This window comes from Diplotaxodon limnothrissa, linkage group LG6 (genome assembly GCF_057381915.1).
Source record: "Diplotaxodon limnothrissa isolate DT_005_m linkage group LG6, D_limnothrissa_male_GT1.1, whole genome shotgun sequence".
In the NCBI taxonomy this organism is placed as follows: domain Eukaryota; kingdom Metazoa; phylum Chordata; class Actinopteri; order Cichliformes; family Cichlidae; genus Diplotaxodon; species Diplotaxodon limnothrissa.
In genome coordinates this window covers 32,264,711-32,336,799 of record NC_140601.1, presented here as the reverse complement: position 1 = coordinate 32,336,799, position 72,089 = coordinate 32,264,711, and the positions used below count along the sequence as shown (strand labels likewise).

The window sequence follows — 72,089 nt, the reverse complement described above, 5'->3', positions numbered from 1 at the left end:
AGCCTTGTCGTCTCATCTCTCTATATACTGTACTGTATATACCAGAGATGACAATAAAGTTTACTTTGACTTAAATTCCAAAAGCTAGGCCTAACTCTTAATTGTTGTAAATGTTCATTTTTGTCCATGACAATTACCCAAGAACAGATCAAAAACAAAAAGTAAAAAGAAACAGAAAATACCCCCAAAATATATAAAAATATTTAAAGAAAAACTAAATCACAATGAGCAAAACAAGAACTGGAAACTAGAAAACACAACAAAACATAACAAAAAAAATATGAAAACTGTATTTGGCATCACTACAAAACACTGAAGGTAACTTAATGAGACTAAAAAAGAACAATTATAAAATAATAATAATAATAATAATAATAATAATAATAATAATAAACACCATAGTGCAAAAACATGTACTGGAATAATCTTTAATTTTTTCCCAGTGGATTTCTTGAGTGAGCTGATGCTGGCAGTGTTTTGCGTCACACAGAGGAAGGAGGAAACCGCAGGAATTCACCTGCTGTGGAGCCACTTTCAAATGTTTCATCTTTTGTCATCTCCCACAGTCCCTGTAGGTGAAGGTGTCTGCCTTTATCGGCTGTATTGCAGCTCGAACCCCTCTATTAACATATCTTCACAGCAAATGACTGCTATGATGATAGAGATGACGCTCATGTGAGGATAATGACTAACTCTTCCTCTTCTGTGCACTTAATCCTCGTGGATTGGCTGTAATACTGGAGCACGAGAACGATAATTGCTACGTCAACGCCACTAGCAGCAGCACCCCCGCGCCACCGCTTACTGTAGAGGAGGGAAACTGTGAGCGCAATACAAATTCAGTGAGGCGTCTCTATTCACTACAGAGCTGCGAGTTTGTGGGTGTGTGTTGTGTTTGCACTTTGTACTGTATCTGTGTGTGAGTGTAGATACTGTACAACAGCTACTGTGTAGGTGTTTTACAAAGCGCGTGTGCATTACAGAACAATCGCATACAAACGATCCTTTGTTTGTCTGTATTTGTGTGAAAGAGCATCACAGACATCCCTTTGTTGTTTCGTCTTTCTTCATCTCCAGGCTTCTCGGAGTGACCGTGGTTCCCTCAACAACAACATAAACAACAACAACAACATCCTGTCGCTAGTCCAATTAGATGTGAGACTGTGACAGTGTAAGATTTGGCATGCCTGGCACTTGGCATCATTCACACTTTATTATATCACACGCTGCAACTAATGAGAGCACCTCGAGGGATGGGGGGCTGCATTCATAACTGTGAAGGAGTCACGTTTTCATTTCCTTCGTCTGCCTCTGATCTGCAGCGGTCTGCTCTCTCTCCGCCTCGATGCATGTGGCGTTCTGTGCCTCCCTGACTCTGGTCAACAGGAAATGAGGAGGGGTGAATCACACTGGGTGTACAGCAGTCTCATCACCACACGTCTTACTGAAGGCTTTGTGACAAGACTTGATCTGGTTTCTAAGAAGTCGCCACCACTTCATATTGGATAAACAAGAGGAGGAGTGACTTCTAATCACTTCTCTTTTTCTTAGGTCTTTTTATATTACTTTGCCAGCTAACTGGTGCACTAAGTAAGATGAATAAGAGTAAATTGACGTATATTGTGTCCAATAGAGCACCTGTTATCACAGTTATTACAGTAATGCTTTCCATATTCTCGTAATAGTTACTGGTCAAAGTACATTCAAACCCTCATATTTGGTCCTGAGTTGTGGTTGGTGATTTATATTACTCCCCAACACTGCCCATTAGTGATGAAATTTAATGGAAAACACAGCACATCACCTAAGCTAATAATGAACAGATGTTTCCTCCATGCCTCTCCTTCTTTTTTCCAATTGCGGTGTGAATGTAAAGCAGACCCATAAAGCTGCACATGCACGAATGTTTCACACTGCTCTCACACTTTCAACTTATGCAGACGCCTTCCTGCGTCATCACTGTGCTTCTACACACATTTGTCTTCTGTGCCTGTATGCAAATGTGCAGCATTAAAAATGTTTCTGACTCTATACACATAAGAACGCAGGTCCAGTCATCTGTTTCTCCATCGTGAGAACATTCATTAAGTAGCAAATACATACTGTGTACACAAAATGTTGTATAGTCTCCAAGTGCAACAAAGCAAACAAGTAAGCTCACACTGCACGGCACAGTTTTTTGCATGGAAACAGTTTTTTAACAGAAATGAAACAATTCTGTATTTGCATTTAAATCTTTCAATATTTCAGTGATAACCTTTCCTGTGAATATCTGAAGAGTTGAACTGTTCACGTGCATTCTTCCTGTTGTGCCTGATTACACAAACCAATATTATATCATTGATGATGTCACTGACATGATGATATTAGCAACACGAGGCAAGCACACTCAGTATATTAACATGTTTAACATTTGTGCAATGAGTTTTTGTTCAATTCACGATGGATCTTGAATAAAACCTGAACTCTACATCACTCCTGTCAGATATTTTGATGGAGTTTAGCAGATATTTTGATCAATGGTCAATAGATGCTTTTCACTTTGTTAACAAGAAAAATGGCTACACTGACACTGAGATGACCCTGATATCCAACTGAGCGCAAAAAGTAGGATCAAAGCTGTTTTTAGGGGAACATTTTTGTAAACAGGAAAGGGGGAAGATGAAACAAGATGGTATGCTGAGAGAGGTAGAAGTGCAAAGCTGAAGTAGGGCTTTTAGTCCAGTGGGTGCACGCTCAGAGCCAGGTAGTGATTTTGGATGATCAGCTGAGTGGGTCACATCCTGTTGCATCAAGTCAATATGGGGTTGGTTGGCCAATCTGCCATCTCAGTCCCCAACAGCCTGCCTCCTTCATCTGGTGTGACATCTGGAAGTGGAGTGACATACAAATGTAGCCTGTGTGTGAGTGCGTGGACATGCATGTGAGTGTTTTGACAAAAGAGTATGAGTCATAGCTTAATTATATACTAAAGCTTCTTCTTTGTGTATGCTGCTTCTCCCCTTTATTCTATTTCTTTCACTGTTTCTCTCTGTCTCCCATTCTGCTTTTTATCTATCTAATTGGCTTAGTGTCTTTTTGTCTGTCTGAATGTGTGTCAGTGCCTACAGGCTTTGTCACATTTACCTCTTTTCTTTTTTCTTCCTCCATCTGTCTCTCGCTCTTCCCTTTTCCATTGTATTTGTGTGTGTGTGTATGCCTGCAGGCTTCTGTCTCTTCCTCAGTGTGTGTGTGTGTGTGTGTGTGTGTGTGTGTGTGTGTGTGTGTGTGTGTGTGTGTGTGTGTGTGTGTGTGCCCCTGCAGGACCAAATATGTTTCAGTGTGTCATGATGTGTGAATTAAATACAAGATGGGGCAATAAGTATATTCCATGGAAATGGCTGTCTGTTTTGATATATTTGGAAAAGTAAACAGTCTTGTTTGGAGCAGTAGCCAAAGATAAAAGTGGTATTGAGAAGCCAGCGTGGGCTCTTTCTTCTTTAGGCATAACTGTCCACCATTGTCAATTTTTAGCTTTGATTCTATTCAGAAACAGAAACAGTTTTTAAATATAAGCTGTTTAGTGTGTGTGTGTGTGTGTGTGTGTGTGTGTGTGTGTGTGTGTGTGTGTGTGTGTGATGGAAAGTCAATATCTCATTAAAATTGATTTCTCAAATGACGTCATATTTCAGCTGTGACTTGATTTGAGGCGATCAGTCGCAAAGAAAAGGCCTCTAGAATTAAAATAAGAGGCCGGGCTTTGATGCCTTCCTGGACTTGTCATTATACTTGCTAGTATACACTAAACGCCTGTGGGCAGGTGCACTACAATGCTGTCATTGATGACTTTGCATCAGGCAAAGTGAAGCAGACAAAGGCAGCCGTGCGGCTGTCTGATGCTGGCTGGTGTTGAATGGCTGCAGGGATGCAGCTGCTGGTGGTTTCGAATATTCCTCATGTGGCAGTCTCCAAAGAAAATGTATTCTTACTGTCGAGAAAATATGTATTTGCATTACCAATAAAATATGAGAATAAATGACACATTCATAGTATTTTCAAATCGATTTGGTGGTTGTAAATCTTTGAAATACTTCTGATTTACGCTGTATGCTGGATAGAGCATGAGACAATAAAGGGCCCAATTCTGTACCACACCATTTTATGCATGTTATGCCCCCTCTCTAACTCCACACCTTAGCTATCAAGCAGCTGGGGTGACGAAATCGTAGATATATGTGGGGTAAAGAGTATGTCTGTGTGGGGTATGCTATTAACAAACACAGTATCACGGCACGCTTTGCCTCTCCTAAGTGTGAAATGGACACACATGCAGAAGTCGCAGGGGGAGAAAACTTTAAAGCCACCAAGTCACAAGTGACCAAAGAAGGTACGAAGTACATTTCAGGCTCCTTCTACGTCAGGTAAAATTAAGCTAGGTGGCTGAGATGTATTTACAGATAAATGTGTTAGTAACGTCTCTTTAAACGTTTGTTTTCTTGTTGGTTTGGAATAAAATATTGCCCGCTGGTGGTGTTAAAACTCACTGCAACTTACCGCAACCTACTACAGCTTCTCCATTTCACGCTAAACAGATATCCACACAGTGGACCAGCGTGTTTATTACACACTTTGCCATGACATCAGGTTGTATTAACACAAAGAAACAAAGAATAAATCCAATTTAAGTAGAAAACATGAAAAACTATGTAGTTTTTCATAAACACAGTGTTCTTACGTTGAATTCAGTTTTCAGTTCACTTCTATAAGCATAACAAAGCTGTGGTCTGCTCAATATTGGCTGTAGTTCTGTCTAATAATTAATTTCTGTGTTTCAGTTCAGTTCAATTCAATTCAATTCAATTCAATTGCAGCTATGGCACTTTTTGAGGTGTATTTCATGGGACATGTTTCCTTTTAAAACAGAGAGCCAATCAAAATGTGCCACAATCGAGGAAAGATGAATAAGGGTTCCAAATGCTGTGCAGTCCCAAGTGAAGTACAATACCAGGTCACCCTGCAAGTCGTGGGCACCAAAAAAGCTATTACACAAGCCTTACACAAAAACCTATATGCATCAAGTAATCTTGTATTCACATCCTGGTGTGGTCCTATTTCCTGATTTTGTTGAGAGTTTAAGTCATAATATGGAGAAAATGTGGAAGTTACACATATATTGCTGATTTGTATAAAAATGACATCTAAAGCAGAATTTTCTAACTAATGTCAGTCAGTCGTGATATGCAGCATGTAAACTGGCTCCAGTAATCAAAAGTTTTTGGAAATCAGCCAGAGTTTCACTTTCATTCATCATGTTGTTGTTCTGACTCGAGGGGGCGTTCGTATAAATTTTCCCAGTGGGGAACTAATTATTTTGAATTAATCAGACACCACATTGTTGCACTATTATTTTTTAATCAAAAAGAGGTGAAGTGCAAATGCTTGAGCTGACTGACAATAACAAAAGTGGGTCTGTCACTCAATCGCTTTTTAGAAGAAAAAAAGAAAGAACTAATGTTACAAACTGCATTTGTACTCCTCTTACGACCTTAAACATATCACTAGCTTAGAGGTATCTGAGGTATGTAATGTGCTCAGATGTTTTCAACCTTCCACGTCTTTGTTTACAGCAGATTCTGGTGACGTTACTATGAGCTATTTACTGTGGTATGTAGTCCAGCAGCCGGTATGTCATTGTTATTGTTTGTGTTTTGAAATAAACATTTATCATGCAACTTACGTAATGAGCCACACAAGGCATCTACTTAACTGGTTCTTTCCAATGCCGAGGTGTACTGGCTCCACCCTGAGCCTCTTCTGAATGTCAAAGCTTCTCACTCTTGATTATTCTTTCCACCTGTGCAAGTGTGCAAGGGTCTACTTTGGTCTGAGGGAGCATGAGGGTGCTTGTCAGTTTTTGTTTAACCATGCAGACTCATCCAGTGAGAATATAGATTACCAACTACTCACGCGCCCCAGATGGTGAATTTCTAGCGAACTTCAAATAAGTATAACAGGAATGACTATTTGGTTTCTTGGTATCACCAGCTGTCTGTGTTTGTGTCCTCAACAGATTATTATCGAGGCTTAAGAGCGAGCCTATACTCTTTTCAGGAAGCTCATTTCTGCCACATATATGTTATCTAATCTTATTTTTGTAGCTACCCATAGCTCTTGGCCACAGGTGAAGTAAAGAACAAAGTTGGAGCAGTGCTCAGCTAGCTCTTCTCCACTACGGACCAGACTCAGATATGTCTGCAGATGCTATACCACTCTCTGTCTTTCAGTGTCCCACTCCATAATCCCCCTAATCATGAACAAAATCTCGAGATGCTCTAAGTCCCCCACTCTAAGAAGCAACTTATCCCCAAACTGGAGTAGGCTCTTCCCATTTCAGGCTGACAAACATGGCTAATTCACATTCCAGCCACTTCGCATTCTGCTGCATAAAACCCCGGTGCACGCTGGTAGTCACGACTCAATGAAACAAACAGAACCAAATCATCAAAAGCAAAGACAACATCCAAAGACCACAAACCCAGAAACCATATGATAATACAACACTAATAATATAATTAAGATGATAATATGTGAATATATTCCAGTATAAGCACTGTGCTAACTAGCTTTCTGATCACAGCAAAGTATCTTTTGAAACTTTTGTGCACATTTTGGCTCGTGTATTTTCAAACAGGGCTTTCCCTTTTCATCACTAAAAGTATATTTAAGTATATTTTAAATGATCATACTTTTAAAAGGCACAGAGGATCCTTTTAAACCAAGGAGCGCCTGTGTCTGATGTGTGTCGCTCACTTCATATACCAGCAGCGAGGCAGGGATCACACCCACGTGTTTGAACGCACAGTTTCTCCCCTTTGCCACTCTCACGCTCTATATTACACATACTCATATACGTGACTGCAGAGTGGTTTGAACCACAGGTAAAGCAGAGAATATGTTTAGTGGTATGTGATTCACCCTGCAATGAAAAGGAGAATGCGTATGTGTCTCTGATTAAAGCCTCTCCTCCTTCTCTTTGTCCAACTCACACCACCAACTTAACGCTGCTTTTACACCTCTATACGCAAGAAGGAGCTCAAAATAACACCCCACCCTTTATCTTCCACTCCTTAAAGGCCGCCCAACGCCTCGTGGGAGGTTGCAAAGCAGTGGTGGTGATGACTGTGACCTTAAGTGAGCTTCTCCAAGGAGAGGCTGAGATAACAAAATCATCTACCCAGCTGGAGGCAACTACATCTAGGTTTGAGTCATGAAAAGTTCCCGAGGGAGCGGGCTGGTCCCTTGGGATGGCAGGCCAGATAGTCAGTGTTGCCAAAGACAGCACTGAACAGCAATGGCATCAGAATCTGAGGGCGTGCGATATACACACAGTGACTATACATAGAGTCATGGTTATGATGTTCATAGATCTCACAACATCTGTGGTGTTGTTTTGAATCTCACCCAGCTTTGGTCATCCAGAACTGGAAACAGAAAGCGGTTTCTCTGAAACGTTTATCTGCCATCCTACATCCCTTCATTCAAGTTTGTCCCTGTATGCTTCTCCCAGACACATTAAAGCTCTATGAAAGTATGATGAAAATGAAATCGGTAGCCACTCACCGAGGAAGTAAAAAGATCAAATCAATAAAGATCTAAATTCAATTTAAACTCTGTGGTATAATGTAAAAGTTTTGACACATACGGAAAAAAAAACTTCACACTTTTTAAAAGAATTTTTTTCATCTATACAAAAGCAAAAGAACACAAAAACATACAAAACATGGCGCACAAAGTATTTAAAAGGGTCACGGGATCTTAATGTGACACAAAGAGAGGTTAGCAAAAAAACACAAACACAGGTGACTCACAGAGAAGCCATGTGTGTACACAACCAACACTGTATGAACAGGTATTTGATGGACACTCCTCTATCTTTGCTTCCGAATGCTGACAAACTTGATTCAGTGCAAGCGGCACGCCATTCCTGTCTTTTCCACTCTACTTGTATTAATGGTGTTTACTCACACCAGTCTGGAAAACAACTCATGACATCAGAGACAAAATATTCAGGTGTGAATATTTTCTATTAATCTACACCTGACATTACATAAAAAAATAACAGTCTTTGGAATGTTTTTATTGCAATAGAGTGTATAATGTAACAAACTTGAAAAAGAAAATGAAAAAGGCATCAGTAAATTGATGACCTACTCATTCTAGTAGGTCATTGGAGGACTCAGGGGAAAGTAAGGTATTTTCTAGAATCACTGTTAATGGCACAAGGCTGTCACGCTGAGTCATGGATCTCAGCCTCGCCTCTACGCAGCACTCCCATAGCTTGTTATTGAAAGTGTCATCGTTTCTGCCTGCTGGGCATGAAAATAAATACCTCGTGTGAAACTGAATTACTTCAGTGTTTATTTAACAGGAGATGTTGGCAGAGTATCTGTCCTCTTTCCAGATGACAGTCTCACAAAGTTTGGAGAGATGAAAAATATGGAATTAAATTTGGGGAAATGCGTATTTGCTTTTGTGCCAGCTGAATGATGAGATTATTACCTTGTGGACCTTTGCATGCTAAATGTAAAGCTGGAGCTCAGAGTCATTTAGAGTAGCACAAAGATTTTGTGTAAAAAGGTCGCTTTAATCTTTGTAAAGGTAACACTCAACCAGAACTTCAAAAGCTCACCTAACAACAAAGAAAAATTTACCTGTGATAAAAGAGGCCACTGTTGAAGTGCCTTAAACATGAATTGTTTCTAACGCTCTGCAGGGGATATACCATTAGGGGGAAAGAGAGGTCAGATTGTACTGAAATCTGTGAGAAAACAACCCTTGGCTCCCTTACTCTATGACCTCTATAAACACCTTCCTGCCCTTTACTGCTCTTTATCTCCAGTTTCAAATATTACTGGACAATATAATGTTATTTTTTTTAAATACTGCTAATAAAATAGAAAGTAGAAAACTATTCCTAAGTTTTCCAGGCGAAGATATTTCAAAGTTCTGGATGTCTTTTGTTACATTATCTGTCAAGATAATCCCATACTGCTTCAATAACGTTAATTTCTAGGCTCCGAGGAGGCCAATCCATGACTGATAGTTTTCCATTGTGTGTTTTTCTGTCCAGGTATGGTATCTGCCATCATTGTCATACTGAATGCGAAGCCACTGTCAATCAGTGGTATTGCATCAAAATCTGTCTGTGCTTTTCTGTATTCATAATTAGCCCCAGAGTCTAAATGAACTACTTCTAGTCCAGGAAGAAGTGAGAGCAACACTAAACAAAACAAGAACAAGCAGGATGTCATGCATGAAGGAGCAGGGGGCTTGGCTGAGGTGAGGAGGTTTGAATGAATGCAGGCTCACCTGTACTGACATTTGGTGAGTAAAGCCTCAAAGAATTACATTACTCATCCAGCCTGTGCATGACATGTTACCTAGCCCATCACCAACACCTTCCTGCCCTCTTTGCTCTTGGAAGGGCATACTCAAGCACATCTCGAGCAGGTGCCTGAAGGCCTTAGGGGATGGTCACTGGGTGGTGCCATGAGTAGGTCCTGAAGGCATTGGCTGGGATCACTGGCTATTTAATAACAGCAGACGGGTGTCATTGCATTTTTATTATTACAGAAGAGTTGGCAAAAACCACAAAATAGAGTACACGCAGGCCTAATCTATGCATCATAGACTGGCAGCTAATGGTCGATCTGGGATTACTGGAAACGGACTTGGAGAGTACAATAATATTCGGTGGAGGTAGGCATCAGAGGTTATACTGTTGGCTCAACAGAGTCTTCACCTATAAAAACCTGCTGCCACTGATTTCCAGTCATATTCTTGTGTAATTTGGCATATCTCAGCCAAATTTATGCTGAAATAATAGTAGGTCTGTTTTAAGTGGCATAAAAAACAAACAACCTTTGTCTGGAAATGGTTAGGTATAAGAACTTGAGTGAAAATGAGTGAAAAGCCAAACTTTGTGAAAAGTCTGGCTCTCAAATAAAATATAAGGAAATGCGGGATTGCTTAAGACTTTTGCACAGTAGTACTTTTACCTACGCTAAGCTAACTGAACTGTTAAATGTTGACAAATTAAGATTCAGGCATTTGGCTGAGTTGTATCAGAAGTGGTTTTCCTTGCTTTCTGTTGCCACTGACGAGCTCCCCAAAGAGAATTTCCCTTGGCAGGCAGGATGTCGAGAGACGTGACCTAACCAGCACAATCTGCTCTTCCATCAATCTCTTGGCAAGAAAGTAACAAAGCTATTTCCCAAAAAGCAGAACCATTGCTTTAAGGCCATGGTTATGGCTAAGTAAGAAAAATAGAGCTCACAGAAACCTCAATGACAAATGTTCATTTCATGATTTCAACCTGCCAGACTTGAAACTGGAAACTTGCTACATCACACCAAACCCAGAGCACTGTGATTATAATTGGAAGGATGACATTTTCCAGGTGCTTTCCAGTGACTCCTTCACTTTCATGCTGCTATTTCCTTTAGCTTAACCTCTGTATATAGTTCTCCCACTTCCCAGAGAGAGCACATGTTTTATATTTTAAGATATCAGACTTGCAGAAAATTACTTTCTTAATCGCACCTGTTAGCTGCTGCCGCATAACCACATCCTGTGTTATTCTCGGCCAGTATTGTTGTTGGGTACATATTCATTATCCCGCTGCAATCACGAACCCAGCATAAACAGTTCAATTGTCAGGATAAATTACATAAAAAGCTTTTTCCTGTAAAGCTAAAGCCTCACTGGAACACCAGCCAGCACTTCTCCACAGAAGGTAATACATTTGTTGCTGTATACCAGCTTTGTCACCATCATCCTCACTGACACTAGTCCCTGTTAACATCATCCTCGCAGATCGCACTTAGTTAAACAGCCAGGTGGGCTGCATGCGCACACGCCACACCACCCTCCCGCCCGGCAGCTCTGCATGACGCGAGTTGAGCTCTTGGCGCTGGGTTGCGGCCTGCTGGGAGGAAGCAAAAGCCAGAGGAATGGAGGAACAGATTGGGCCAGATTACTCACTGTTGTCTGACTCTGAGGCAGGCCTGTTTGCGCAGGATGTTGGAGGGTAAACAGGGAGATTCAAGGGCTGCGAGTGTTAGGGCAAGATACCCCACACCATGTCTGCTTCCTTCCCACCAGGATCCAGACAATACGACAGGGAGCGTTCACTATGCGATATGTGAATCAAGTCAGCTGCAGAAAGAAATACACAGAAGCAAGGCTAACACCAAAAAACAGTAATACATTTTATGTCACGTCTAAAGAAGCTCCCCTCCAAATGGTAATCGTATTCGTGGCATATCAGGTCAACATTAATTCCCTCAAAATTAAAAATGTAAAGAATATTTTCATCCCTAATTGCAGTGACTCAGTTCAATCCACGCTTCCAATGAAACAACTGCTTCAAATATAATTGTGCAATTAAGCAGTGGCATTATGGCAAATAAATAAATAAATAAATAAATACATAAATAAATAATGATGATAAAGTAAGTTTCCCTAAAAGTCTAGTTTGACTGACAGTTTCAGTGAAACAGTCTGTTTGTTTTACAGATGGAAAACTATCCTGACTGATCCTTACACAAACAAAGACGTGTTTGTCTGTCACTATTTAATACCTACTAATTCTAAAGAAACTCAACGACACAAACATTAGGAGCATAAGGCTACAAGCCGACATACTTCTGACTAATTTACTAATCACACTGGTTTTTTCTACGCCCACAGAAACCTCATGCACACTCGTGTGAGCTCTAATAGAGGTTTTGTTGTAACAGTCACCACAGCTTTAGTCATGTTATAAATGGGGCTTTCATATTTAACAACACCTTTTTATGTTGGGAGGCCCTGAGCTTTACATGATTACATAAATATACCCAGCAACCTCCAACAACCTCGTGGTGCTAGATTAGCCAGAGAGCATTGCAACTGTTGTGACTGATATTTAGATTTGTTTCTGTATCTTGTCAACTGTGCGGCAGCGGAGGTAGGATGCGAAGGACTAGGAGCAAAATAGAAGCGTATAAATGGCCTACAAACAGACTTGCTTTTATTTAACTAAAATTCTTATTTATTTTTATTGCATTTTTATGCATTTTTTCAGCTTATGAAACTAACCAACTATCACATGAAGATCTCAAAAACAAAAGAAAAATCATTTAGTGCTTAATGTGTCTCTCAGTTTTTAATAATGCAATGACTAATAACATTGTATTAATAAATCTCTTGAGTGTGCATATTGAAATTCCTACTCCCTACCTTGGCAACCCAATATTAGTGTTAAAAGAATTATCTGCTTGCATCACAAGAATGGGAAACATTGTTTATGTGTATGAATGTGTAACTTTTTAATATCAAATGTAACAAATTATTGCATCTCAGAATATAAATTCATATACATTTAAATAAACTTAGGTGGAAACAGACTGGGGATCAATTAAATTAAAATACTTTTTAAATGTGGTGATATTATCCATCTAATGTATTTATACTGCTTTTAATTTGGATCAAAGTGAGTCATATCCTGCTACAAACTGCAGTCGTTTAGAGTCAGTAGTTTCTCTTTTCTTTCTCCCCACACACAGGTGCGCAGCTGACAGGAGACAGCTGAAGTGAACATAACAGTTAATCCTGCTGACAACGAAACCTCATTTTACTCTGGATAAATAGCTTGGGTCTGGGAAATGAAGTTCAGGTCTATTTACTTTCAGTGCAAAGAGACATCCCCTGAAATGTCGTGCGGATTTTTAATCTGTCCCCCATAACCAAAGGGAGCATCGAATTGATTTCACCTGAGGTGTCAACACAGCGATGAAATATGGGGTTTCATTAAAATCACAAGCAAATTTTCCCAAACTACAAGCCATCAGCCCAGCGAGGCTTAGCGTATGTTGATATTTGCATTATCAAAGATCCTCCAGCAGCCACCAGGCCCAGGCTCTTCCAGCAGCCACCAGGCCCAGGCTCTTCCAGCAGCCACCAGGCCCAGGATCCTGCAGCAGCCACCAGGCCCAGGCTCTTCCAGCAGCCACCAGGCCCAGGATCCTGCAGCAGCCACCAGGCCCAGGATCTTCCAGCAGCCACCAGGCCCAGGCTCCTCTAGCAAGGCACCAACAAATAAATCAACAGTGACTTCAACGGGCCATCACAAGGAAATACCAATCTCATCATTTTCAAAATGCCACCTAAAAAAGCAAACCCAGGAGTTGAAGAGGAGTTGGAGGAGATTAGGAAATCGCTTAATTTCATGTCTGATGAACTGAGCAAAGTGGCTAAACAACAAGGTATGCTACATGACCTAATGGATGAAATAAAACAACTAAAAAACCTCATAAAGGACAAGGACAAGAAAATAGACGACTTGGAACGGCGAATCGAGGACCTTGAACAATACACAAGAATGGATGATTTAATCATAAGTGGTCTGGAGACGCAACACCGAACCTACGCCAGAGTAACAGCTGGCGGAGGTAAAGACGGTGAAGATGCCCCGGTAGAGGAGCAGCAAACGCTTGAACAGCAAGTGATAAAATTCCTTCAAACGAAGAATGTAAGTATTCAGAGCCATCATATTGCAGCATGCCACACGCTCCCCAGAAAAGACAGTAAAACAAAGCCAGCAATCATTCTTCGGTTTGTGAGTCGCAAAACAAAGATTGAGTTACTGAAACAGGGTAAGAAGCTAAAAGGGACTGGTGTGTATTTAAATGAACATTTAATGAAAAAGACTGCTGAAATTGCAAGACAGGCACGCATCCTGAGAAAACAAAATAAGATACAAGCGACATGGACGAGGAACTGCAAAGTAATGATAAGACTAAATGGCAATCCCGAAGAAGCGAAAGTTGTGATGATAAGAGAACTCAAAGACTTAGAGCAATATAAATAATCAGGAATCTGCTATGGAATCTATTGGAAAAGTGACGATTGGATAATGAACAATGGGTATGGAAAGTATTTCTGGCCTTATGGCTCAAAAACAATGGAAACAACAACAACAAAAACACATAAATGACAAGTTTGGACACAGATTATAGGTTTCCATTCGGAGATATTGAAGAGGAAGACTTTGATTATGAAAAAGACTGTCAAGGTGGTTATTTTGCCACACACGCTGAGAAAACGAACTTCAAAACGTTTAACTATGCAGAGCACAACATGAATGACCCTGAAAGTAGCATTGACCCAGATACCCACTTCTACAATAACACCAATAATACTTGTGAGTACTATACAGATGACCAATTCAATGTGAATATTAAAATGGCAAATGCATTGTCGGTCATACATTTCAATAGTAGAAGCCTGTATAAAAAATTTTCTAAAATTACAGAATGTTTAAGTAAGTTAAAAAAGTTTAATATAATTGCAATATCAGAAACATGGCTCGATAATGAGAAAGTTAGTGAAATGGGACTGGAAGGATACGAATTATTTACAATGAACAGGATGAATAAAAAAGGAGGCGGTGTTGCTTTATATGTAGATAAAGTTTTGAAATGTAGTCTGATTGAATGCATGTCAAGCACCATAGATAACTTATTGGAATGTGTCACTATTGAAATTCATGTTGAAAAAGCTAACAATATAATTATAAGTTGCATCTATAGGACACCAGGTTCATGCCTTGAGATATTCAATGAAAAACTTGCTGCTATGTTTAGCAACCTAAATGATAAAAAAGTGCAAATAATTTGTGGTGATTTTAATATAGATTTGCTAAACCCAAATGGACATCAGAAAACAACAGATTTCATAAATACAATGTATAGTAACTCCCTTTTCCCTGTAATTATAAAACCAAGTAGAATAACAATTGATACAGCTACATTGATAGATAATATATTCACAAATAAAATTGACCATGAAATAGTAGGTGGACTTCTTATAACTGATATAAGCGATCATCTTCCTGTTTTTGCAATTTTTCAAAATTATTTTGGGATTAAAACTAAACAAAAGAATCAAATATTTGATATGATACGACATAGAACAACAAGAGCCATTGCTGCCCTCCAGGTGGACTTAAAGGAACACAATTGGAATGAGGTTTTTGCAAATGAAGATTCAAATAGTGCATATGATGCATTCTTATCAACTGTAATTTCACTATATGAAAAACATTGTCCTTTAATGAAAATCACTAGAAAGCATCACAGATCAAATAAGCCATGGATCACAAAGGGGATAGAAGATGCATGTAAAAAGAAAAATAATCTATATAAGAGATTCATAAAACAGAGGACAAAAGATGCTGAAATAAAGTACAAGTTATATAAAAATAGATTAGTAAATATTATAAGAACAAGTAAGAAAGAATATTACCACAAATTATTGGAGCAAAGTAGAAGTAACACACAAGAAACATGGAGGATATTAAACAGTCTAATCAAAAAGGGCTCAAAAAATAAGAATTATCCAGATTATTTTAAAAAAGATAAAGATATTGTGCTTGATAAAACTAAAGACATTGCAAATGAATTTAATGATTTCTTTGTAAATGTTGGCTTTAATTTAGCAAAAGAAATTCCAGAGTCAAGAAATAATAACGACCTAAATAAACATATTACTCAGAATGTGTCCTCCATGTTTATTGGTGCTGTAACTCATAGAGAAATAATTAACATTGTGAAGACATTTAAAAATAAAAAGTCCACTGACTGTTTTGGTATTGACATGATATTAGTTAAAAGTATTATAGAATATATAGTGCAACCTTTCGCATACATTTGTAATCTGTCCTTTCAAACTGGTGTGTTTCCCTCACAAATGAAAATAGCAAAAGTTATTCCAATCCATAAAAACGGAGAGAGATGTCAGTTTACCAATTATAGGCCAGTATCACTACTCCCACAGTTCTCAAAAATTTTAGAAAAGTTATTTGTTAATAGACTTGATAAATATATTGAGAAGCATAATCTCCTAAGTGATAACCAATATGGCTTTAGAGTGAAAAGGTCCACTTCAATGGCAGTGATGGAACTTGTTGAAGGGATATCTAATGCAATAGATAATAAGGAATATACTGTTGGTGTTTTTATAGACTTAAAAAAGGCGTTTGATACAATTGATCATTCTATATTAATGAATAAACTAGAGAGATATGGCATAAGAGGGTTAGCATACAAGTGGATGAAAAGTTACCTGGATGAAAGATATCAATATGTCGAATTCAATAATGTAAAATCTAAGCAGTTGAAGGTAACTTGTGGTGTTCCTCAGGGCTCTGTGCTGGGCCCTAAATTATTTATATTATATATAAATGACATATGTAGTGTTTCCAAACTGTTAAAATGTGTATTGTTTGCTGATGATACGACTCTGTACTGCTCAGGTAAAAACTTAGAACAGCTTCTGACTACAGCGGAAAAGGAGTTAAATATATTAAAAAACTGGTTTGATGTAAATAAGTTATCATTAAATATAAAGAAAACAAAATTGATTATTTTTGGCACTAGACAAGTGAAAAATGTATCTAAAATAAGGGTTAATGGAATTGAAATTGAAAGAGTGTACGAAAATAAATTTCTTGGAGTGATAATTGATGATAAGCTGAGTTGGAAGTCTCATATAAACCACGTGAAAACAAAAATGTCAAAAACCATTGCTATTCTCTATAAAACAAAGCATGTCCTGAACAAAAAATCATCATACACACTTTATTGTTCTCTGTTGCTTCCATATATGACTTACTGTCTGGAGATATGGGGTAATGCATATAAAACGAACACTCTTCATATTTTCAAGTTACAAAAAAGAGCTATAAGAATTATAAACCAATCAAACTATATAGAACCAACTAACATTTTGTTTATTAATCTGAATACCCTGAAATTTTATGATTTAGTTGAATATAAAATGGCACAGATAATGTATAAAGCACAAAATAACTTGCTTTGCCCCAGTACTCAGAAGCTGTTCAAAGTCAGAGAGAGTCAATATGACTTAAGGGGAACAGATTTCTTTAAGAAAAACAAGATGAGGACAAATATAAAGCAGAGATGTGTTTCTGTTAGAGGAGTTAACCTGTGGAATAGTTATGACAGTGATTTAAAAAGGTGTAGTTCATTTTCCTTGTTTAAAAACATGTTTAAAAATAGAGTATTAGAAAAATATATATATCAAGAATGAAAAGAACAAAAAGGAGAAAAAAAACAACAACCTCTTGATTCTTTACTTTGATGTAGTTACTTATCTAAGGTGGAAAGTTTTTTTTTCTTTGTTTTGTTTGTTTGTTTGTTTGTTTGTTTTGTTTTGTTTTTGCTTTGTTTTATTATTTTCTTCAAGCCCTGTGTACAGGAGCTGCATACAAAAAGATATTTTGTGAAAAGGGTTGGCGTAATAAGCAAATGCTTCAGCCAATACCTTTTGATTAGCCTTGTCTCATGCTTTCTTTCTTTATGGTAGATTTTTGTTCTGTTTTCACAGTTTTTTGTTTTTTTTTTTCTCACTGTTTTCACTGAGATTTGAATTTGAATGCTAATCAATAAAATCAAATCAAATCAATCAAATCTTATTACCGCAGGATAATAAAAAAGTTTACCAAGTAAAGGAACCAAGTATTACATGGTTCTTCTAGCTTCTCAGATAAGATCTCAGACCAAACACAATTAGAGCTGAAGTAAGCTAGCAAGAAAGAGAGACAAAGCAATGTCCTCAGATCCTTTCAGTACTGTCAGCTCAATTTGAGACACAGTTTGTAATTCATGTAATAATCTAGCAGATTATTACATGAAGGAACCTTTTAAAAAAAACAAAAAACAAGCGCGTCCATGCTCACAGGTGTACACACGGGTGATCACACCCACAAACTACACCCTTTTTGGCTCCTACCTCAAAGCACACTGTGTTCTGTTGATCTTATGTGCTGCACAATAATGTTTAACATTTAGTATTTACTGTCATATTCCCATATATCATTGTGATGTTGTTTATTCTATTACTCTTGTTCTCTTCTGCTTGCTTTCTTTTTTCTTTCTCAGCAGGTGATCCAGGTGATTGATATATGCATTTTTTTTCTCTGCCCGTTCTGTTGGTTTTTGTCTTTTGCCCTTCTCCCCCGTCCCTCTTCTCAGCTGTTTCTCTTTCCCTCTTTCTTTCTCCCCTTCTTTCCCCCAGTCAAGTCTGTCCCGTATTCAGTAAGTGAAAATAAAATAAACAATAAAAGGTGAATCAAATGGACCATTACGGCAAGGCTGGGATGGTCAGTTTGGTAAAGTAAATCCGTTGGGCATCTTTCTTTGCCTTTAGACAACAATTCTGATGGCAAAAGAGCCAAACGGGACAGGCCAAAAAAAAAAAAAAAAAAATTAAGTTGGGTTTTTTAATGGAAACATAAGCTGTTGGTGTAGTGTCATAAAACATGCTGACATTTTGCTCTTAGCTTCCTCCGTGTTATGCTAGCTCTGCAGCAATTGCTGCAGTTCTCCTCTCTTCCAAATAATGGATCAGTGCATTCTCAATGCTTTACTACACTTTTCTACATTTTGGAGGTAAAAATAACGCTTTTTAATTTACTACATTTACATAAGCGCTTCAAATACCGATTACTTTCAACAGGGTGACCAGATACCATCAAACTAGCTGTGGGTAAACTGTGTTTGTGGGACACATCCATAGTGATGAAAGATAATCTAAATGTTTTACTTGAAAATATAATAACCTTTGTATGTTACTGGTCATTTAGCATGCACGGGCTAAATATATTTCCAACTGTCATGCTACATAAAGACAATAAGTATAAAGAAAGCTTAATATTGTTCTTATGGTCTCATGGTGCAGTCATCTTCATATACTTCTACATTCTTTTTTATTTGACTGCTCAGAATATACTAGCACTTCATTTTGTTTAAGGTATTTTCCCTCAAGCAAATTCTGCAAAACCTTGGTGACTTATAAGTTTCCCTGATAAATAGACAGGCTAATCTCATACTGACGATAATAAAAATCTTTCCTTAAAGCGTGCCACACAGAACCAATCAAAATGTGTGATATTGTCTTAAAATTTGGGACAGGGGGACAAGGAATAAAAAGGTTAAAAATGCTGTGCACTCCCACACAGGAGGGGTTAACATGTAAGCCTTACATATAAAAGATGCCTGGTTGATATCTGGCAGGAGACACAAACTCAGCCTTAGAAAGGGTATCTGGTGTTTGATTGTTGGTTGCCACTTGGACTGCATGTGCACATATCACTTTCCACCTTCCTACCCACCACATCTTGGTAAATAAAGAGATCTGCACAAACCACTCGATATTTCAATCAGTGTAACTTACTTATACTAATCATTATCAAACAAGTTTAAATAAAAACACATTAAAGAACAAACTCCATTAAAGAAGTCCACACCTGACCCAGTTAACTGCCATGAGACCTTTTCCAAAGCCCAGAGCGTCATTATTAGCCTAACAGCAACATACCAGTCATAGCTGAAGAGCGCGTCCCTCCGGGCGATCTGCTCTACCACCTGCCCTGACAAAGTGGGCCCGGTTTCCTGCTGCAGAGGAAGTTCAGTGTCACTTGCGGTGAGGACAGGAAGAGTACACTGGCTGACAGGAAACAGTCCCTTCAACAGGCTAAACAGTGTCCAAAGCAATGTTTGGACGACCTTTCTAATCTGCTCTTTGTTTGTGCTGAGTCCACAGGTTTGTTTTACAGATGGAAAGTTCTGAACTTGTTAATCCTGTCAATCAATGTTAATGTATAAAAAGATTCACAGTTTTTTTTTCCAAACAGGAACATTGAGCTGTGTTGTTGCTTTAAAGTTCTAAGCTGTCTTTAAAGCTGTGTTCAAGCTATTTAACTGTATTTTAGTTAAATAGCTTGAAGTGAAGCATATTTTCTTGGAGGGGGCAAAAGCAAATAGGTCGTTTACAAAATCAGAATCAGAATCAGAATACTTTATTAATCCCGAAGGAAATTAGGGAGAAAAATTCCCAAAAATTGACGACTTAAAAAATATGAAGATTCAGCTGTTTTATCATAATTTATAGAAGTGGTTTCTGTTACCTCATTTTTAGGGAAAATTCAAATTAAATAAATAGCTGGTCTAATAATGGTTGACATACATGGCAGTACTCTATGACTATTAACATGTAATAAATGTGATTTGTTCACTTTGCTTCTTTAATGAGGTTTACGATGTGCTGGTCCTGGTTTTGTTCTATTTGAAAAACTTTACATCAGTTTTCACTTCAGAGCAATTCACCATCAAAAACTTCCACTATTTTAGTACAGAAGAGATAACTATTAATTAAAACTGAACCGTGGAAGCAGTCACATCCGAAGAAGAGCAAGAAAGACAATTAACTTATGCACTGTGATGTCGGGTGGAACTGACAGGCTCAAAAGAGGTGGAGCACACAGCAGGTGAGGACGGAGTGAAACAGGAAAGGTCCCAGGTAATAAGGGAAGGATATTCGAAATATGTGAAACAAAGTTCATTTTGGGAGGATGAATCAAGAGGAAAGGTAATTGCCATAAATGGCATAAATGGGATAAAGTAGGCTTTTAAAACCACAGCTGTCACCGAGAAAGTGTTTAGTTTGGGGGGAAGGATTCAGTCTTCTGACTCATTCACTTTGTTCATGTATAAGGTTTTCATCTGTGCCACTGTAGCACACTGTAGTTTGGGTGTATGGAATTTATTTTTTCTTCTAATCCTCTCTTTCATATATTAGTCAACCTGAAAGTCACATTAGTGTCTTGAGGTGTGTGTGTGGGGGTATTTGTGAACGATATGACTATGCTTCAACGTCATCTCCTGCAGGATACATCCACATTAGCTACTTTGTATTAGTGCTGTTATTCACTGGCAACATTTAGTACCAAAACAGGAAGCACTGTGATGTTTATATACAGTAATGGTGATGACTACTTTCCAACAAGTCCAAGCAAATGATTTGTCATTGCTTTTTAAATGGCCATGTTACCACAAAAAAGCAATATGATTCATAACAATCATAGGTTTAGACACAGAAGTACTTGGTTGGAGATCGAATGGCTGTTTCTAAACTGGTGGAAGGTTGAATGAAACCTGAAATGTTTAATTAATTTTTTTTTTTTTTTTTTTTTTTATTCTAAGGAGCTTGGAAAGAAAAGCGTCTGGACTTCTTTAAGTTGCTTAAAGACATCTCACCTCTCCAAGCTCCTTAGACTACGATGACCTGGATGACTGAGAACGTTCACAGACGTTTTGATGTTATAATGTACTGTATTCTCAATAATTTTAAAGTTTTTTTCTCGTTCTTTATAAGGTAGAATTATTAACATTCTCAAGAAAAAACAAAACAAAAAAGGAAAACAAGGAAAATAAAAATAAAAAAATGGCTTTTAAACATTATTATAAGCAAATGTACATTTTTACAAAGTCTTCCATAAACGTTTGTCAAATGGCTTTAGCTGCTGTATCAGCAGATCAGTTTTAATTCATCATACTGTAAATCATAAAATAAAAATATTCCTTACTAATAGTTCTCAAACAGTTTCCTAGTTTATTGTAAAAAGAAAAAACTAAACAAAACTCAAAGCACATGAACTAACCAGTGTATGCTTTAAGAGGACTTTGTTGTATTACTTTTGATGAGGGTTATGTTTTACTTGCATTTGTGTAAAGCATTTTTGAGTCTGATATGCTAAGGGAGACACAGACTAAAAGGGAGTTTTTCCCTCCCACTGTCGCCAAAGTCTCATTGGAGGTCATATGATTGTTGGATTTTTATCAGTATGTATTATTGTAGGGTCTACCTTACAATATAAAGCACCTCGAAGTGGCTATTGTTGTGATTTGATGCTGTATAAATAAAATTGAATTTAATTGAATATCTATAAAAAATACCTGTATGTGGCAAACTGTGAAACTTGATGGCTGTTCGAATAGTGGCAGGTTGGTTGTGTTTGAATGCAAAGTTTCTAAAACTACAATAGCCTGCATTCAATAGGTATTCATGCTGATTTTTGATCTATATATCACTTTATAGCTGATTCAGGATTTTACTTAGAGTCTACTTCCGCTTTACTTACGTTAAAACTATAAACATAAATTGGGATACCACTGACCAGCCCCTTGCTCAGATCTTCTCTGTGAATTCCAATCTCAGGGTAAATTACCTTGCTAGCGTCTCACCACACCCGTCTCCTCTCAGCTGAGAGATGTCTGCCTCCCTCGTCCCCTTTCATCAGTGCCAGAGGTCTTTGTGATAACAGGCTTTAGCTCCGTCGCTGATTGAATTCAGGTGCACTGGCTCATTTCCAGGGCATTGATCGCTTCCTTAATGAACAGACACCAAGGAGCCTTTTGTATAAAGACTCTGAGCTTTACATTTATAGTGGTAAAACTCAGACAAACAAAGAACAACAATAACCTAGAGTAAATAGAGTAAATCTTCCTTAATTCACATTAAGAGCGGAAGAACAACAAAATGCTCTGAAGCAAAGGTAGATTATATGCCCATTATCGGGCAACTGGGGCTTGACTTTCAGGGGAAAGAAAATGACTTTCTGATCTTTCTTTTTGATTTTGTTACTATTTCTATTGATCTTTACAGCAAGAAAATGAACAGCTAATCATTAGTTTGCTGTGGTTAAGGAAGCTACTCTGAAAAAAAGTTCAATTTTCTTTAGATTACAGTGCATAACAAATTTATTAGCATACCATTTAATGTAAGGTTTATGCTTCATTGTCCTAATTTAATTGTATTTGTAATTACCAAAATAATTCTGTAATGGTTAATCCACCAGTATGTGCAAGCTCTTTATTCAAAGTTATTCAAAGTATTTTTATCCATTAATTTTAAAAATATACTGTTTTAAAAAAAGAAGAGAAAAAATAGTAAAGCAGATTACTATGTTTTGATTAAAGTGCCAAATTACAGTTATTTATGGTTTTAATAGTTAAATCCTATGCTTAATTAATTTCTGATGTCTCAGAGAAGTTCAGTGTGACAGCTCAAATTTGGGAACAAAACATGAATTCAGTTTATTATTTGCTTATTCAATAACAATATTTTTTAGTTTTAAACTTATTTTTGACAGACATAAGTTTTTTCTCAAAAATGTGTTTTCTTGTTTTTAGATCAGGTGATTTAATAAATTTGTTAAGTACTATAAACAAACAAATGAGAAAGTTCAAAAATGTCAGCTTTAAAGGTACAGCAAATAACTTTATGAGGTTATTTAATCAGAATCAGAATCAGAATCGTGTTTATTGGCCAAGTATATGTGCAGACACATACAGGGAATTTGGTTCCGGTAGATGGTGGCTCTCAAGCACAGCAATGTAAATCTCACACACACAAGTGTCTATATATACACATTACACATACATACACAAAGCTATGTAAACCAACTATAAATAACGAATCTAAACTTATATACATAAAATACAGAAATGAATGAGGTGGAATGAATACTACAAAATGTACATAAGGTGCAGTTGCACCTAATGGTTAATAATAAGATCGTGGATAGTGGCTCTGTATTCAAGATAGTGGGACATCCACCTAATCTTGTTTTATGCATGTGGGTTAAGACCAGCATGCTTATGTATCTCGGATATTATTGCAATTTCTTATTGCCAGCACATTAGCTATGCTAGCCTCCTGTCTCTGGACAGCAGACAAGGAGGTGGCTAAACAACAACATCAGCCAGTTATAAGCTAACATTAGACAAGCTAATTTTATGTTTTTATGTATCCTAAAAATCATACTTTCCCTCTGATAAACAGTCTGATTACATTCACGCATCATATGAGATTTTATTTGTGTTTAGGTGTCCAAGTCCAACAATATTAGTTCCACTTCAAGGAAAGTTCCATGCTATCACAAGCTAACAGCAGCTAACGCTGGCAAAAGGATTAGGATATCCTCAACAACTTTCCTCAGCACTGCTGTCATTGGACAGAAATGGGGATCACTATCTCTGCAACTTGTACCAGACTCCTTACAACCAAGAGTATATAGACATGGACATGAGGTAAACTAACTGATTGCATACACTCACTACAGATAGACAGATTGGACAAATCTACTGACGTCTAGCAGTGTGATTTTACAGACTTTACCTTTAATGTTGAACCTGAATTGTATAAATTTAGAATGAAACACTAGAAACTAATGTCAGATATATTTTCTTCTTTTATGGCTCAAACTGCTTCAGTAGTGCTACATAAAAAAAAATGTAGCGTGAGGCCGAACTGCTAGCTTAATTTTACTTCACTTCATTCCATTAGTGCAGGTAAAGCGGAAATACAAAGTATCCCCAGAGACATGATCACACCTGACTAGTCACTACTGTGATGACACTAGAGCTGCATCTAGATGCTATTCTCTCATCCTGCTGCAAATAAATGACTCAGAATCATAATCATCACTGCATTTCTCATTTAAAACTTTATGTCATTGTATGTCAGAGGAAATGGGATAAGGGAAGTAAAATACATGAATTTAAAGGAGGTGAACTAAGATTACGGGATATTTCTTTGGTACAGGAAGCCATGTTCCCTGTAATAATCAAGGGATGCTCCCACACCATTAGTCACCATCATCCACACTCTACAGCTTATTTTGTAAGAAAATGTTGTAAATTAGTTTTTTATGAGTGTCTTCTTTGTGTAAACTTATCTCATTGTTTTCTTCTTCTGTCAGTGATTTTCAATCTTCTCCAGGAGGTGAATCAGACTTTTTTTAGGGAACACGCCCAAACAGTTTTTGGTAGAGAGGTGAGTAAGAGATCAAAATTTAAATTAAGTCTATGTTGCAACAGATACTCTGAGAGCAAAAGTTTCTGGTGTTACCACAAAAACCTATTAGAAAAAAACTTTTGATTTCTACTGGACTGACTCAAACCCTTTCTTCGTTAACCCCAAAGCTAGGTGAGCAATCCAGAGGTGCATTGCCCAGAGTTTTTATAATGCACTTTTGCTTCTGTTTCTGAAATCTTTTAGCTACTGGTCTCTTCTAACTTCTCTCATATTAGAGGGAGTCTGTCTTCTTTGCTACTGTGAAAAATGAAATGACTGTGAGGGTATTCCCTAAAGACCATTCTTCCTCAGTCTCCACTGGTTTGTGGGGGTTGGTGAGCTTATTTTTCAACCAGCTGAGTCATCCATGTCATTTTGATCTCAGTTAACCTGTTATGAACCTGCTTAAAGAAAAGGCTGGCCTGTTTGTCACGGTCAAGGGTCATTTTAACAGCTTCCCATTAAAAGTATGTGTCTCACTTTGGAGAAAAAAATTAAAAAACAATATGCCCTTACAGAGACTATCATGACTTTTTGTCTTTTATTATATGTTTTCTGTTTTATCGCCAAACGATTAATTTGCAGCATAAAAGACACTTTATGTACAGAATATAGCAGCTTGCTTGAATTTATTACAAGACATGTCCTAATCTATTTGTTAGAGTGACTGATAACCCAAAGAGCTAACTTCACCATTTATGTAGCAGAAAAATACATAAATGGTTTGGAAAGAATTATAGTGGTGGTTACTAAAAAAAACCACCCTTGTTCTTCTAAAAATGGTTTAATAGAACTTTCCTGAAAATAAGACTACTAAAGAACAAATGGAAGCTTATACTCCTTGTTGTTTAATGTCCACTGGAACACACCTTGTTTCATTTTCTGTTGGAAAAACAGGGGTTCATTCAGAAACTATAATTTATCAACAGTTAAGTGATTTGTGTACATACACTTTTCATTAGGTTCGCCTTGCTAGTACTGGCTTAGTCCCACGTTTACCTTCAAAACAGCCTTAATCTTCAAGGCACAGAGTCTGGTCCATGTTGACATGATACGATCACACAACTGCAGATTTGTCAGCTGCACATCCGTAATACAAATCTCCTGTTCCACAGTATCCCAGAGGTTTTCTGCTGGATTGAGAAATTCTGTCTATGGAGGCTATTTGAGTACAGTGAACTCAAGAAACCACTTTGAGATGATCTGAGCTTTGTGAGCTTAGATAATCTCAAATCATTTGGTAAATTATACTGTTGGAAGCAGCAATCAGAAGATGGGCACGCTGAGGTCATAATGGGATGAACGAGGTCAGCAACAATATTCAGACAGGCTGGGGAGTTTAAACAATGCTATGCTGATATAGCTAATCCACTTTAATGTTTTGTATAAAGAAGAACATGTTTTATAGAAATGTTCTTATAACGACTAAGTTACTCTTCCCTTGGCAAGGAATCTTAACCCATCAAAAACCTACAGAAATTCTCTTAGAAACAAAACGTTAAATGGTGCATAGTAATGATGGGTGGGGCAATAAGGCCTGGGTGGGATAATAAAGGAAATGAGGGAACTACAGCAAGACTGGCATGAATGTAGGGTAATAATGAGCAACATTTTCTCTTATCATGTTATAATGAGCTCACTCTCTGCCAGCAAGGATGTAACACGATGCTTCTAGTCAGCTGGTAGCTAAGCAGCTAATGAATGAGACAGTTATTGTGGAGCATGAATTTTTGGTGCTGTTTTGTTTTACTATTATGAGCACATGACCATGAATGGAATTTAATTCCCCTGCAGCATCCGTCTTACAACAATGGATCAGCAAGGAGTAACCCTCACTGGACAGCATGAACAGATGATTTCTTTTATTATTTACCTTGGAGAACTTTTAGAGAAACATGTGCTGCCATAATCTAGCACAGATGTCAAGATGACCTCCATCTTTACGGTTTGTTTGTTAATAAAATCATGTGAAACCTTTTGTGTTTCAGCATAACTGAGAATCTTAGGTGTGATGTGGCCACTTGGCAGCTGTGATGCTTACGTTGTTTCTTCTTCTTCCTCTTGTAAATTACTACCGCTACCATTCCTGATACTTCTCTGACCCACTACCCCACCCACAGTGTTATCAAGAAGCAGCAGTTCCTCATAATCAAGGAGACGAGTTTACAAGCTAAAATTAGCCCCTCATTCTATCTGATGGCTCAGCGGGAATGATGGATGCCATGGGTGGGGGAGGACCACAGTGATATAGGATGCTATAACTTTCATGTCGTCTCCAAAAAAAATACAATTAAAAATTAAAAAAGAGGTTTTCCTTGAGTAATTTGGTCAAGGTGGCTCCCTTGGGTGTTCCAGCCAATATGAAAAGTGGAAAAAAAGAAAAATTGAGAGTCAAACATCCCACATTGCTTCCTCCCGCCGTCCTGATTGGGGGTAGTTAGATGGAGACAGACAACGTATGAGTCACCAGCCCAGCCCCCACCTCATCTCCTCTGTGAGACTGTAAAAGAATGATATAGAAAGAGGAAATATCACAACCCAGCTGCCTGTCAGCAACCCTGATAATTCCACCAACTTCAGTGTAATGCATCGCGTCAGCTTAACCACAAATGTCACACTTCTATAAAAATTAAGCAGAATAGCCACATAATAAGCATACATTATATTTTTGTGTATGCATTTGTGTGCAGAGGCATGGTCCACCTTAAGAGATTACATTGTACAGTTCTCACCCACGCACTGATAATCTGTCACTGCACATTATACAAGATGAAATATGAACCTGGACGGTGTTTTAGGCAGTAAGTTGCTGATATTTTGGGTCAGCTTCTTGTCGCACACGTAGTGATCTTTGCACCTCTGAAAATACTAAATAGCTATGGCAAGGCAAGGCAAGGCAAGGCAAGGCAAGGCAAGGCAAGGCAAGTTTATTTGTATAGCACAATTCAACAACAAGGTGATTCAAAGTGCTTTACAGAGACATTAGAAACAAGAACAAATAAAAAGCATGATTTAAAATTGATTAAAACAAGCAAATAAACTAACTAACTAATTAACAAACAAACAAACAAACAACAGTATATAAAATCAAAACACATAAAATCAGAACAGTAGATAAAATCAGTAGTTAAATGTAAGTTTTGAAATTTAAGCTTAAAGTGTGGATTTGGTGCTTTATTCAAATGCAGCTGAGAACAGGTGAGTCTTCAACCTGGATTTAAATAAACTGAGTGTTTCAGCTGATCTGAGGCTTTCTGGGAGTTTGTTCCAGATATAAGGAGCATAAAAGCTGAATGCAGCTTCTCCGTGTCTGGTTCTGACTCTGGGAACTGATAAACGACCGGATCCAGATGACCTGAGGGATCTGGATGGTTCATACTGGGTCAGGAGGTCATTGATGTATTTTGGTCCTAAACCATTCAGAGCTTTATAGGCCAGCATCAGAACTTTAAAGTCTATCCTCTGACGGACAGGCAGCCAGTGTAAGGACCTCAGAGCTGGACTGATGTGGTCCACTTTTTTGGTCTTAGTGAGGACTCGAGCAGCAGAGTTCTGAATGAGCTGTAGTTGTCTGACTGATTTTTTAGGTAGACCTGTAAAGATGCTGTTACAGTAATCAAGCCTACTAAAGATGAATGCATGGACTAGTTTTTCCAGGTCCTGTTGAGACATCAGATCTTTTATCCTTGATATATTCTTGAGGTGATAGTAAGCTGACTTTGTTATTGTCTTAATGTGTTTTTCTAAGTTTAGGTCTGCATCCATCACTACACCCAAATTTCTCGCCTGGTTTGTGGTTTTTAGATGTATAGATTGAAGTTCTCTGGTGACCTGTAATCGTTTTTCTTTGGCGCCAAAGACTATTACCTCAGTTTTGTTTTTGTTTAGCTGGAGAAAATTGTGGCACAACCAGTCATTGATTTCCTCAATGCATTTACCAAGAGCCTGTACAGGGCCTCGGTCTCCTGGTGACATTGTGATATATATTTGTGTGTCATCTGCATAGCTGTGGTAGTTTATTTTGTTGTTCTTTATAATCTGTGCCAGTGGGAGCATGTAAATGTTAAACAGAGGGGGTCCCAAGATGGAACCTTGGGGAACTCCACATGTGATACTTGTCTGCTCAGATGTGAAGTTACCTATTGATACAAAGTATTTCCTGTTTTCTACGTATGTTTTGAACCAGTTTAGTACAGTTCCTGAAAGACCTGTCCAGTTCTCTAGTCGTTTGAGTAATATGTTGTGGTCAACTGTATCAAATGCTGCACTGAGATCCAGTAAAACTAGGACTGACATTTTTCCACTGTCTGTATTCAGACATATGTCATTAAACACTTTGGTCAGAGCGGTTTCAGTGCTGTGGTTCTGTCTAAAACCTGACTGGAAGGCATCGTAGCAATTATTCTGTTTTAAGAAGTAACTGAGCTGTTGAGAAACTGCTTTTTCAATGATCTTACTTAAAAACGGGAGATTTGAGATCGGCCTGTAGTTGTTCATTTGTGTCTTGTCAAGATTGTCCTTTTTCAGTATAGGTTTGATTACAGCAGTTTTTAGTGATTCTGGAAACACACCTGATAATAAAGAAAAGTTGACGATCTGTAACAGGTCTGACTCTAAAGTCTTTGAGACCTTTTTGAAAAAACTTGTTGGCAGGACATCTAAACAGCAGGAGGAGGAGTTCAGTTGACCTAAGATGTCCTCCAGGTCTTTGCTGTTAATAGGTTGAAACTGTTTCATGGTGTTTAAACAGTTTTTTGGTGGACACAGTACATATCCTGGATCTGCTGTTGATGTACCAATTGCTTGTCTAATTTTTTGGATTTTTTCAGTGAAGAATTTGGCAAAGTCATTGCAGGCCATGGTCGAATGAAGTTCAGCTGCCACTGACACAGCTGCCACTGACACAGGAGGGTTTGTTAGCCTGTCAACTGGCAACCTTAATCTTCTTAAAACATCTACCTTTAAGGAAAACAAATATTTTGGTAATAAACATATTTGCATTCTTTACAGTTTTATTTTTCTTTACTGGAAAGAAGCTAACAACCAGTCAGCGATGAGAAACCAAAATGAAGTGTGACAGAAAACATGCTTGGGGTTTTTTTTTTTGCATTAATGTATCAACAGCTATGTAAGCAGCCCTTTTTCTTAGAAATGCTTAATGAAGTTTGTTGTTATGCCACCATGATTAGTCCTTTTCCTCTGCCATTATCAAACTTATAATGCACAGTTCTTTTGTTATGTAGAAACTGATGCAGCAGAAATAGTGATACTGGCTTCATATTTTTTTTATTTTACTTCTCCTTTCTTATCAAAAACTGGCTTACATTTTACCCAAAATGCAACAGTATTGTGCTAGTAGTGACTCATATACCCTAGAGCCACTTAAGCCTCAAGCAGAGCGTAGGAATCCGTCTAGAAAACAGACTGTAATTTGAGGCACAGTCTAGGTGTAATAGTGTAATTTTCCTTTAAACACTGGAGGTGCAGAGCCACAGCTGTAACCAACTGGGCGCCGGTGATGTGGATGTTACCGAGCTATCATCTCACCGTATTCAGAATAAAGAGAACCCTCCCTGCAAATTTTATTTTATGTTATCTTTTTTTGTATTTCTGCGATGCAATGACAGCTGCTCCCAGTGATAACAGCCTGTGTTTGTACTGATGCTTTATATACTGCACTATGTGTGTGCGCATGCATGCATGGGAGTGTGTGTGTCTGTGACAGTAATGTCCATACCTACTTCCTGTGACGTGGGCGCTCCCCAGCCATCACCCACTCCCAGCGCTCCTATCTACATCTTTCCATCCCTGCCTAGGTTTTTCCATCCGCTGAGCATGCAGGTGCGTGTATATGAGTCCATGTGTGTATTTAAAGTGCAGAAGTGCTATGTGGTCCCAGTGAGTTTAATTCCAGCTGAGTGGATTTGGCTTTGTGCCTCCCACACAGGTGATGAGAGAATAGGATGGGGAGGCAGAGCAGAGTGAGGAAGCAGGCTGGACAACAGGGGATGAGGAAAGATATTGGAAGTAAAAGACAAAAGGGGGGAGACAGATGGAGGGGAGAGTTTGGGAATGACGCCTAAGTAAATGAGAAAAAAAAACCCGTATCTCTGCACCTGTGGATGGGAAGACTTCAGATATCGTTTCCTATGAAGGTCAGGTCCTGTTTGCTTCGATGATGAGCCACAGTTCTTATGCTAACACTATTGAAAAGTAAAAAACAACATTGCAAGGTTAAAAGGTTGCTTTGTGTTCGCTAACTTGTATTTTTCCAGTGGAAAAACATTTGTATCTCTGAATACTTTCTATTTATGGTCATTGTGTGTTTATCAGTGTTGCAATTCCATTTAAAATCAACCAAAATATTGTATTAGATGTATTATTGTTACTTTTGGTGAAGCTGACAATTTACTGTTCAGTCTACATCCCTGCCTTTATCTATGGCCCAGAGCAACTGGCAGTGACCAAAATATATGACTACAGTTACAAGCGGCTCAAACAAGTATTCTCCAAAGGGTGTCTGGGCTCACGCTGCAGAGTCAGGGCATCGGTCCAGTGACTTGACTTCCACCGGTGTGGTGCTTGTGCAGAACTAGTTTTGTCTTGGTGCTTTTTTGTTTGTTTGTTTTTTAGCTCAGCCTACATTTCAAGAGAACTGAACATTGTGTCGTTCTATATGACATGTTGAAAAAGGTGAACTGAAGCAGTCCTCATGGACATCTCTTTATTAAGGCTTTTCAAACCTGTCCAATACAAGAAGACCCAGGGCCAGATCCAAGCCTTATTGGATAAATTGTCTCTGAGCTGCTTGGGAATCCAGCATGTGGTGATGTACTGCTACTGAGATTCATCTAATTGTGGTCAAAACTTAATTTCTGTGCATGACTACTCAGATGCTGACCTGAGTTAATGTCTGAAATATAAACAAATATTGTTATACTGTAAACGGAGTCTGTTTCATGCAAAGAGAATGCCACAACATTACTAGTAATTTCATTTTTCCACTTTCGTAATTACTGAAGTTTTACACCGATTCTACAGCTCAGTGAAAAATATTTCTTCATCTTTGGTTGTCAGTGACCCGAGGCCTCACTGCTTGCACATCTACAGCTACGTATGAAACACACAATGAGCTGCAGGTGCAGACATTTGATTTCTGGCAGGAATATGCTTACACTTGTCTGCTTGATAAGTATCCAGCAGCAGAAGGCTGTTTTGCCAACAAATCTGTTTAATTTACAGGCAAAACAGCCTTTGTTAGCTGTAACTGTACAGAAGACATGGAAGAAGGCACTGGCATGCCTAAACACAACCTCTGCACTTCAAAGCTTCTTGAAATGAGTAAATTTAAATGAAACTTCAATAGAAAACTTTATTATCTGAAAGTGTTTGTAGCAATTATTTGTCTTCCATGTATTATATCTCTTATCAGAGTGCGAGTGAAGGGGAACTCTGACAAAAGCACAGCCTCCTGGGAAACACTCTTAAAAAACCCCTATGATATTAAAAGCTTTCTTCTGCTTTTCACACAATGCAGGTTCTTTTTCTGTATTCGCCCATTGATCCAGCTGGCTGACATAGTGCCACAGGCTTACAGTGATATTTACTGCCTCCTCAAAATAACATTAATACTGTCAGGCTAACCAGCTACTTCTCAGTACTCTGTGTGTTTATTTTTCTTCTGGCTTCCTTCCTCTTTCTCTTCTGTGACCCACTATACTGACGGGAAGGGAAGACAGATAACAATATAGTGAAATATACAGTTATTTATAGATGCTCAAATGAACTTGAACACAAAGCTGAAAAGGAAGGCTTTGCAGAGGTATTGTTTTATATGCAAGGAGGATGTGTTCAAATGATGGTGAACAGCCAAGCAGATATCTGCAGTGTACTTTGTACTATTTTCACTGATTACAGGCAGTGAGGCTGGGTTACTGTCATATTTCTGCCCAAATGTTCTACAGCACATTCACAGAAAGAGGGCATAATAACAAATTTAGAAAGAAATACATGTTTTTGGCACAACAACAGAGATCAGTTTCCTTTTGCTCTAAGAAAAGAAAGAGCCGATACAAACATAGTCCAAGATTATTTACTATTTCTGTTTAATGTGAACTGTAACCAATAATACACCGTGCAGCTCTGACTTCATTAACTTTGAACTTTTTCTATCTAAAGAAGTAATAATAACACTCACGTTCAAACTTTTGACATTATACATTGATAATGAAACTGCAGAGCAGCTACACCTCCACTTGCAAAAGCAAAGAACAAACATGCAGTGATTTACACAGTAGCTAAAAACAGAATGTGCTAGATATGAAAGGTGCTAAATATAAAATGTGTATGCAAGGTATGCTAATAAGGTATTGAGGTAGCATGCAGTAATTCTAGTCAGAGGAGTATTATTGAGGGTACAGATATTGCGGATATTAGCGCAAACTAAAAACAGGACCACCTTGCCTGGTGGAACAGTCTGGGAATTATTAATCTAAGAATTTTTGGTCAACAGTTACAGTTTAGGGTACTTAATACTCAACAAGCTTTGGCACAAACAACAACAGCCAACAAGAGTCCTACAACATGACAGGTTAGACGTTAGAAACGGCAGAGATCATGCTTATTTTGGCAACAATACCCAAGACCAAATTGACTTTCTATGGAGCAAAGGCAGGTCAAGTCTGCAGTCTGTTTACAGCCCCGTGAAAAAAGACTCTAGGGTCATCACTAAATAAGATAGATTTACAATTGTCCTGTTTTTATTTGTTGACAAGACAAACATAGATAATAATAATCACTTTGTGTTTTAACTCCTCTGGCTATTTACTTTAAACTTACTGAAAGAGTTTAAAGTAATTTCAGAAGTGAAATAACCTGAACTTATTGAACTGACTTGGAAAAAAGGTCAAAGAAAGTCACCCCTGCTCTTCACTGCACAAGAGAGCAGAATGCATTGATTCTGCAACCCATTTTAGGTACGAGAAGCTGGCTAGTTCACAAGCCAAAACAGGAAATGACTACACCTTTTTGTTTGGGGACATATTACTTTTTGATCACGTGTTCCTATTTCATCTTTGCTTCGAGTAACTTACTCATTTCAGTCTAGGAAGTGCAGATAAAGGTTATGGGTTTCAGCACAGTAGTGTGCTGGGTTTCATGTGAGTCTGTGTAAGTGTGAATGTAAAGCAGGTGAAGAGCAGCTTTCTTTGATTACCATCTGTTGTGGTAGCTTTCACAGGTCTGCTGGTGGGTATTTTAAGAGATGCGAGAAGTGTGGGCTCTGCTGTAAACCTCCTCTTCAATAACCAGGTCATGCTGTGATTCACAGTACAGTACAGAATGTAATTTTGCTCTACTTGGACATCAAGTTACAGCATACTGATAATTGGACGTTTTGTCTGGACACAATGAGTAAAAAAAATAAAAATTATCAGTTGGGTTTGTTTTTCTTTATATCTCCAGCGTCACAGAGTCGCACAAGAAAACCCCAGGCACCACAATAAATTCACTAAGTTCCCTTACCTCTGAAGTATAAAAAGGGCAAGCCAAATTAGTCACCGCATGAAGCGTCAATTCAGTGGAAATTTCACAGAAGATCAGAAGCGATTGTTTTTTTCTTTTGAACAATCATAAAAGGTAAATTCGTTTCTGCTTATCATGCACAACAATCTGTCTCTCTCCTTCTTTTCCTCGGTATCTCTCCCTCTCCTTCCATGTCTTGCCTAAGAGTTTGGCTTGCCTCAAAAAGTCACGGCATGACGATCGGTGGTGGGTGGAAACAGTGGGTGAGTCAAGACTTTGAAGTGTTTGTGTTTGTGTGTGTGTTCAGCATGTGTCATCTGGGCCATCATATCATGACTTGAACCCATGAATACCAAACATTCCTGTTTCATACTGAATTTGGCAGACGCTGCTTTACTGGAGAACTGGATGTGATGCGATTTGACTGCATAGTTACTCACAACACTGAAATGTGTTGTTGCTGCTGACTCTGAGTATTCTCTGCATTAACAAGAGCCAGCATGTAACAACATGTCATCAGCAACCCCAGAAATATTACCAGTACCACTATTGAGAAATCCTTCATTGTCAATGCTTCTTGTAAATAAGTCTCTTAACACTTTTGAAGATTGCAGCCTAATATGGTAACACTTTGTCTGTCTTGGAAGAGGGACCCTCCTCTCGTAACTAAAATAAAGAATTTAATTGTAGAGATTGTGTAGCTTTCTGGAGCTAATATGCCACTTTGAGTAATAGAAATGGGTTATCAAACTATTATTGGACATTGGTATTCCCAGTAAAAAGAAATACAAAAAAGATAAAATATTATAAATCTAAAAGATTGAATAGGACATTAAACTGAAAGCGATTCAGGCAAATTATGAAGCCGAATAATGCATTTATAACTAATTTATAAAGCCAAATGCTATAATCAGTTACCAAGAGAACCATAAAAGTTCCAGCAAGCATAAAAAAAAAACAATATCAAAACACAGTAGTATAGAAGCTAATTCATTGTTTAAAGTTTACCCAAACCTATAGATCAAAACGTTGGTCAAATCAATTCAGAAGCCAAATAATGTTCTTTTTCTTTTTCTTCTTTGGAGGTCACCACAGGAGATCATCTGTCTCCTTCTCATCCTAGCCTCCTCTATCTCCTCTATCCTCCTCTATCTCCTCTAGCCTCCTCTATCTCCTCTATCCTCCTCTATCTCCTCTGTCCTCCTCTATCTCCTCTAGCCTCCTCTATCTCCTCTGTCCTCCTCTATCTCCTCTAGCCTCCTCTATCTCCTCTAGCCTCCTCTATCTCCTCTGTCCTCCTCTATCTCTCCCACCCTCTTCATTTCCTCCTTCACTACATCCATTAACCTCCTCTGAGGTCTTCCTTTTTCCCTCCTCCCTGGCAGCTGCATCATCAATTTTAAAAAAAAACCTAAATAACCTAAACTTTTAATTCAAAAAGAAAACCATAAGATCAAAGCAAAAAAATTTAATGTTAAGTATCATTCAGCAGTCAGAAATCCTCAGCAAGAAGTTCCCGCATTTTGCACCATGTTTACATTCATGAGAGACCAAGGTGAAAAATATGAAGTTAACTTAAGATGAGTAAATGTGATTTTTGGGGGGGTACAAGAAAAAAAGAGTTTGCTGATGCTAATGATGATAAACCTTTAAACTTAGTACTTTTTAATGTTAATGATTAAATGCAACAGGGGGGCATACGCTTTTTTTGGCTTCTGAATTGGAGCATACCAGAAGAAGTCTGAGAAACACTAGTTGATTAGTTCATTGTGAAGGCATTTTTTAAATATAATTCTGTGGGTGGCATTACCAGAAGTTACTCTATTAAATTTCTGATTTTAGTTTTAGACAAAAGGCCAATCTTTTAGTTATTTTGATAGAAGAGTTGAATTCCAACCTGCTTCACTCCATGGTCAGCTGAGTGGTAGGTGAGTAATGTGGGACTTATTGGGAAACTGCATCACAATCTGGAGCCTCTGTCAGCAAACCAGGAAGCACCTGTGGAGCCGAGAAAGGAGGAAGGGTGAGTGGGGGTGAGAGGGGTACACGTTCCTGCGAAGGCAACCTATTGTGTAGGAGTTCTTTTTAGAAGTCACGTGTAAAAAGGGACATTCTGAACAGGAAGTGGCTTTCCATACATATGCTGTGTGGCCAACACTTATTGTCCAGGGTATATATAAAAAAAAATGAATTCTTGTTCAAGCACAAAAACACACACGGCGCAGTTCTGTCAACAAATGATGTAAAGAAGCATTTCTAGATCCCCAATTTTGGATTAGGCCTCACTAATAAAACAGTAAGAAATCATACTCAGTCACTCTTAAGGTAGAACAACTGTTTTCCCAGAGTCAGTAAATCACAAAATAGTGCGGTCAGATTACAGTAAACACATAAGGAAGTGGACAAACCTTAAGTTCAAAGTTTAGAAAAGCACTAAACACCATAGATTGCTGACATTTTAAAATGGTGGACAGAAAAGATTATCACTGTGAAGATAGACACAAAGCCTTATGCCTTAAATGTTTTGTATTTTACAACCAACAATCCAACATTCAGACAAACTAAAAAGCTAATCTCTTTAGCAAAATTCAAACTTGTGTCTTTTTAAAGTTATAGTACTTCATCCAGACGGTGAGTTAGATGAAATAATAAGTAATTTGTGAGGAGGAGATTTCTTTCTGTTTCTGTTCCCACAGTTCTTCTTAACTTTATTTCTGTATTTATATTAATTAGTTTGTGTGTGTAATCTATTTTGAATCCGATTTTGTTGACTGTAACAGAAGCACAGTAGTTGTGCATGCTTTAACAATTCAATTAAATCTTGAGCATCAAAATTAATTCCAGTTACAGGTCGCTGTGAAAGCAACACTGTGGTTTAAAAGCTAACTGCCTGCTTCCTTAATGTATTATCTATAACACATAGCCAATTATATACTGAAGCAATCCTATTAGAGTGATATGTATGGACATAGACCATCGATGTGAGAGAGCAAGAGCAGAGAGATGGAAGGAAAGAGATGAGGAGAAAGGCCTGAGAACATGTTTCTTGTTTACCTGGCTCGCATGGGTCCACTGTTGTTATTTACAGCTACTCTAACAAAACCCATAATAAAATGAGGGCTCGGAAACGGATGGCGGGCCTCCCCACTCATCAGCAGTGATGTCACAAGCCAAGATTAGACCAGACCATATGGCACGCTGCCTGCTGTCACCTCTAATCCTCTGCTGCCATTCCAGCATCTATCTATCTATCTATCTATCTATCTATCTATCTATCTATCTATCTATCTATCTATCTATCTATCTATCTATCTATCTATCTATCTATCTATCTATCTATCTATCTATCTATCTATCTATCTAGGCTAGGTCCTTTTCTCTCTGTCATGGGGCGCATAGAGATAGTTTTGTTTTTGTTCTTTCACAGTGTCAGTCCATCTGTGTCTGCCACTGCGTCTGTTTCACTGTCTGCGCGTTTGTCATATTTCTGTTGTTGACTGCTGCTCTGTTTTGCTCTGTTAGTTCCCACTCATTCATGCAGCAGACACAACATGATGTAACACCTATTTGTTAGGTTCATTTACCCAAAGAGGCTGTCCGTGTCCCATCTTTACATTATGTACGGCTGGTTTGTTTCTGGATTTAAAAAGTGGTATACATAACACTTGACTAATTTCTATGCTTTTCTCATCTTTAGCAGATTCAGAAAAAACAACAAAGTCACCAATGAACGTATTCTACTTCAGGGTGTTGGTTCTTCTTTTGCATGTACTCATACACCAAGTATGACATACATTCAATCCAAAAAGGTTTCGGTTGGATTAAGGGCTGCAGACAGTCACAGCTACATATTGAAATCCAAATGTGCAAATGTAAACAAAACTCATACACAGTCCTGAGCAGTGTGTCAGGATTGTTTGCATGTCATGTGAGTGTAGGCAGTGTGACGTTTAAACTTGTTAATTCATTTGTGGGATTAGGATTTTAAGACCAGGGATGTTGGGAGGATATAACGCTGGTTCACTGGGTTTTACATGGTAAGCGGAAGTTAGAGGTTGTGTTTGTCAGCTACTTTGTCTGAGCTCTCTATGACATTCCCTACATTGCTGAATACTACATGGAAGATTATTCTCACGTAGCCTTTAGAAAATAAGAAAACAAAACAAAACTCTTCTTTAGGTATTTACAGTAGAGTAGGTGTGTTACTCACAAACATGCACCGTATGAACCGTTTTCTTTTGCTCTTGGTGTAAATGTTGTTACTTGTAAGCCTTGTGATGAGTTATGTGAATTTGTTTTGCATTTATTTCTTAATTGTTTGGCATATTTTTAAAACTGCATTTGAAGCTCTCAGCTCTAAAGATGTAGTTTAGACCTACTTTAGAGCTGAAGTTTACTACAGTATGACATTATTGGAATGTCTTTAGTATGTCCACAGATCTGCAAAGACCCCTGCATAATGTCGAAATTAATCAATACTTGAAAAATTACTTTGGGTACAATCAGTGTATCATTTGATTTTAAATATCTTAAAGGTACTTGTTTCTTAGAAATAGTAAATAGCAGCATAATTTTTAAATCATTTTCTTTACAACTTGTGAAAATGAAGAAATCATGCAGATATAGCGTTGTAAATAAACATAAAGTAGTAGTGTAAAAAAAAACATAGAGTAATATATAACTTAAAGATTTTATAGTAACTTGTTGTTATCTATCTGCCTGTAAGTTACTGAGAAATTTACTGCAGTTTTACTGAATGTTGCTTCCCCATTGAACTTTACTTACTGATAATTATGTTAGGTAAAAAACTACACTCAAAATCGAGAACAATAACATGGGAAATTTCGCCACATTACGCAAAAACTTGTGGGGAGTGTTATGAAGTGCTACCTCTGTGTGATAGCATTTTGCTTTGACAACATTTGAGATATCAGTTAAAGCAACTGAGAAGAATTCTTTCTGGATATTTGATGTGATGGGTTTGGTGCGGACTTTTGTCATTCTGCTTCCACTTAATTGATACCAACATTCATTGAAATCATTTCATATTCATATAGCACTTTTGTAGTCTTACTGACCGCTCAAAGTACTTCAGACTACATGTCACATTTAACCATGCATTCATAGAGTGGGCTACTTTGTTCACTCTGGTGAAAACATTCAAACTCCTCAAAGAAAGGCCCCAGCAAGGGTATGAACCAGGAACCTTCTAATCCAGAGCAGCAGATATAATCAGATTTCACAGCTGACTCACAATTGCGTCTCTTGTTTTTCTCGGTTTAAGGTCGCTTAATTGTGTCCTGTAGAGGAAAATCATGTTGGATAAACTGCTGCAGGCAATAAAAAAACATTAAAAACACATGAAAAGGGCATACTTTTACGGGAAAGCACAGCTCTAAATTGCAAAAACAACTACATGATGTTTTTGTTAACAAGTTTAGCTGAAAAAGAGGAAAATGAATACTTATAATGCTCATACTTAACTAAGCTTTAATTAGTCAGACAAAAGAAAGCAGTAAAAGGTTAATGAAATGATAGTTGCACCTCTATTTCAGACATTTTGTATGGTTGTCGTTTAATAGGCTGGCTTTAGTAAGGTGCACATTTGTGTTGCACTCGTATTTCTGGATGTTATGGTTGATATCCTTCCTCCAAAACACTTCATCTTTTTTTGGCCGTGTGGGACCCTTTCGTTTTATTTTGTGCAGTGAGCTGTAGGGTCATCCCTTTAAAGCGTCTGCCTCTGTGTCCTTTCAATGGTCACTGAATGCGAAGTGGAACCTGAAAATAATGAAAGGACAGGTGTAGGTGCAGGCAGAGGACACTCTGTGAGTAATGGCTGAATCAAATTCACCGCAGTTGTAATCGGGGTGTCGTGTTTACAAGGGCCGCGGGAGGAGTCACACAGTCGAGTCAGAGCTGTGGGCGTGTTTTCTTGCCATCGCGCCGCGCCGGTGTCCATATATGGTTCGTGACGTCTTGCTCCGGAGGTTCCATTCACATAAAACTGATCGGCAGGAATCCCCTTGGAGGAAATGTAGGCACTGGCACTTCTCTCGCCCGTATTCAGGAGTAATCAGTTGAATTTTTTAGGCAATAAAAACAAGTCCAACAAATCAAAATGAAGGTCTCTAGCATAGACTGCCGGCGTCTGAGGAAAATCATCAGGAAGGAGTATGGAAGCTGCCTTATTGTGGACTGTCGACCTTATTTTTCATTCACGAACTCTAATATCAAAGGCTCAGTCAATGTTAATCTTAACTCAGTGGTAGTCCGGAGATCCCGAGGAGGACCGGTGCCCCTGCAGTTTGTCATCCCGGATGAGAGAGCTCTGTTTAGGCTTCGGGAAGGGAGCATTTCGGCTATAGTAGCGCTGGATGACCGGACGTCCCACTGGCAAAAACTGAAAAAGGACAGCGTAGCTCAAATAGTAATAAACACCCTGTCACATCTTGCGAGCGGGGCCAACATCTGTTTCTTGAAAGGTGAGAGATTTGGCGAGATGAATTATTTTAATATAGACAAAAAGAAAAGTCGGAAAGTTTTGGTTTTTTTTACTAAATAGACCTTTTAAAAAGCCATTAAGGCAACTCAGTTTTATATTTGTTTGTTTTTATCATTTAATCTATTTTATTTTATTTCATAAGAGTTTTGAATTCGTCCATATTTTTATTTGTGGGGATATAAATTCAGAGTCAGTTTTATATCTTTTATGGCTTTGTATGTTGTTGTGGCACAGACTTAAAGATGAAATCTTTTTTATTATTATGACAAATTGTAAATATTGTTTGTTATAATCTAAAATGTATCCTTATAATTGACTAAATGAAATATTAAGAAGTTATTGTGATTTTATTTCAAAAGGAGACGAAAGGGCAGAAAGAAACCTTTAATATTTAATCTTAGTCTATTTTTTCCCTGATAACACTGGTACTGTTCGGGGCAGTTCTTCGCCCCTTTTGCCTGTGTTAAGAGTAGCCGACATTTTCTTTTACTTCTTGGACATACTGTAGATGTCCTGCGTGCGTCAGTGGAGCGGATGAGTCAGTGCGAGAGAAACGCCAGCAAATTGGTGGTGCAATTGCTTTCGTTGATAAAACGAAGAATTTCACCCCTCCCTATCCGCACTACCTCTTTAGGCTAAATAAATCCCCCGGGGTTTGTGTTTAAACACATCCATCTCCGTCTGTCACTTGTGCGTCCTCAGAATGTTGGCCTAAATCGATTACCGGTCCTTCCTGCGGGCTCCTGTAATTAATTACGCGTCTGTAATCAGGTTATAGAGGTTATAATCCGGTGCTAAGTCTGTTTCATAAACGCTGCCATTTCACAAGATTTGTGGTGTTGGTCGGAGGAGGCAGAATTATTGTAAGCTCATTTATTAAAAGTGTGTTTGTTTGTTTTGGGGTTTTTTTTTGACTGCTTCTCTCAGGAGGATTCGAGAATTTCCACTCTCAATACCCTGAACTTTGCACTGAGGTGAAAACCATTGACCAGAGCGGAAGTGAAACCGAGAAAAGAGTCAGCAACCACAGCGAGAAGCTTTCACACCACAAACCAGATTATGATCAGGTATGGAAACACCCTTTAGCGTACAATGCAGTACTTCCCACCATCTCTCCTACAGGACCACGGGGCACAAAGCCACTGCCAGTTTTTTTTTTTAAACTTAATCTAAAAAGATACATACACACAGGCACGCTCAACGCATGCTGACATCAGAGAATTTTATTTTTGGCACATCAAAACATTTTCTCAACTTACATATGATATTATATGACCTTCGCTGCTCCCCGGTCTTTTTATAAAGACAGCATGATGCCCAGCTGATATCAGGACACCCCATAGAAAAGACAGCCTTTCATCCCTGACCTTTCTGCTATTATTTCCACTGACCAAATAGAAAACATGTGGCTAGTTTAGATTTCAAAGAACACTGTTGTGCCTGGTTGATGCATTATGGGCTCTTTCAATACCGGGGAATTCCTCTAGCATCCTGCGTCCATTTTGTTTGCAAATGACTGTAATGATCGGCTGGCAGGTGTTTGGATGTTCCTGCTTGGACAATGGTTGTGTCATAGCAGATGGATAAATCTGGCGATCGAAGCTGTGTGTCGTGAGCTTGACTCATGTCTCCGCTTTCTCCCTCTTTTCCTTCCTCAGGGTAAACCAGTAGAGATCCTGCCTTTCCTCTACCTCGGTAGTGCCTACCATGCCTCCAGACAGGATTATCTCAGCGACCTTCACATCACAGCCTTGCTCAACGTGTCACGCAGGGACCTGCAGCCGGCCAAGGGCCACTATGACTACAAGTGGATCCCTGTGGAGGACAGCCACATGGCCGACATCAGCTCCCACTTCCAGGAGGCAATAGACTTTATAGGTGAGTTGAGGAGAGTAAATGCATTTAACTGTTGATTTCTGCTTCACAGGGTTTGCCTTGAGATGTTTTGCTATCTTAGAATACGGCTGACTCACTAATGCTCAAACCAGCTAGGAAAGGGAATAAATAGACCAACATTAGATGGCTGCTTTTCCGGCCACAAGATCAGCCTCGGTCTATATGTATTTATAATCCAGCTTCACCCCAAGGAGTCTCAAAAATACCCACGCTGAGTGAGCGAGATATCTATACATGGATGCATTTATTTTTGAAATGCGTCTTTGTCTTCAAATAGCCTCCCTTTATCGGTGCTGCTCACCTGCTGCCATTCACAAATAGAGGGCTATAAGAAACCCGGCTGTAATCAGTTTAAGTTAATCGCCAGCCTTCAATCCCCCACCAACATATACTGCCTGTCTGCTTTCATTCAGGATTTGCTCACTTCCCCCGTTCCCTTCCGACCTCCCCCCCTTCTTTCCTTGAAAAAGACAATCCCATGCTGGCCAAATCACATGGTGCCGGGTGTGGCCAGTCAGTGTGACAACTGGGTGAGCTGTACGTGTTTAGTAATGACCGGGTGTAGGAGGCTGGGGGCTGGCTGGCACACACACATACGTGCATGCATGCACAACAGCATTGTTTATGATGGTTGGGTGGAGGATTAATGACAGCTACACAATGAGGGAGGACATCAGTTTTTTTGTTAGCAAGAGGGACTCATTGGTGGACCTGTGGCCAGCAGGGCAGCAAATGTGTTACAGAGGAAAAGAGAGTGCGTGGGAGGGAGAGAGGTGTCGGATAATAGCAGCAACAGCAAAAGATGTACAAAATGTGCTGGCGGCTATTTATATCCAGGCATAACCAAGGACAAAGCTTACCCACAAGCAGCTTGGCTGACCTGTATTAGCTGGATAGTATTGTGCACTGTTTGGGGATGCAGCCTACATTTAGGGTGTGTTTAAATATCTTGTCCATTACATAAGGCAGTTTTAGCCTACATTCAAAGAGGGCCTCAACATTTCATCAGGCACGCTAACTGATTAGACACGGGCTGCTGGTCTCATAAAATCAATCAATAAATCGGAAACCCTTCCGACCAAGCGGGTGATGTAAACCGGAGAGGAGAAAATAAATATTATTGACCTCGTGGATGAAAACAGCGGTTGAAGCATGCCATGACATCTCCAGCCAAAGGACGGTAATTAAAACACCCACTGCTGCTGCTGCCCCGCTCTCATAGCACCCTCCTCTCCAGATGAAGGTTCATTATTCATTCATGTGGTTTTATCGGGAATCAGAGCAGTCAGAAATCAGTCATTCTCCTTCATAAACGCACAGAAGTGGCCCTTAATGTTTCTGCTTAGTGGACGAGGTGATGTGTAGGTGTCGTTACCGGCTCGTGGAACTAAGTGTCAATATGTAGATCAGACTTAGATGCGAGACAGAAAAGAAGACATGTGGGTGTTTGCTTCTAAGAATTCTTGAAACGTGTTGCGAAGGACATTTAGACAGATGTGTGAAAGTGAACTCGTGTGTAGGCCTTAAAACATACTGACGAGTATGTAGGAGCGAGGCGGCTCCAAATTAGAATACACTTCTCTCTGCCACAGCGAACACCACAGCAGCACCCAGCACCCCCACAGTGGTGCAGCAGAAAACAAATCACATGTACAGCTGCACTCTGTGACTAAGTCAAGCCTCCCACGTGCCTCTGTGTGTGCCACTTACAGTAGCAAATGACGTGTGCTCATTTCTTTCTACAAAATAAATGTGGCAAACTAGATGTTCATGAGAAAGAAAGAGAGATAAAATATTTGGGGAAAAGTGTTCCTATAATATAGTGAGAGTGATCGACTAGACAATAATAGCCCAGTTAAATTTCTTTCCTGTTCCAAACTCCTGATTTGAAATCAGTTTGATGTGTGGTTTTCTTATGCTGATGATTAAAGAAAGAGAAATATGTCACTGTCTCACCAGATTCCTCCCTTTTTCTTCCAGATCATGTGAAGCAATCAGGGGGGAAGGTCCTGGTACACTGCGAAGCAGGCATCTCTCGCTCACCTACCATCTGCATGGCCTACATCATGAGGACCCAGCAGCTGCGGCTTGATGCAGCCTTCGACATCATCAAGCAGCGCCGGGCAGTCATCTCACCAAACTTCAGTTTCATGGGTCAGCTGCTTCAGTTTGAGTCCGAGGTGCTGTCCAATGCACCGGTTCATGCTGCCACACCTGAACCGGCCACGCCCTGTGTCTCGGAGTCCGCTTCCTTTTTTGCCAATGACTTTGCCACTACCTTCAACACCAAAAACTTTGAGCCGTCTGTGTTCACCCTCCCTACCTCTTGCCTGCAGTCCCCAGTCCACCACCAGTTCAAACTGAGCCCAATAACTGCACTGCCTTAAAATAAACTGTGACTGCTTGTAGTCTTACTTGAAAATATAAAAATCAACGCTCTCTCTGTGTGCCTCCGGCAGAGCAGATAGACTGGAGATCAGCCACAGACACAAAGAAGAGTCAAAGACAACTGTATTCATAATAGGACTTGAAGCCTATGAAATCCATGGGCTACAGACACTGATGCTTTTTTCCTGTCTTCTGAACTGCAGCGATGAAACAACACAGCACAGTGATAAACTGCAATATACATGCCTTAGGTTGATATTGTGATTCATTTGCCTACTCACAAACATGGTCAGGCATTTAAACCTAATTTATTTGAAAATGATGGTCCGTTTTTTCAATAATGTGGATACAAATATGTGTTTAATAAATGTTTTCACTGCAAAAAACATTGTTGCCGTGTAATCTTTTATTGTGCATGTGGCAAATGCCCTTTTTCATTCAAGCCAACATAAACATGTTCATAAAAACAAGACAAAGGAATGACCAATATTTATGGGTTTAGATAATAAATCCTGTCTAGACAGGCATAAATGCAGCAGTAGAGGCAATAGTGACACCTACAGTGGCTTAGAGCTGGCCCTTGTGACTAGAGGTATATTTAGATCAGAAGCCTTGCATGTATTTCGTACCTATAGTCGCCTTCCACACAGCCGTATTTTTTATGCATAATCTATGAAAGCGATGAAACTTGTCGCTTTCATAGAAAACTTAAACCAATTTTAATCAGAATTTTGAGACATCAACTACTAGAAAATAATTACAGTCAAAATTCCTGGTAGAAAACTGTCTGCACTGTTATTTAAAGACACTATAAATAATTTTGATAATCATTAATACAACAATGTTGATCATTATTACCACAGTCATTATGATGATTTTTTTTTTTTTTTTTTTTTTTTTTTACCGCTTTTAGTCTTATATTTCCCAATGCTGCTCATCAAAACAATTTTGGCGCCCAGAGCGCAGACTGCTAGACTGTACCAACTAAACAAAAAGAAAGGCGAATAAACAGCAATAATAAAAGACCTAATGTTATGTCACAAACGTAACCCATTATTATTATATTATTGTTATATTTGAATTTTTACCTTTCATATGAATTATTTAGCTTCCCCACATGTAGGAATATAGTGCAAGTATATCCCTACAACCCAGTTTCACAAAATGGTATCATCCATTCTATCCCGCCCCCGCCGCCATTTTCCATGTTATTCTTTCCTGCCTTACAGTATTTTATGATTTTTAATGCAACAGTTTGATTGTTAAGTTTGGATTATTATAGTTGTGGTTTCTCCAGCTTGGCGCAGGGAGTGTTTCATCTCCAAATTTGCAGAGGGGACGCCCTGGATAAGCAGCCATGTATATTAAACAGGTAAGCTAACGAGACCAGACTGATGCGTGTTGCCGACTGTTACTGGTCTAATAACAAGATTTAGGCCAGCTTAACGTTTTTCCACTGAATGATAAATATATAGCTATCGAGGCTTCACTCAAAGTATAACGTTGATTGGATTGCAAAACTGTGTACAGGCACTCCATAAACGGCAAACGTTGTGTAGCTATCTAGCTAACGTTAGCTAGCGCTATTTGAATTAGTGTAGAAGTGAATTGCCTGTCCCCTCTCGAGATGCTAAGCTAACGCAACTAGGCCAGGCTCAGGTTTTCCGATTTGTATGCTTCTTTTCATTGTTGTTATAACGTTTAATGTTGCATATGATGCAGAATACGAGAGTTTATTGTATAGTTGTCGGCTAACTCGGCATTGTTGATTTCAAACCTTCAAAAATGTCCTGAATGAAAGTAGCAGTAGACCATCAGAGTGACCATCAGCCAAGGCCCTGTTGCCTCGTTTTATCTGTGATGGTGCTATTCAGCATAAACAGTTTACACACCTTATGTTTACAAATATTCATAGACCCAGGAGCTCTTTGACCATGTTTAACTGTAGCATGTGGTTAAAATATTGCACTGAAACAGCTGATGTTGTTGTCGGTGTGTTCACGGTGGTCTCTGGTTCCCTGTGCAGGTGATCATTCAGGGGTTCCGAAGTTACAGGGACCAAACTGTGGTAGACCCTTTTAGCCCAAAGCACAATGTCATCGGTATGTGTTCATCCACATCTTTCCATAATTATTTTGTATTGCACCTGAGTTGCTAATCAGGTTTTTCGGATACTTTATGTACTGTATGTCACCATATCCTCATTTTGTGTTTATTTTTCCCTTCGTCTTACAGTTGGGAGGAATGGATCAGGAAAAAGTAACTTTTTCTATGGTATGAAGCCTCAAAACTTGCTGCAATATAGAATTCAAACATTTAGACTTCTAAGACTTTAACTCCCGTTCTCTTTTTTTTAGCCATCCAGTTTGTGCTCAGTGATGAATTCAGCCACCTGCGACCTGAACAACGCTTGGCCCTGCTCCATGTAAGTACAGGAAAATGTACTGGGAACATGAGCCTTTAGTGGGAAGCTATGAATGCAAGAATGCTTGCTAAATAACAGATTACTCTCAATCAAAATCTTTGCATTTTTCTACCTGTGCCAATTGGCAAAAATGTTTTTTGTTTTGTTTTTTTAATTAACTTTTATCACAGTGTGAGTGATTTTGCTTTAGCTTTGACTAAAACCTCTTTGGTAGATGCCAAAACCTCGTTGTGTAAAAATCTCTCTCTCCCTGTCACTGTAGGAGGGAACTGGTCCACGTGTCATTTCGGCTTTTGTGGAGATTATATTTGACAACTCTGACAACCGACTGCCGGTAGGAATGGCAAACATTTCAAATTTATTCTATTACTGTATTTTCAGCTTGATTCCATTGTGATATTATTTAAAAAATTCCATAGGCCTCTCAAGGAATGTGTGTGTATGTGTTAAATAAATGGTCACTGAGCAGCTTGTGGCTAAACGTGTATGATCATATAGTCTCTTTTCAGTGCTGATATTTGTTTCACAATTAAATTTGCATTATTGTTTACATTGGTTTGTATCAAAGTAAACCTCAAAATAAAAAAAAGGAAAACACAATAAACTAAAATCCAAAAAACCAGCAACATCAACCCTTTTATGCTTTCTTTTGTAACAAGACTCTTAATCTTGGGTATTAAAATGGTGAACATCCTTATTCCAATTTAAGTTGTTCATTTCATATTGAATATTGAAGTCTCTCCTGGTGATGACTGTTATGAAGACCACTGATTGCACTGCGTTGCCTTCAGTACACACAGTCCTTCTTATTCTGATGATGAAGGCCGGATGTCTGTGAAATGTTGCAGCCTGGTGATACTGTGGCATAACCTGCCAATTATCGTCCTCTGTGTGACCCTCAGCTTGCCCAGTGATAAATGCATCTCTTTCTAGATTGACAAAGAGGAAGTCTCCCTTCGTCGTGTCATTGGAGCAAAGAAGGACCAGTACTTTTTAGACAAGAAGATGGTGACGTAAGTATTGCGAGGGATCAGCTGTCCATGTTAAATTTGCCAAAGGCCAATACTACATGTGCGATTCCATCTATTCTATGCACTCTTCTTGTTGCAGTAAGAATGATGTCATGAACCTTTTGGAGAGTGCTGGCTTCTCTCGGAGTAACCCCTACTACATTGTCAAGCAGGGAAAGGTGAGAGACAAGTGCAGTGCCAAGCCTAATTTAATGCACAGTAGTTTTTGGTGATGTGAAATGAATTTCATTCTTCAAGCAGTGGTCATTGGGTGGGTAGTTCTAGTCGAACAGACAGTAAAACAGTGTTGTCCTCACTATTTATTTACCTTAGTCTGTTTTCCAAAAACTAAGAGTATTAGTAGACTAAATAATTGATGTTAATTTTAAAAAAAAAAATCATTAATTAATTATAATTATTATCATTTGTTTTCTGATAGGAATATCTCAGAGGTACACCAGATATTTGGAAAATTTACCTTATGTTACTGTTTTATGTAGATCAACCAAATGGCCACAGCCCCTGACTCACAGCGTCTAAAGCTGCTGAGAGAGGTGGCAGGGACACGAGTGTATGATGAACGCAAAGAGGAGAGTATTTCCCTCATGAAGGAGACAGGTAAACGCTTTTGAATACCTTTCATTTTGTACAACCGTTGATTGGTAGATTTTAATTCATTAATGTTTTTAATTGTCTGTGAACAGTTTTGTTATTACATGACATCAGCTAGATTGTTTTGAAAAGGCTTTATAATGTATATCTATATGTACCATGTTTCATTAGCCTTAGGCAGGATTTGTAATTTGTGTCACATGTACTGTCGCCTCACAGCAAGAATGTTCCTGGTTCAGATCCATTCCAGGGCTTTCCTTCCTGCAGCATTTTAGTTTCATTGTTTGTGTGGTCGTCAAAGCACTTAAATGTATAGAAAAACGTACTCCATTTCCACTGTCTTATAGCAGTACTGTCGGATTTCCATCACAGTCACCGTTGTGCATGACTGTAACCCGTGGCATTAAATTGTTTCTATAACAGAAGTACTGCTTAATTTTGTATACCTTTGGTGAAGGAGTTACAAAGAGAAAAACCTGAAAACAATCCACTGTGTGTTTTCCTCAGAGGGGAAGCGAGAGAAGATCAATGAACTGCTGAAATACATCGAGGAGCGTCTGCACACCTTGGAAGATGAAAAGGAAGAACTGGCTCAGTACCAGAAGTGGGACAAAATGAGAAGAGCTTTGGAGTACACAATCTACAACCAGGAGCTGAATGAAACCCGTGCCAAGCTGGATGAGGTAATAAAGTTGTGAAAAACGTTGAAGTACACATGCAGAAAAAAAACACAAAACATAGACTTCTCTGTATTTTGATGCAGGCGTAAGAATGTAACGCAACCCATGTTGCAACCCAGTTGCATTATTTATGCAGTAAAGCACGAGTTCTATTGTCCTAGACATCATTATAAACTTAATTAAATGTGAACAAATGCCAGTATCAAGTAGACTTTCCTGCCTCAGTAACAAGACTTTTGTACTACGTTTGGCTCTTTTAATAGTTGTCCACCAAGAGAGAAACCTGTGGAGACAAGTCCAGACAACTGCGTGATGCTCAGCAAGATGCCAGAGACAAAGTGGAGGTAAAGAAACAAAAAACCCCAACAACCATTGCTTGGCTTCAGTGAAATCTCATCACAGAATGATATTTAAGATGGTGTTACAGTATTTTGTAAATGACCGTGAATGATGTGTTTGTGCTCTGGTAATTGATCTACTTTGACATTTTTGTGTTTTAGTAACAAAGTCATTTGTTAATATTGTTTGATTTTGTTCAGTGCAACATTTCAGGTACCATAACCACAAAAAAATGCAATTAAATTTTACTTTTGTGTGTTATTTTCACATCTAATGTTTGTTGACCTCTTTTTTTTTTCCTCTAATATATCATTGCTTATCTAAATATATCACGCATTTCTAGATGGTTAATGTCATCAGCTCATCTTTGTGACCTTGTTAAATAAATGACGCATCATTTAGTCGCTGTAAAGGAAGTAGGTTGTTGTGGGTTTTTTTGTTTTGTTTTGTTTTGTTTTGTTTTCCCCTCATACAATGATTCTTTATTTTGGCTCTCTTTGTGTAGGAAACGGAGCGTGTTGTGCGAGAGCTGAAGTCTAAGATCTCTGCCATGAAGGAGGAGAGAGAGCAGCTGTCGGCAGAGCGCCAGGAGCAGATCAAGCAGAGGACCAAACTCGAGTTGAAGGCCAAGGACCTGCAGGACGAGCTGGCAGGCAACAGTGAACAGAGGGTACGGAAGCCTCCCATCTGCGTCACTCTAAACACGTGATGATGCACCAACCACACTCCCCCTGCCTCTTTCCCTTTACCATCCCTGTATAAAGAAAAGGCTGGCAGTTTTTTCTCTTTTAATCCACTCCACTCACCCCTGTTATAGCCGGAAATGTGGGTACTTTCCAGCCCCTCTGGTGTTGGCCAGAGGGGCCGATGGTGCGATATGGCAGCCTCGCTTCTGTCAGTCTGTTCCAGGGCAGCTGTGGCTACAACTGTAGCTTACCTCCACCAGTGTGTGAATGTGAGAGTGAATGAATAGTGGAATTGTAAAGCGCTTTGAGGGTCTCGAAAAGCGCTATATAAATCCAATCCGTTGTTGTTGTTGTTGTTGTTGTTGTTATTATTATTATTATTATTATTATTATTATTATTATTATTACTTGTCCAAGGTTGCTTTACTTTTCAAGAATTTTGGCAAGGGTGTCTGTCAATTTTTCAGTCTGTTTATAAAACCAGAAATCCCCAAATCATGACTTATTTTATTTAGTATGGTGGGATATTATTCCGAGAATGTCCAAAAGAAAACAGCATAAAACTTAATCAGTAAACCAAAAGGCACTGATCCAAATATTCAAGTGCTTCATTCTTACAAAACTAATAATATGTGGTTTTGGTTAAGGTGTTTTAAAGGTATTTATTTCATTTAATGGATGCAGCTGTTACTTGTCAGTTTAATATAACTATATTTTAATGTATGTGATCATGCATCCAGTATCTGTATAATATCTAATATCATGAGTAATATTAAAACAGGTCAACCAGTGCAAAAAAATGTGCAGTTGGCTTGTGGGATGGGATGAGAAGCAAAACGGAGTAAGCACCAGGTTGCGTATCAGACTCTGCTTACAGCTCCACTATACATCATCCCTGGCATGAGGTTTCGTGTACAGAATTGGCATGCATCACTCTCCATATGGCTTGGTGTTTGTGTGCACATGTGAGTATGAAGACGATAATTATACATAACAGCTCTATTGGCTCAGTTTTTATGGTTCATGGTGGGTCCCAGGCAGCATGCTGGCTAGTGGTTGGATTAAGCCCACCTGGCTGCGGCTGGCACAACACCAGCCAAAAGTTATTGGAGCAAAATGAAAAGCCTCTCTAGCTACAGGGGATCCTGGTTTGATCAGCTTTGAGGTGGCTGATCAAACCACGGGGGGAAAAAAGTGAGCACAGCCATCTCACAAAGGAATTTGTCCAAATCAGTTGTCAGTTACATTTTCTATTAATACTAGCACATTTTGGTTTACTGAATATTAATGCTCTTTTTATAGGATTCTCTTTCAGTAGATACCTTTTATATAAATCTGTTGTAAATGTGTTAGGGCTGTCGGTCTATTAAAATATTTAATTGCGATCAATTGCGTGATTGTCCATAGTTAACTCTCAGTTAATTGCAGATTTTTAAAAATGTATATATTTTATTACATTATCAGTGGTGTTTTTGGCCAGGAAGCAGTATTTAAGACTTCACGTACTACGGTGTTAACTCGATTCACATCGATTGTACAAATAATTTTGTTCTTCTCAAGGGAACCGTCTGGCAGAGCATTAAAGCTAAACTTGTTATTCAAACGACCCTTTTCTTCATCCATTTCTGCTTATCATTCACAATGTTCTGATGCTTCACTTCCAGACACCCCAATCTAAGGATGGTGGGCCACAGGTCACAGCCCAAGCACGCATGTGTTAATCGAAAGAAAATAGAGGTGTTAAAAGGAATAAGCATTAATGCGTTATTATCCTGTTAACTTTGACAGCCCTAAAAATATAAGTATACATTTTTCATAATTGTCATGAGGATTGTTTATTCTTCAACACTTTTCCTCACATGTAACTCTTCTTTTCTTAACCTTTCATTTGTCAGATTTGTTGGATTAATAATCTGCTCTTGATCTTCCAGAAACGCTTGTTGAAGGAGCGTCAGAAGCTCCTGGAGAAAATTGAGGAGAAACAAAAAGAGCTGCAGGAGACTGAACCCAAGTTCAACATGGTCAAGGAAAAGGAGGAGCGGGGCATCTCCAGGTAGGGATGACTCATTCTCAGTTATCATTCCCCGAGCAGGCGGTGACCGGGCGTGATTCAATGAGTCAGTCAACCTGAGTTAAATATAATTTGATAGTGAGAGATTAAAGGTGTCTTCACATGAGATATTTGCGAATTCCGTTGTAAAATTATTTTATTGCATGTGTTATACAAACATTTGAATACAGGAAGGAAGGAGAGCCAAAGAAAATTATCGGTTCAGTTTATAAATCTATCATCCCCCTTTGTTGTCTTGCAGATTAGCTCAAGCTACACAAGAGAGGACAGACTTGTATGCTAAGCAGGGTCGTGGCAGTCAGTTCACCTCTAAGGAAGAAAGGGACAAGTGGATCAAAAAGGAGTTGAAGTCTCTGGACCAGGCTATCAATGACAAAAAGAGGCAGATTGCTGCCATCCACAAAGACCTGGAGGACACAGAAGCAAACAAGGAGAAGAACCTCGAGCAGTATAACGTAAGATAATTCAAAATGTTTCAGACCTCCTTTTCCATGAAAAAGAATTGCACACTGAGTTTTGCTTTCCTGTCTTTTGTTGCTCTAGTTGAAATAACTAGCTATTCTTTTTTTCTGACACTGTTTTTACTGGAACATTTTAACCTATACTTATTTTTCCCTTTTATTTTGGTATTTTGCAGTCTTGTGCATACAGCTTGAAGAAGTGGTAAAAAAAATGTTTCTAGGGGATGGACTGGTGGGAAATTTTGAAAGGGGGAAACAAATCTTTATTATGAAGTTAACAGTTTGAGACTAAGCTTTTCATTACATGACTTGTGAACATTTGGTGCAAAATCCACAACAAAAAAGTGAAAAAAAAAAAAAAAAAAACAGTCAACAAGGCATAGACTTTCATTTGGCTCCTTAACTTTACACAGATTTAAAATAAATAATTTTGCATTTATTTATTTCGGATTAGTGGTGTGATATATGTCGTTTAGAAAAACATTTCTGCTGTTTTGATCTGACATCCTGGCAGGTTAATGTGTCTCACTTCAAACTTGTATCTTTAGAAACTCGATCAAGATCTGAATGAGGTCAAGACCCGTGTGGAGGAGCTGGACAAAAAGTATTATGAAGTGAAGAACAAGAAAGATGAACTGCAGAGCGAAAGAAAGTAAGGACCTCGTCTTTGTTTTTAATCTTCTCTCTGACCTCACATCTTTAAGATGTAAATGTATAAAATTCAGTCATATTTTAAACTTTTTTTTTAGTGTGCAGTTTTGATTAGTTTGACATCTCATGATAAAATGAAGCTTTACATAAGTCAGACCTGCATGTTGAATTGAGTTGAAAGGTTGTTGTTTAGCCTTTCTTTTAGCCAGTATGCTGTTTCCGCTTGGCAACCTTTAGATAGATGCCAGTGTATTGTCTCCTGTGAATGTCACCAGGCCTTCTCAGTCCACTTAAACAATGAGGTGTGTTTATGTAACACAGAGGATGATACCTCAGGCTTCTGCTGCCACAGTTTCCTTGCCTTTAAAAGGTCCTTCAGGGTGGTTGAATTGTGTCATGAGGCTTTTTAGTGAAAACGCGCAATATTGTTCCATGTTTCTTGAAGCACGACAAAGGCTGCATTCACATTCAGGCCTCTCCAGCTATTATTAGGAATGACACTCAAAACGCATAATTTGCCTTAAGCATAAAAAGAGGTTGTGATCTTTCTTTTTTTTTTTTAAACTGAATTCTATTAAATTCAGCAAGACCCTTATTACTGTCAGCATGTAAAACAGATTCCACGAATAGTTTGTGTATGTCAGATTTTTAATTATGCACCCATCACTGTGATCCGCTGCGCAGTCTGTCGGGTGAGAAGGCAAAATGACAGCTGCAAGCTATTAGTAGCATATCTAAAAATGAGAACAAATGATGAATTTACTCAAACCGAAACAATGAGATGGTTTGGCAGGGAATCGAGATGATATATTTTTACTTGAGGATGATAGTTACAGTTTGCAATTAAAAACAGCTTGACTTGAAATTATGTGAAAGTGAATGAATATTTATGTTTAAATACATTCAAACTATGAATCAGCAGCTGTGTTGGTTTCATAATCTATTTCCAAGATGAAGGAATACAGAGATAAAAGATGTAACCCTTTATAAAAGAGAGTTTTAGTTTGAAGGGTTTTTTTTGTTTTTGTTTTAGTGTCATGACTGCACTTGCGTTTTAGTGCTTCTGGTGACATAAGTGTAACAGTGTGTGACTCTCTGTATCTGCCCAGCTACCTGTGGCGTGAGGAGAACGCAGAGCAGCAGGCTCTGGCAGCCAAACGAGAGGACCTGGAGAAAAAACAGCAGCTCCTCAGAGCAGCCACCGGCAAGGTCTGTGTCACTGTACATGACTGCGAAATTATTGACGTGCATAATGCAACTATAGGATCCCCAATGCTTCCACCTGGATACAAGTGAAAGTGTGACTATGCATGTATGGGCACAGAAGTGGATGGGTTTTTTTTTCAGAGGATTGAATCCTTTTACTTGAACACACACACACACACACACAGTACATGGATTTATCTTCCTCTTTCCCAGGATGTCACTTGTAAGCCACAGGTAGACCTGCCATTATAGTTCACACACGCACTTACATACAGAAGAGCTGTTAGCGAAGAAATGGGCAAGAGAAGATAAATCAAATCCCAAGTTTAAAAAAGAAAAAGAGGCCTCGCTCTCTAAACGAGCCCACCTTAATACAGCGACCGACTCACTTTGTGACTCAGCCGGTTGTCAGAATAGATATATCAAATGGAATCATTCATCTGCGTCGCTACTGGCACCTTATGATAGCTAGCTAAATTTACATATGACTCACTCCTTTCTGCCTCATCCAGTCATTTCTTCGGGGCATATACATCAATCAAATATCACTTCTGAATAATGTCTGCCCAGATGAAAGGAGGCTGTGTGTAGCTTCATGGACAAAGGTCCTACATTTATTTTTCTTACATTACTCCCGGCTGACTCATCCGTCTCCAGCCTTTGATGGGCTATATCTATCTCACATTTTTATATTCGCAGTGTATATTTCAGTGTAGGATTGCGCCATGGAGTTAATACAGACCTGGGGTTTTTTTCATGGCTCATACAATATGAGTTTATTTTTCTGTGCTTTTTTGTGTGTTATTTTGCATACTGAGAATGTAGATCTTTCCTCCAGGCCATCTTGAACGGTATTGACAGCATCAACAAAGTCCTTGAGCATTTCCGTCGAAAGGGCATCAACCAGCATGTCATCAATGGTTATCATGGCATCGTCATGAATAACTTTGAATGTGAGCCTGCTTTTTACACCTGCGTGGAGGTTACAGCTGGGACCAGGTGTGGTTTGCTTTTGTATTTTCATTCAAATGTCTGTGTAGGCTGAAATGAAAACAACACTTTCTGGCTCCAAGTCCTTTTATTATGCAAGATTATACAAATGTGCCCGGTGGGTAAAAGGAGCAGGTTGCTGCGTGGGAAGCCATCAGCCCAGTCAGTTTAAAACATTTAGTCTGAAGTTACTCCCCCGTTTGTAGTATCAGTATACCATCTGCCTTAGGCTTTTTTATTATTGCTTTATTCTTCCTCTTTAGAACCTGTTAAAATTTTTAAATATCAAATGGGAGTTTTCATGTTTACTCACAGAGCAGGTGTTGTAGATTTTATAAACAATTTATGATTTATAGTAAAAAATTACTTTTGTTTGTTTTGTTTTTTCGTCTTTGTTTGTTTCTTTGTTTTTTTTAAGGCTGTTTTACCACATTGTGGAGACTGATGAAGTGAGCACTAAAATACTCATGGAGTTCAACAAAATGAACTTGCCTGGAGAAGTCACATTCCTACCTCTGAGCAAGCTGGACGTCAGAGACACCGCCTACCCAGAAACCAACGTAAGTACCTGACATGAATGGGCGCTTTGCATGTATTAAATTTTGAATCTACTAGCAAATAGTGGTATACAGTAATTGACAGTGGCAGTTAACATAAAAACTGCATTCAACTTTCCCTTTGTTCAGTCCTCTTCATTCCATTTTTCTCATCAAGATTTCTACTGACAAATTAGTTTCATTATTACCAATGATTTTTTTTGTTTGTTTGTTTCATTTTTCTCCATCAGGATGCCATCCCAATGATCAGCAAGCTCCGCTACAGTTCCAACTTTGACAAAGCCTTCAAGCACGTGTTTGGGAAGACCCTCATTTGTCGTAGCATGGAGGTTTCCACCCAGTTGGCAAGAGCTTTCACCATGGACTGTATTACTCTGGAGGGTAAGCTTTGCTGTGAAATGCAATACAGCTTCAACAATTCTCAGTGCAAAATACTCCAGTTGAGAACATTCATATCATTGTTTTGTTACTTACTAGGTGACCAAGTCAGCCACCGTGGAGCTCTGACAGGAGGATACTATGATACCAGAAAGTCTCGCCTGGAGCTTCAGAAAGACATGAGGAAGGCTGAGGAGGAGCTGGGTGAGCTGGAGGCCAAACTCAATGAAAACCTGCGCAGGAACATTGAACATATCCTTTCTATTAAAACGTGTGGCGAGTTTGTTTATCATGTTGATGTTAGAGCGCTGTGTGTTGCTGTCCGTTGAGAGTATGAGCAAACTTGAAAGCTTCACTGAAGAATCGCGTTATTAGTGAGGCAGAGTTTTGGCCCCCTGCTTAGACTTACTGACAATAGAAAAATGGCCTGGGTTTGACTGGAATACCGAGGGAAAAGGGAGTATGTGATTCAAGACTGAATTTGAAAATGACTAAACAGACATCTCCCACTTTGAAATGTTATGAAATTCATAAACACTGGAGACAGACAGTTAATAATCGGTATCTGTTAGATCCAAGTAGATTTTCTTTCCTTTTCAGGATAGAGATTGTGTTTGCCTGAAAGGTTTAAATCATGATGTACAGTTAAAACTAGCCTTTCTAAAATCGTTTTCATATTGACTTTTAAAGTAAACATTGCTTTGTGTTGACAACAGAAAACTTTGCACCCTCTTAGGACTAAAATTTTAATTTAAATTGGAGCTGTTTTCTGTATAAAACTATGTTATTGAAAGTTACACCACCCTCATTCAATTATGCAGTGATGTCACATGGCTGAACCTTTGTTTTAATTGTGTATTAAATCAGTCTGGGTTGTGTAGCTACCTTAAGGCCAGTTGGAGCCTAGCTGGGACGCTGTGGCAGAGTTTAATCGGGTCAAGAAGGATTAGTGTGTGTTGGGTCATATCGGCCAGAGCCATGACTCACTGCTGGACAGCTCATGAAGGCCAAACAAGTGGATCACAGAGGATTTGTGTTTGCATGTGCGATGTATTTATGAATATGGTCACTTCCGGCCCAGTATGATTAAATGTCTGTTTGCACACCTGTGTTATGGTGTGTAGCTTCTCACTCACTCACAGCCAGTAAAGCGTATGCTGCTTGGTGTGTGCGCACCTGGTGATTACGTATATGTACGAGTCAGTAGGCGAAATGGGCATCTGTGCCGATGACATGGTGCTTCACTTCACTCCCCAGAGGAGTGAGTCAGAGAATGAATTAATTATTTAAGACACCTTGTTTTTCACTCTCCACCTCTGCCCTGTCAATAAGCATGAGCTCCCAGCCATTCCTTCCTTCCTTCCTTCTTTTAGTTGCCGTCTTCACTGTTCCATTACATTGCAGTGAAACTTCATACAGTTTTTATGTGAAACAGAAATTTTAAATGTACCTGATTTTATGTGGTTGTGCTAATTTACCTTGTTTTTCTATGGAAAAAAACTGTTTGCAGCCTGATATTATCTGTTCACATTTGTCAGATTATCTTTGAACATCTGTTTTCTCAGTCTTCTCTGGTCAGCAGGCAGGAAAATCCACTTTCCTTCAGTCCTTTTTATATCACTACATTGATTGGTCTTGGTGTTCATTGAGTCCTGGTAGACCTCAGAGGCCCACAGGAGTTTTGCAGTCCTTTGAAGATCAATAAGCCTGTCTGTTAAATTAACTTAATGATGAGCATGTGCAGCCCTTCTTAATCCTCTGCTTTGATTTTAGAGACACCTCCTTCCCTAAAAGCCCAATCACATTATTGGAGCACTAAATAGCCTACAACATGCCCCATGACTTTACTCATTATCTGATCAGTGTCTTTTGTGTGTCTGTCAGTACGATTACAGAAAATTTAACCAGGCTGAATTTCTTGAAACTTTGGGAAGAGGTGGTGTATGTGCAAAAGAAGAACCCTTTACATGCTTTAATTTTAGATCCAAGTCACTTAAAATAGCTGAATGTGACTTTGGCCTTGGCAGAAGATCAACTCTCTGAGTGCCCTTCCAGTTTGCTGCTTCAGCTTCAACAAAACTGTCTCTGTTGTTTAGGGATTCTGTGCCAAAGTGCTTAATTAAAGCTGAATCATTTCTTATCCTTTTTATTTAACCGTTTCAAGTAGTTTGGTTGACTAACAAAAACAAATAAATTAACAAAACCAAAAACTGACTTCTAAACGTGGAACCTTCTTCCTGTGGCATTAGAAGCACAACTGGTGATTTTAATCTCTAGTTCAAGACCTATTAGAAGAAAAGTATGACACTTAAACTAACAGGGTAATCAGGTGTTTATGTGCTATGTATTGTATCATTGTTCTGTGACATTCATTAATCTTGCACCAACTCATTTCTTTTTTCTTCTTTTGCTATAAGGGAAAATTTGTTTCTTTCTCAGCTTGGGGACTAGCAAAAGCACTGAAAACATTAATATCATTTTGGAAAGTGTATGTCACAAGTGTATTTTTAAGTGTATGTTACACTTTTTTACCTGGGGGTAATTTAATTGTTGCATTGCGACAGGTCACATCAAACTAGTTATATCAGATTGTCTGTGAGGTTTGAAATGTAGTGTTTACTCTTGTAAATATTGCAGTTTGCAGGTGTTTTCATTGTCTGGCATGTTTTATGTTGGTTTGTAATGTTTGCTCAGCTGAGTTGACATACAGTTGTATTTATTGTGTAAGTCACTAGTGTTTCAATGCTTGAATGGGTTTCATGGGCTGCATATCCAGGTTTCTTGCAGTCCCAGCACTTAACTTGCTTGGGGAAATGGTAATAACGATTTAACAATGCATCGCATCAGGGACCTTATAATAGGCACTGCAATATGACGTAACTGTGATTAGCTCAAGAGTGGCTATTAAGAAAAACTGAAAATGCTCGTCTGTAGTAAAAATTGGCATATACTTCCTTAACTGCCACCTCCACGTATCAACAATGAGATTGACCAACTGATGAATCAGATGCAGCAGATCGAGACACAGCAGAGAAAGTTTAAGGCATCCAGAGACAGTATTCTGTCAGAAATGAAGATGCTGAAGGAGAAGAGGCAGCAGTCAGAGAAGACTTTCATGCCCAAGGTAATATTACCTCATTGTTGTAGTGTATTGTAACCTGTATAAAAACCCTGTGTTCAAGATCACTATGACCAGATTTTGTTATTGATGTTTAACTTGGTCTGTGCCTCAGGTTCAGCCTGTCCCCATTATTGTCTTAATGTTGCCCACTGCTGTCTAACGTTCCTTCGTTTTTTCTCTCTCTCTGTCCAGCAACGCAGCCTTCAGAGTTTGGAGGCCAGCCTCCATGCCATGGAGTCCACCAGAGAGTCGCTAAAGGCGGAGCTCGGTACAGATTTGCTGTCTCAGCTCAGCCTGGAAGATCAGAGGCGTGTCGACGACCTCAACGATGAGATTCGTCAGTTGCAGCAGGTCAGTGGACACAGACTGTGTCTGTTGCAGCATTTGTGACAGTGTTTCTGCACTGTAAAATAACTGACACACACACATGAATTTTCATTTGTGTAATTGTGCTATATCAGTTTACAGCAGTTTATTGCTCAAAACTTTATTGTGCAATTTATTCAGGTTTTTCAGGGGGGGAAATCACACTGATGTGAAAAAACAAAAAACTTATGTATCAACTGTGAGACATTTAAGAAAAATGTTCCAGTGAAATAATTACTGTCTTTTAGAAATGTGTTGAATCTGAAATTGTGGCAGCATCTGTGCGTGCTTACATGGAGTTCAGAGAACATGCCGGTTACCTACATTTGTTTCTCGGTGTCCTTTCGCTTTCTGCCTCCTCCTAGTGTATTCACATGCTCTGACTGAGGTGAGAGAAGCAGGCAGCAGCTGTGTGTGGGATGTTCCTGTGATACAGCATTGCCCTGTCTTTCTCTTTCACGGCCAGCTGCTCTCGGCTTTCCCCTCATTGAACTTTCAGCCATTCCTGCCATCGTTGTGCAACAACTCCGCCCCCACAACATGAAGCCTTTCATATATGGTTCTCTTATGTTTGCTGTTGTCAGATTATATTACCTGCAACAGAACTCCTGGTTTAGTTTTCATGGGTTTTGGTTAATATGATATTTGCTTCGACATAAGTGGGCAAAGACTTGTTCCTTTACATAACATTCACTGATAACTGTCGCTGAGGCAGATAAGTGTATACACAATTTTTATTTATTTATTTTTAGCAGATTGTATTCTGTGTAGACTGAACAGTTAAAGTTGCTCTCATCTTAGGATTGTCAGGATGTTTATAAAGGCAGAAACTGCAAAATTGGCTTTTAGATAAATGACTATCACTCCTCACACATCCGTCACTCTGACAGCACCATTTCATGCAAGAGATTTCTTTTATGTGATAAAGAAAGCAAGAAAAACCCATTCAAATATCAAATCACTGGTATTTCAACACATAGTGAAAATATCACATAAGTAACTTTTGTGCTTCGATGTCTTTATTCACTTGCAGGACAACAGACAGTTGCTGAATGAGAGAATCAAGCTTGAGGGCATCATGACCAGAGTGGAAACATATCTCAATGAGAACTTAAGGAAACGTCTTGACCAAGTGGAGCAGGTACATCATCCCTTTAAGCACTTTGCTTGTAGAATATGTTTGTCACATGATCTATATGTGTATGTTTGTTGAATTATTTCCCTTTTCATATTAACAAAGTCAGATTATTTTAAGTTCTGATTCTTTGTTTTCTGCTGTTAAATTGTGGTCTGTTACAAATTAATTCTTGGATATAGCCGATTTAATTATAAATAATGTTTTCATTTTCTAGGTAGAGGGGTGTTTGAATGACCCTCCCTTTTTATTTATTCTACTATTTTGATGTTCCCTCACTTTGTATTTCACAGGAGCTAAACGAGCTGCGTGAGACGGAGGGAGGCACGGTGCTCACGGCCACAACCTCTGAGCTGGACGGCATCAACAAACGTGTTAAAGAGACTTTAGCTCGATCAGAAGGTATGTGGTTTTTAATTTATTGATATGTTTGTCAGTACTACTGTTCATATGTTGGGATAAAATAGTCACTGCTGTGGTTGTGGCTACATTTATGACACATATATAGAAGCTCACGTATTATTTTACTAACAGGACAGTTTATACCTACTTAAAAGTGGTTTAAGTTAGATTAGGTTTCACTTTAGACATAATCACTTACAGGGGATCCTGTTGGTGTATTTTTAATGGTTGCTCCTCTATTGTAATTGTTTGCTTTCATTAAATGTAAGTCTGTCTTACAGTTGTCCAGAAGTTAAATTTGAATTTATAAAGAAAATGCCTGAAAGCATGTGTTTTGGAATAAGTTTTAATTTTATTATGATCACAAAGAAAAGTATTTTTAAAGAGTTTTTAGTATTTAAAGTAAATTACTGATTTTTGTCATTAAAGACCAGGAAAAATAATGAAAATGTTATTTTTCAGGGCAGGAAGGGTTTTTGAAAATGAAATAAACCCAAAAAGCCATGGACACTTGCTTTAAAAATACACATGAAATAATGTGACTCAGTTAAAACCTTTTTTACAGTAATTATATAGGACACAATATTCAGTTATTTTTTTTTATTAAACATCATTGAGCTAATATAAAGGGTGGATCAAGTATCTGGGTCTTCTGCTGTCACAAAGGCTTTGCCCTTAAAGCATAGCTGACAGCTGTAAATAATACTTTAACAACTAGGTTCACTGCCTGCTCTAGTGTTCGAGAGGAGAGGCTGCAGCTGGACTTTAAATTATACCTTAACTTTTGACGTTGACTTTTAAGTCTTATTTTTTCATCTATAGATAGGCTATAGGTAAATATCTGTATCTCTGTGTAATCTGTAGCTATGTAGTGCTCATTACTGCACATTTCCGGGTAAAATGAAAGCAGAGAAAAAAAAATCAAATCGTTCCAGTCTTCTATCTCTTATGCTTAGTTAATTTATTACCTGTCTGGCTCAATTTATTGTTGTCATTTGAGTGTAAATTGAAAAACTGTAGGATACCTTCATTGAGTTGGTACTGCCAGCAGATGGTGAGAATGGCTGTGATGCCTTCGAATCACAATTTGAATAATATGTTTTTGCACAGACTGCCTGGTCGCACATTTGTATAAATGTTCTATAAATGTGGTGCAGTGACTCAGAGGTGATAAAATGCAGTTGTCAAAAAGCACTTGTTTCTGAATACCCTTAATTTGCATGGATTCATATTTCATCATTGGCACTAACTAATTAAAGGCATTCACAGCATCATCCTTTTCTTATGTAGGCGCTATATTCAGTCATCCACTCTTGACTATTGTCAGTTTTACCTTTGTTCCAAAAAAGAAAGAAGAAAAATCTTAATTTCTTCTTTATTTAAATGAAAGTAAGAGACATTGTCTCCCTTTTTGTAGGTTGTTGAGAAAAGGCTCTAAAGACAAATGATGTAATCGCTTCTGCTGAACAAAGATGACACAAAGTCTTACGAGCCATCTTGAAACTAAGTATATACGAGAGTGGTCGACAAAATAATTAAAAGTTGCAGGCCTTCGCTAGATGGCACTTAAAATAGTCAGTTTAAGTAATTATTCGTATTTTAGTGAGTTACAACATCTCAAAGATCTTTCCAGCCGTGATCTTTGCAGCACCTTTCTCTCTCTGGTCTGTGACAAGTTGGAAATCAAAGGAGGTGGCAGTGCTACAAACTTGGTGCGTTCTCCTTTGATCAAGGAAAGAAAAGTCGAGGCTTTCAGTGTGTAACCACATTCAGCAAAGGTGTGTGGATGTGGATGGGTTTTACACTGCCAGTACACTGGCTAGCATTGGCTACTGTTGGCAAACTCATCTGAAAGTGCATGCATGTTGTGCCGCACATGTCAGCAGCATTTAAAATGTTACATCATCAAAGAAAGTAACCACTCAAATCTAATTCAATAAAAGGCTCAAACAGTCCACCCAAAATAAGTTGGTAAAAAACTTCCCCTTACCATCTTTGTTGTTTTTTTTTTTTTGTTTGTTTGTTTTTCCCAGACGAAGCAAATTGCAGTAACTATTAAAGAAAGTCATCTTTTTTTAAAGTCAGGAATTCGGCAGTATACTATGTGTAGATAAAAATCTAACCCATATCACCTCCTCAAATGTCTTTCCCAGATCTGGATTCTCTGATTGACAAGACTGAGGCGGAGATCAAGGAGCACATAAAGAGCATGGAGCGATGGAAGAACATAGAGAAGGAGCAGAATGACGCCATCAACCATGACACAAAGGAGCTGGAGAAAATGACCAACAGACAGGGCATGCTGCTCAAGAAGAAAGAGGAGTGCATGAAGAAAATCAGAGAGCTCGGCTCGCTGCCTCAGGAGGCGTTTGAGAAATACCAGACCCTCACACTCAAACAGGTACGCCTTGCCACCCACACACACACACACACTCACACACAGTGCTTAATGACGTTATATGCTCGCCGCTGGCTTTAAAATTTCTTTTCTTTTTTATCAGCCAGCCCTAGCACTTTTCAGACATGTAGTGTACAGTGTTATTTTTCAGTGGGAGTTTATTAAAATACGACATTTATTATTTTCAGTGGGGAAATTGTTCTGCCTTTTACATGCTCAATGGAAACAAAGCACTGGGGGCTTTTATTTTCACTGGGAGCTGGGAGTCATGCTCAGTCACTTTAAACTAACAAGTTTCAGTGGGAAAGTGTCAAAAACAGAATAAAATGCATTTTAAACATAGAATAAGGCACAGTTTATTGGAAAAACAAGATACACAAAAAAGAAAAGCAGTTTTAGTATGAGTAGAAATACACATATGTACAGCATCTCGCATGTGAGTTGAAGTGCAAATAGGCAGAAACTGACACAGTGATAATGATGTCTATGCTATGAGCAGATGAGGTAAGTGATAATAGAGAGAGAAAAATCAGAGATTATAATAATCCATCTATCCTGGAAAGAACAGATGGAGTGATTTAAAAGAGCACTGTTGTGCGTGTGTTAAAGTGTTTGTAAGAGTCCCACCTCCCATACACAATGGAGAGGAGTTATAGAGTCACAGTGAGACAAATATCTTCTGTAGCACTCAGACCTGCATCTCAGGGCAATGAGGCTTTTACTGTATTTGCTCTGGTGACCAGTCAGGGAAGCATGCACAGGGTAGAATGGATTTTCCATGATGCTGAAGACTTTCTTCAGCATCCTGCTCTCAGACACAGAGTCTTAAGTTCTACTCCTAGAATTGGCCCAGCTTTCCTGATCAGCTTGTTGGACCTTCTTAAAGACAACTTCAGCGTTCCTGGACCAGTCACAATTCACTGTCTATGCGTATCTGTTGTTCTCAGCCACCTCTTAATCTAACTCCTTGGTGCTGCCAGGAGAATAGGAGGAACCTGTTTCCTATTGGCTAAAATCAGTGGCTTAGTATTAGTGATGGCAAGCTGTAGATTAGCTCACACCATCTATAAAACTGTCCACCACTCTGCTGTACTTCTGTACATCAGTTATGCAATGAAACCCTCTCAATTCTTGGAGAGGGGCTCATACCAGCCGGGTTATGCCCAAAGTAACATCCTATTGATCCCGTCCCAAAACACCATCCACCCACATCCACACAAAGACAGCAAAGAGCATAATTCTCACAGTGTTTGCAGTTATTTCAAAGAGGGAGTGTGCTGGGTGCAGGAGCCAGTTGATGGCATCCTCCATGTGTTGTTTAGAGTGACTTTATATGAATAGATAGACTGGTAAAGATAATAATTATTCATTTTAATTTAATTGGTTTCACTTAAGAAGGAAATATGTACAATATTAACTGTTAGCTTAGTTAGCTTTAGTTAGCATAGCAGTAGCTATAAACCTATGTGCAGTACATCAGTCTCATGCACTTGAACTATGTTTAACTGCACTGTCCCTTTAAATAAATAAATTCAAAATTCAAATTCATAAAGCTAATATGAATCGGCAGTCCCTTGGCAAGTTACATGCATAGGATCAGAAAGAGTAAATCACAAAACATCCACACACCCACTGTGGATCACTCGAGTCATTGAACACACTGACATATTATTCATTACTTTATGAAGTTGAATTGGTGATTGTACAAAATACATTCAAATCATTACTTTAGCACACATTTAACAGACACAGAACAACACTAGCTTGGAATCACATTACTGTCTGCCTGATTATTTTAGGTCCAAAATGTATTCCCACCAATGTTCATTAGCTTATAACCTTTGTTCTGGGGTTCAGCTGAGTAGAGAGCCTTGCTCCTGAAAAGCTGTTGGCATCAGTGAGAGTAAATTGGTGACCTGAAAGACAGTATCCTGCAAAGCAGCGCAATCTTACAGGAACAGTTTTATTTCACATGTTAGCCATTACAGCAGCAACACAAACAATAATGAAATAGCTGGGTTGAGGTCAGTCTTTATGTGCATTTTGTCCCCCAAATCCATTTAGAAATATCTGCACATACACATGCAGCCAGAGCCAGGTCTCTTTAGGAATAAAGCCCAAGGCCATCACATCCCACCCACTCACTAGTGACTCACTAGACACTGGGGGTAAAGACTGTGTGTTGAGTGGACTTGGCTGCTTCTTTCATAAGTGTCTGAGTGCGCACACTATGTGTGTGTCTATGCGTGTGTGCTTGTGTAAGCCCCCCTCCTCAACAATGCCGAAAATAGGCTCGCTTGCTCATAAACACTCCATATAGTTAATCTTTCTCCACAGGACACTGCTTGGGGGCATGATGGTGCCATTGATTGCAGAAGTGTTTGAGAGAGCCATGTAATAATGGCACTTGGTCATTAGTGACTCAAAGAGATGAATTTATAGTTTGAGAGTTTGGAGAGACAGTGAGACACTTTCAGGCTAGACTAAACTAGATCTTAATTGATCAGGCCGTGTCCTCTTTCAGATATGAATAAAAGCTGCAAAACGCGTCCATGAAATGCATAATGAATGTATGTTTAGTTAAACATGTGAAACTCATTTTCTAGCATTATGAAACCTGTCCTTGAGTGGAAAAATAATCTGAAAATATAAAAGTACTGAGCAATATTTCCTGAAAGTGTAGTTGTAACATCAAAGCAAAATTGCCAAATTAGTGAGTTCAGGTTTTAAAAACATAAAAATTAAAACACGCATGTATGCATTTTTTATTATTATTATTTTTTACATTGGTGGCTTTCTGTGTGCATCACTTAATATACTGTTATTTCACAAAAAGTATTCAAAGGAGCTTGCAAAAGAAAAGCATCTGGACTTCTTTAAGTTGCTTGAAGACGTTTCACCTCTCATCCGAGAAGCTTCTTGATGAGAGGTGAAACGTCTTCAAGCAACTTAAAGAAGTCCAGACGCTTTTCTTTTGCGAGCTCCTTTGACTACGATGACCTGGATGACTGAGAACCTTCACAGACACAAAAAGTATTGTTTTCTGAAAGATGGATGGATGAATGCACAAGCAATCTAAATTATAATTTTGAAAGAGAGCATGTTTTGAGGCGTAATTTAAAATGATACTGATTTAAAGCAGATCTGATCTTGCCTGGAACTAATGAGGTATTGTATTCCACTTTTTTTCCTCTCCTCCAACAGTTGTTCAGAAAACTGGAGCAGTGCAACACTGAGCTGAAGAAGTACAGCCATGTCAACAAAAAGGCTCTAGACCAGTTTGTCAACTTCTCCGAGCAGAAGGAAAAGCTAATCAAGCGTCAGGATGAGCTGGACCGTGGCTACAAATCCATCATGGAGCTCATGAATGTCTTGGAGCTGCGCAAGTACGAGGCCATTCAGCTCACCTTCAAACAGGTACATTGCAGCTCAGACTCTGATTAAAATCTTCAGTGATACAAGTCCATGGTTTTTACCTTAGACCTGTATGTAAATCACCCACATTTTTTGGGGAAAGCAGAAGTGATCTTATTTGGATAAGCAGTGCTAACTTACCAGCCAAAGCTAGCACACTTCATACGTAAATCGTAGGATTGTAAATTCCTGGTAAGACACTAATAACACACTATAATTTCACACACCCAAAACTGGAGCAAATCTTTCTTGGGCAGACTGTTAGTACACCCAGTTACACAAAAGCTACATTAAAAATGCTTCAGAAGCTACAAACATGGTTGAGTGGTCCAGTGTGGTGACCTCACTTCGACTGAGGTGAAACCTAGAAGATGGCAAGAGGTTTATCCCTGAAGAAGTTCAACACTAATTTAAAGCATTTTCTCAGAATGTGAAAAATTCATCAAAATGTGACTAAAATTCACTTTCTATCTCTTCTTACCTTCTGCTCCTCTCAGGTGTCGAAGAACTTCAGTGAGGTTTTCCAGAAACTGGTGCCGGGTGGCAAAGCTACGCTGGTGATGAAGAAAGGTGATGCTGAAGGAAGCCAGTCTCAGGATGAAGGAGAGGGGGGTGCTGACAGCGAGAGGGGCTCCGGTTCACAGAGTAGCGTTCCCTCCGTGGACCAGTTCACTGGAGTCGGCATCAGGGTGGGAGTCTTTTTCAGTTCAGTTGTTTTATCTGCTGTTAGTTGACGGGCTTTACTGATTACCATTTATAAATCAGCTTTTTTTAAAAATGAATGGAAGATAATCAAATAAGAAGAAGATGCTATAAGTAAGCAAAATGCTTCAGCTCTTTAGTTTTTCCCATTATATAAAGTTTTATCATTTCTGAGGTAGAATTGTGCTTCTTGAGTACCCTCAGTATATTGAGTTTCCTTGAGTCTTTGTTTGGAAACATGTGAATGTGTATTTCTGGACTGTTATGATTTCTGGTCCTCCCACACAGAGAAAGAACCAAGGTGAGATTGGTCATGCAATGAGTAATGCGCAGTCCTCTTAGGGCTAAATTTATCTTTATCATTATCAGAGCTGTTGTAACATTGCAGAGGATTTGTTTAACTTCATGAATCAGAGACTCTTATAATAAAGTTCTTACAGTAAAGAAATTGATTTCTCTGTTTTTGTTTCAAGTAAAGTTTGATGGTCTAATTTGATGCACGTCCTGCGTAGGTGTCCTTCACCGGGAAGCAGGGCGAGATGAGAGAGATGCAGCAGCTGTCTGGAGGTCAGAAGTCTCTGGTGGCTTTGGCTCTGATATTTGCCATCCAGAAGTGTGACCCTGCTCCTTTCTACCTGTTTGATGAGATCGACCAGGCCCTGGACGCACAGCACAGAAAGGCTGTCTCAGGTAACGATGAGTTATGTGTCTACACAGATTAAATGATGGCAATTTAATCCCTATGGCTTAGTAGGGTTGATTAATAAAAATACCTCTCATCATTGATCGCAGTCTCCTCTGTAGTAAGAGTAGGTAGAAGGTGGACGATAGCCTGGAGAGAAAACAAATGAAAGCTAGTAGAAGTAGGAGATGAGCATCAGGGGTGAAAGGGAAGGCTTATGAAACTGTAGTGAGACCTGGTGCGATGCATGGTTTGGAGAAAATATTTACTGACCAAAAGAAAGTTAAAATGACAGTTGCTGAAATATTGGAAACTTTATTCAAAGCAAACCAACCTTCTTATTACAGATATGATTGTTGAGCTGGCTGGCCACGCCCAGTTCATCACCACCACCTTCAGACCTGAGCTGCTCGAATCTGCCGACAAGTTCTATGGTGTCAAATTCAGAAACAAGGTGAGGCCTCTTCCTTCGAGTCTCTGTATATCTACTGAGAGTCAGACTATGCTCCGGGATTAACAAGTTTTAAACGTACCTGAGCAAGTTTTCTCACAATCATCGGTGATCGTTTACAGCGTGATGATGTTTCTGAGAATTCAAATGCATTTGACTTTTTTTTTCTCCCAATAGTAGGTGGTGATTTTATTTTATTTATTTTTTTACAACAATAGCAAGAAAAATAAGTCTTAAGAGAGGCTGCTCATTTGTTCTCACACAGCCCAGCCTACTAAAGTCAGTGGGGGGGAAAAACAACTATTTTCTTCACTTTAGCTTTAGGATTCAAGGGAGAAAATGCAGTGGTGGTGACAGTGTTGTAAACATAATTTTGCATTCTGTTCAAACTCCATTTGTCTTAAATCAATAGCATTCAAAGTTCATTTGTGTCTTTGTTCTCCGTCAGAAAAGTGATAGTAATTTCTTTTGTGTCTGTCTCTTAAGAAAAACGATTACTGCTCAGTCGGTGCAGCATTGATTAGTCATTAACCGTCTCTGTGTTTTTTAGGTGAGTCACATCGACGTGATCACAGCGGAGCAGGCCAAAGACTTTGTGGAGGATGACACCACCCATGGTTAAGAGTCTCCTGCTCTTTATCGTCCTCTCGGCCCCCACCTCCAGCCCCTCTTCCTCCATCTCTACAGCGCACTGCAAACCTCAAAGGCCTCCAAAACAGGGCCCAAACACAGACATATCCCACTCAGTCCAAAAACCTTTTTATAGTCGTGTTAAACATAAACAACACAGGAAGTCTCAGCTTCTTGTGACGTCCTTGTGATTAAGATGTAATTTAATTCATGCCCAGAAACCCCAACTGACCATTACTCATATTTAGAGTTAAATCTTCAAAGGCTGATACGAAAAATCTGGAGGACAAAATGCGGCTATGTTGATAATCTTTAAGCTGACGGACTTGATGTGAATCAGCCTCATTATAGATGACAGTTAAGAGAGGTGTAGTTATTTTACACTGAAAAAAAAAAAGGTTCTGAAGGGAGCACTTCATGTTTGTGTTACTGCGATGATTTATTTTAGCCGAATTTTGGTAATCTGTCATCCAATGATAAAAGCACCAGAGATGTAACCCTTCAGGATCTTTCCTCTTGTGTACAGTTGAGTGTTTTGATATGACTTGGATGAATCTTTGGGGGCCTTAGGCTCATCTGGATGTGTTCATTCTTACTCTGGTTTCTGTAATGTATACTCTTTGTACTCATGAAATATTACTTCTGTCACAAAAGCCACTTGGCTTAAAATGTTCAAAGCTTGTGGTTCCCTTTTTATGCTTGTATTCTGTCAATTCTGGTCTTGAGGTCATTTCAATATATGAAGTTTAATTCCAAAACAACAGATACCCATTTGGGAACCAACACATCCTCCTAACAAGAATGTTTGTGAAACCTGACCGTGTCCACTTGGGTTCAGTACTCGGTCAGTCGCTGTTTTCTAGGAAGCCAAGATGTTATTAATCTTAAATTTCCTTCATGGAGTCTTTGTTTGGGATTGAACTCCTCATATGTTGTACCTTGTTTCAAAGCTTTCTTTTTTTAAATGTTTGTGTTCCTTTTTATGTAATAAGAAAATAGAAAATAATAAAAGGTGAAAAAAAATAAAATAAAATAAATAAACACGTCATCTCCGCTTCATGAGACTGCCACCACTAGGTGGTGCTCTTTAATTGATTTTTTTTTTTTTTTACAGCAAAGTCCATTGGTGGTAAAGTAACATATTTATGATATATGTTACTTTTACATTTAGTTTCTTCACATTTTCATCAGAACACAAGTGTGTGTGTACAGCCAAACTAATCAAATTATCTCAACAAAAATATTTTAGAGCAATTATGTTTGGTTTTACCGTGCTCAATATATTTATTAGTCCACCTGTGATTAAAACAAAGCAAAAATGTTTAAAAATATATTGAAAAATATACATGGATAATAATTAATGCAAATAATAATTTCATGTTTTATACCGAACTTTAGACTTGATTAATTTGTGTGCAGGTTCAATGTTCAACCATTAAAAACTGTTTCTGATCATAAATCCAAGTAAATGACTATTTGGCCACTTAATAAAAATAAATGTGTTTTAGTAGTATTAAAAATGTGATTTTGTACCTGATGGATACCTTGAAGCTACAGCTGTGTCATAAACCTTAGATTAGATCTTGGTCTAATAAATGTGATAAGCACTGTATACTGGCAATGTAAACTGATAGATTTGATCTTAAAACATCTTTGAAAAGCTACATTCA

The 72,089-nt window shown here is 38.7% G+C and overlaps 2 protein-coding genes across 2 annotated transcripts; both read left to right on the top strand.

Moving 5' to 3' along the window:
- Positions 1 to 40,310: 40,310 nt before the first annotated feature.
- Positions 40,311 to 45,395, top strand: dusp5 (dual specificity phosphatase 5). The gene is made up of 4 exons (XM_085356182.1): positions 40,311 to 40,748; positions 41,696 to 41,835; positions 42,427 to 42,646; positions 44,645 to 45,395. The coding sequence occupies exons 1-4, from the start codon at positions 40,385 to 40,387 to the stop codon at positions 45,049 to 45,051; spliced, it is 1,131 nt and encodes a 376-aa protein (XP_085212308.1). The 5' UTR covers positions 40,311 to 40,384; the 3' UTR covers positions 45,052 to 45,395.
- Positions 45,396 to 46,258: 863 nt separating this feature from the next.
- smc3 (structural maintenance of chromosomes 3) lies at positions 46,259 to 71,455 on the top strand. The gene is made up of 29 exons (XM_085355025.1): positions 46,259 to 46,424; positions 47,079 to 47,154; positions 47,288 to 47,326; positions 47,410 to 47,477; positions 47,740 to 47,811; positions 48,411 to 48,490; positions 48,588 to 48,666; positions 48,988 to 49,105; positions 49,607 to 49,782; positions 50,043 to 50,123; positions 50,624 to 50,788; positions 52,736 to 52,857; positions 53,117 to 53,330; positions 53,885 to 53,988; positions 55,097 to 55,196; positions 56,032 to 56,192; positions 56,602 to 56,743; positions 56,971 to 57,121; positions 57,218 to 57,370; positions 60,091 to 60,242; positions 60,432 to 60,590; positions 61,639 to 61,746; positions 62,034 to 62,142; positions 64,296 to 64,543; positions 67,745 to 67,957; positions 68,452 to 68,643; positions 69,169 to 69,346; positions 69,686 to 69,792; positions 70,340 to 71,455. The coding sequence occupies exons 1-29, from the start codon at positions 46,410 to 46,412 to the stop codon at positions 70,409 to 70,411; spliced, it is 3,654 nt and encodes a 1,217-aa protein (XP_085211151.1). The 5' UTR covers positions 46,259 to 46,409; the 3' UTR covers positions 70,412 to 71,455.
- Positions 71,456 to 72,089: the final 634 nt, after the last annotated feature.

What these genes read in the sequence shown, in the direction of transcription:
- dusp5 (XM_085356182.1), top strand. Translation starts at nt 40,385, where the DNA reads ATGAAGGTCTCTAGCATAGACTGCCGGCGTCTGAGGAAAATCATCAGG. An exon ending in CAACATCTGTTTCTTGAAAG is followed by an intron (nt 40,749 to 41,695) that starts GTGAGAGATTTG and finishes TGCTTCTCTCAG; the next exon opens with GAGGATTCGAGAATTTCCAC. An exon ending in ACAAACCAGATTATGATCAG is followed by an intron (nt 41,836 to 42,426) that starts GTATGGAAACAC and finishes TTCCTTCCTCAG; the next exon opens with GGTAAACCAGTAGAGATCCT.
- smc3 (XM_085355025.1), top strand. An exon ending in CCCAAAGCACAATGTCATCG is followed by an intron (nt 47,155 to 47,287) that starts GTATGTGTTCAT and finishes TTCGTCTTACAG; the next exon opens with TTGGGAGGAATGGATCAGGA. An exon ending in GAGGAGCGGGGCATCTCCAG is followed by an intron (nt 52,858 to 53,116) that starts GTAGGGATGACT and finishes GTTGTCTTGCAG; the next exon opens with ATTAGCTCAAGCTACACAAG.